The sequence below is a fragment of the Mercenaria mercenaria genome, unplaced genomic scaffold, assembly GCF_021730395.1.
Source record: "Mercenaria mercenaria strain notata unplaced genomic scaffold, MADL_Memer_1 contig_1887, whole genome shotgun sequence".
NCBI classification, from domain to species: domain Eukaryota; kingdom Metazoa; phylum Mollusca; class Bivalvia; order Venerida; family Veneridae; genus Mercenaria; species Mercenaria mercenaria.
The window spans coordinates 1,285-66,502 of record NW_026459901.1 but is presented as its reverse complement, the minus strand read 5'-3'; the positions used below and the strand labels follow the sequence as shown (position 1 = coordinate 66,502).

At 35.5% G+C, this 65,218-nt stretch overlaps 3 protein-coding genes across 3 annotated transcripts; 1 reads left to right on the top strand and 2 right to left on the bottom strand.

The window, feature by feature from the left end:
* Positions 1-5,906: 5,906 nt before the first annotated feature.
* Positions 5,907-6,656, bottom strand: LOC123535831 (uncharacterized). The gene has a single exon (XM_045318583.2). It carries the CDS (start codon positions 6,654-6,656, stop codon positions 5,907-5,909), a length of 750 nt encoding a protein of 249 aa, XP_045174518.2.
* A 57-nt stretch (positions 6,657-6,713) lies between these two features.
* Positions 6,714-9,203, bottom strand: LOC123558214 (uncharacterized). The gene has a single exon (XM_053532949.1). The coding sequence runs from the start codon at positions 9,201-9,203 to the stop codon at positions 6,714-6,716; it is 2,490 nt and encodes an 829-aa protein (XP_053388924.1).
* A 3,018-nt stretch (positions 9,204-12,221) lies between these two features.
* Positions 12,222-38,093, top strand: LOC123524567 (tyrosine-protein kinase FRK-like). The gene is made up of 9 exons (XM_053532948.1): positions 12,222-12,371; positions 17,923-18,069; positions 18,351-18,607; positions 20,658-20,814; positions 28,083-28,214; positions 31,659-31,868; positions 32,176-32,343; positions 32,608-32,748; positions 36,159-38,093. The coding sequence occupies exons 1-9, from the start codon at positions 12,224-12,226 to the stop codon at positions 36,323-36,325; spliced, it is 1,527 nt and encodes a 508-aa protein (XP_053388923.1). The 5' UTR covers positions 12,222-12,223; the 3' UTR covers positions 36,326-38,093.
* Positions 38,094-65,218: the final 27,125 nt, after the last annotated feature.

Sequence of the window (65,218 nt, the reverse complement as noted above, 5' to 3'; positions counted from 1 at the left end):
GTTTTTTTACCCAAAAAAACCCAATTAACCATTATCATTATGGCCAGTCTGTGAACCAACATATTTCCATTTTTCTAAAATATTATAAAATGTGTGTATGCGCTGTCGTCTTTAGCACTACTTCCATAGGAATAATTTTAGATAAGGCCTCAGTAGTTACTTTCAAGAAACAAGATTGATAAACGTTACAGTGTTCATGTTATAAAGAATATCGGCGTTAAGACCGCTCCACCTCCCTTTAAACTTGTTTACGGGTTTTATCATAGCAACATTTTTAGAATTTACCAATTACTTTTTGTGCACCCACCCCAGTATTTGTAGAGGCACGTAGATTTGTCCTTGTTCGTACTTTTGTCGATCTCTCCGAATTAGTGTTGCGCACATCTTTTTTTACCTGGAGTCATCAAACCTCATAGGATTATTAATGAGCATGTGAAGTTTTAAAATTTTGTTCAGTATGGAATTTCACTCAGACTGACCAGAGTTTTGGCCCTTGACTTGGTCTAAAATATACATAACAGGAAATAAAGGTTTGCGTCACACGATTCGCATAATGGTATTTGACACAAAGTACTGAAAAGATACAGGAATGATTTTTGGCTCGTGAGGTGTTTTGTTCGAGAGTTCGCTCACCCAGACCAGAGTTATGGCCATTGACTCTGTTATAAATATGCATAAAAGGGTATGGAATTTTGTGTAGCACCTATTTCGAAAAGTATTTCACCTAGAGTCGTAAAACATTAGAAAATTGCTGTATAAGATGTTATATAGAATGCGAAGTCATGCAACTGCTTTTAGTATGGGATTTCACTCCACAAGACAAGAGTCGTGACACTTGGCTTAGTCAAAAATATGCATAATGTGTCCCATGTATTTGAAAACGTTTCTAGCATGTAGTCATGAGTCTTTATTCAATTCAATTCCCTTTAAATTAATTGCAAAAAGCATGTAGATACAATGCCTATAGCAAGTACTAACATAATATAATTAGAAAGTTCTTCAACATGAGAAATTGTGCATGGGATAAAAGTCCTCCAACAAGCCATACCAACTCCTTCCCCTAATTCATTTTGTTATATAGATTTAGCTCTTTCTTTTTTATCTTGTGTTTCTGATAAGGTTTTGTAATATTCATACTCCACCCATTCCCCTTGATAATTCACACTCCAAATTCCATGATGATACAAGTCAAAGTGGTGCGACGTTAAATCCAAAAAAAAAAAACAAAAAAAAAACCAAAAGAAAACAAGTCAAAGTATTTCCTGCGGACAGAAGTTATACAGACTAGGAATTGATTTAATTAATTTGAAAAATAGATGGTAAGTCAAGGTCTGTGCACCCTGATCAATGAGAACAATGGAGGGTAGGTCAATGCAGCCTAAACAAAGACACTGGTGACGGACTCGTTTAGGTAAGACTTAATCAGTAGTAGACGATATTTTCCAAACCATGTTTATTTAACAGTAACTACAAAATCATTGTGTACATAAATGCGCCCCCGGTGTTCCCAAACTGCGCTTATCATTTAAGAAAGATAAAACAAACGAAAGGGGCATTGTAGTGCTACTGCTCAGAGTATCAGACGCTATTCTCCATGTAATCAGATCTCAAATAGTTCAACTCCAATATTATTTATGTTTGCTATGTGACAAGGTTTTTCTATAATTGTACATTAAAGCATATTTCAAAAAATTGCTAAACTGTGGTGATAAATTAGTAAATCAAAAGGATTATCAAGCGTAAATTAGAAGGATATGGAAATAATATCGTAGAATTAGACGACTACAGGCAATGCACATCGTACAGTACGTACCGTAACAGAATGCACTTACTGCAGCCACAACACCCAGAAAAGTTCAACTCCAAGAATTCAACACCTCAAACGTTCAATTCCAATATCATTTTCCAAGTAATCAGATCTCAAAAAGTTCAACTCCAAGATTATAAATCTGCTCAACTCCAAGACTATCAATGTAAGCCAGGTTTCGAGTTTTTTGTACAAATACTAAATTGCGAGGCTTAATAGGTAAATTAAACGAGGATTATCAACTGTTCTAGCAGTGTTGGCATATAAGTGAGGAATATTTTAGAAAGGTTTAGTATTCAAAAGCTATACATGTATACCATCTAGGATGTACATCTGCGTGTCAGTATTTGGATTACAGTATGTTGTAGCGTTTCGAAAACTAACGACCAAATCTACAGTTGGCAGCGGGGCACATCAACAACAAATAATATATATTCTTGATCTAATCAATGCTATACTTTTATGTTCATCAGTCTAGTGTACATATAATATTTGAATGAATGTTTTCTTGACAAATCGTTATATATTGAATAAATAAGGCTACTTATTAAGAATAGCCCTTGTATCGTCTATCACAAAACAAAAGCACAATTTTCAGATATATAGAATAAATGTTTTGACAAATAAGGATCATGGGTCCCTTCTGTTATTATTAACTGAAAGCTATATGATATCATATTAATTATATAATTATTTTTCAGAATTCAACGCGATATCACATAATACACCAGCTTTCACAATTCTTGAGCACGGGTTGTATAATTCTACACATTTCTGCGAAATCAGCTTCTAGTTTAGCCGACCCTAGAAATACAATGTATTGATGTCTCGACCTAATCGTGACACCAATACATTTAAAGTGTTGCAAACCCACTTCTTTAATTAATGGGCTGTTGCCTTTAAACTCCGCTGCCTTGTAAAAATGTTTCTACGAACGAACGACCCTGCTAAAACAAAAGTAGAAGTCAGTGGAGTCCACCAAACTGGATCTATATACCCCAAATTTCTGCTGGTTCGACTTCCGCACAGTTTTCAGATTAAAAAGAACTATACACATGAAAATCGTGTTATGAATGTTTTGACAATTAAGGAATACGGATCTTTCGTTTTTCAGAAGATATACATTGAACTTATAGAGCTGCAAGTCATTAAACAAAGCGCTGGCGGGACACATGAATGAAATGTAGGGTGTCATCGAGAGAATTCTTAAGTGCCCCCTTGTGATGCTTTGATTCTATTTTGCTCAAATGAAATCAAACAGTTTCATTAATCGGGGACACATATGTAGGCCAACATCGAGAAACTTCATATCATGCAAACACCCCCATGTGATATTCTACTTAACTAATCGTTCGTTATGTACTAATTTGATTCTAATTTGCTTAACGATCTATTTTTAATTAAAGACTCTGTAGTTTTCACTCTGTTTTATTAACGTTTCGGCCTTATGACCTTTATCAAAATGACATATTTCGAGTAAATTTCTACATCATTGCGTTCTTTCAAATCAACAACATTTGTAATACAAATCCGGAACTGACGTAACGATCTTAAACGTTACCGTCATGTTCCGCTAAAATCGAGACACATTTAAGATGTACAGGGAATGCCAATATATAGCTTGTAAATAATAAAATAGGTATATTTAATATTACATATTGAAACAAATATATAACATAAAAAGCGTACAGATGCAGCACGACTGCATGCATAACATCACACATGTATTGTATTAGTTATCACTATTAGTTGAGGCAATGTAACCATATATACTACAGCTATATTTACATAAAATAGGAAATCTTATACAAATATTTTGACTCAGTTTTACATCATTCGTGAAAAAATATTAAACGATAAAATTAAATATACGAAATAAATAATATGAATCTGTCATTATAAAAGCTGTACAAAAATAAGAAAAAATTAAGAATAAAGGAAAGTAATTCAAAAATTTAATCTATTTTAGACGAAATCAACCAGATTCATAAATAGCAAACTCCTACGCAGTGTTTTCCCTTGCCACTCGAAGCACTGCGTAGGAGTCGGGACAGGTAGGAAGAATCGCATGTATATCTATACAAGTTCAAAAAATGATTCAGATCATATGCTGTCTTATTACTGACGAGTGCAATATATAATATTAAGACTTAATTAGAAAAATCTTCGTTATACGTTTCGGACTATTTCTATAGAATATTTTCAATCGTTTCGGTCACATCCGGAATTATCTGAAATGTTTTAAAGAAATACACCTTCACTTTTCAAATTAGCCATGATGGGTCAAGAGACCTAAAATCATATTTTTCATGCGAAATGACGCATTCTTTAACATTATTGTATTTACATATGTATAAAAATATCAACGGTCTGTAGAACAATGTGAGAACAGTTTATTTCAATAGAAACATCTGTCGATTAGTCTGAAAAACGGGTAAAAAGCCTTACGGCGGATTAATCTGCCTTTCAGTGAAAACTGTCAGTAGGATATTCTAAAGCGCCGAAATACGGTAGCTATAGGTCTAAACCGCTTCGCGTTTTCAATCTAATAAGTATTTCAACTTATAGGTGAATAGCTTGCTTGTTTTTATTAAACCATTACGCCTTAATGTAGGAAGTATTACTCCATTCTACATGTTTTACAAGTAGATCTATGAAATATGTATTTCTTAATAGGTAGGTATTGCGTATTAGAATATTCGCGATTGTTTTCCGGGTTGTTTTCCGAAAATTATGGACACTGACGAAAATGAAATTAATCTTCAAAATAGAAACAATATTTTATTGCTGTAGTCTGTTCATAAAAATATCTAAAACAGTATCCATACCTGATTTTTTACTATTACTCATAAATTGTTGCCTGAAAATTTTCTATACCAACTATATTGCAAGGACGGCTTTCCATAAATTGGATAAGCCAATCGCATATAGGTAAAAAATCTGGTGAGAACACCCATGTGGTACACTACATATTGTTTTCCGATATACATGCGGCCTTAGGGCTGCAGATAATAAATGTTTACTGAAAGTCTTGCATTGTCAACAGGTAATATACAACCGTACGATGAATGGAAGTGGAAGCAACAGTGTCTCATGGACACACATCTCTGCTTCCCCACAAGAGCTGTACCACAGTTCATAGAAATTTGCATTCCATTAGGGTTTCAAAGGCCTGTGCTTTTTGTATCCACACCCAGATATAACGTTCTGATGTGGTACATTAAAAGTATTGTATTGTCTTTCAAAATAACGCACCAGTTTAATATATACAATCAGAATCAGTTTGAGTTTGAAAGGCTTGTTCAAGCCTGACAGTTGAATTATTTACTTGTGTCAATAATGAAAGGCATTTGGGATATGCTTTACATTAAGTGTGACATAAGAATATGGCCGTTCTTAAACGTAGACGGGTAATATCTTTTTAAATAATTTAAATCCTTTTACAGGGATTGTTGAATTCGACACACAGTATTAAGGTTCAAAGTTAAAACTAAATGACCTGGGATATTACCTGGCGTAAGAACATACAACTACCCTGCCTGTGTTATCAGTGTCGTGGAGACATTAAATGAAGACAAAAGTGTTGTCCGTTTTACGTTGACTGTTTACTTCATAGACCGGAAGAACAACAAGTGACTTCCAGGACGTCATAACATACAACAAAAGAGCGCGTTACGTAGACGTGACGCCAAGAATGGCGCGTCGTTAAATATACATGTTACTTAACGTGACACTCCGGGGGCCACGATGCTGATTTTTAAACATAAAACATGTTATTTAGAGTATTTACAATCACAAATATAAAACATAGTAAATCACTTTCTCTGAGAAATAACAGTCTTTGCTTATTCCAGAATATGTTATATCACTTAGAACTGCGGATAATGGTTAAACTAGAAAGTCAGTTAAACTTCTGCATAATCACATATTTTTGAACAAGTGTTACTGTCACTTTAACTTAAAACACGATCTCATATCACATTACGCGTATTACAGTTTGTCTGATCTCTTAGATATTCATTACTACAATCACTAAGTAAGTTCTGTGTAATAGTCACTGGGTAAGGTAACTGTTCTATAAGGAAGCACGCACATCTGGTTACTTCAGCTCGAGTGGATACAGTTTTGATATGGGTCGGGTAGTTACACCTCGTCTTGATCTAACACGGGCTGCTCGAATAAGTCCATCATTTCCAACGATAACGTCTTCAATCACGCCAAGGGACCAGCGATTTCTTGGTAAACTGGTGTCATGTATCTGCACGACGTCACCAATCGTAACAGTATCTCCATGGTTACCGGATGTTCTGTGAAACTCTCGCAAAGATGTGAGGTATTCGTGCTTCCATCTCGACCAGAAGTGTTCAAGTGTTGCAGACTTAAATCTATAAAATTTGTCTGCAGAATCATGGGATAGGTCGTCTGCTGGGGACTCCGTGTCGTCTGGATAAACAGGGGAGGTAACTCTTCTTCCATACAGTAGATGGGAAGGGGTAAGGGGTTCCTCATCCAAGGGGTCTGCAGATGTGTGTGTGAGTGGGCGGTCGTTTACGATACATTCTACTTCTGCTGTAATTGTTTGAAGAACTTCCATGCTAACCAATGACTTTCCGAGTACTTTTCTGATACAGGTCTTTGTTATACTAATAAGCCTCTCCCACCACCCTCCGTACCATGGCGCGTGCTGGGGAATAAATGACCATGTTATACCATGTGTTCCAAGGACCTTTTCCTTCAGGATTTTGGCGGTGGCGATGTACGTCAGGGCGTTGTCCGACATAATGACCTTGGGTATTGCTTTTCTGCTGAAGAAACGTCGTAGAGCTAAAATAAATGATTCCACAGTCATGTTCGGTACTATTTCTAGATGGACAGCTCGCGTATTGGCACATGTGAAAAGGCAAATTTATGCTTTCTGTAGTTCTCCTCTCGATGCCTTTACTGTTAAAGCTCCGGTAAAGTCTATGCCGGTTACTGTGAATGGTGGCGCAACCTTCAATCTGTTGCTAGGTAACAGTAGGGGGTCAGGTACTCGATATGCTCTTCCTGTGACCTTACGACACGTAACACACGAGCGGACTATTTTCTGAACACGCTGGCGAATGCTAGGAATCCAAAATTTCTGGCGAAGATAGGTGACTGTGCTCTCAGTACCGGAATGCATATGTGTAACGTGTGCGTCCAAAATAATAAGCTTTGTAAGGTTGTCTTTGGAAGGAAGTAGGTAGGGAAATCTCGTGCTGTGTAATAACGGTGCGTTAGATATTCTGCCGCCACAACGTATTAATTTGTCGTCATCAAGAAACAAATCAAGCTGTCTCACTAGGTTGGGTCTTTTCAACTGGATGTTTCTATTCTGGTAGATGTACTCTATCACGTCCGGAAAATGACGGGACTGTACGTACTTTATCAGATGCTTGGCTGCTGCGTTGATCTCGTGCGACTCTAGAGGTCCGTAGACCTTCCCAATATTTCTGCAGTTGTTCACAAATCTTAGAACATATGCTGTAACACGTATCAGCTTACGGTATGTGTCGAATCTATTGATGTCTATAACATCTAAAATGCCGGGACCGGGTGTAATTTCTCGCGATGTAGTCATACAGGCGGAATAGTTGGTATCTTCGTGTTCACTGTTGGTGTGCGTACTCAGCATTAATTCATATCCGGGAAATGTTGTCTCGTCGTTCAGCCAGCTAGGACCATGCATCCATAATATGTTGTCGTGAAATTTCTCATAGGTAAGTCCTCTCGACAGAAGGTCTGCTGGGTTTGAATTGGTTGGGCAATAGTGCCACATGAAGCCGTCTGTCAACTCATGTATTTCTGTTACACGTCTGGCTATGAATTGTGGCTGTGGTTTGGTTGTAGAAAACCACTTCAGAACGATCTGGCTGTCGCTCCATAAGTATACTTTCTCACAATGTATGGTGGATGTTATGTGTTGACTAAGTTTAGCGCCTGTAAGTGCTGCACACAGTTCAAGTTTCGGCACGGTAAGTTGTTTAATGGGAGTTACTTTATTCTTCGCCATGACGAGAGTGCTGTGACAACCGGAAACAAGGTATGCGCATGAGCCATAAGCTTTTGTGCTGGCATCGCAGAAGACGTGAAGAGTTACTTCCCTTGGTGTTGTGCCTTGGAAGTATCGTCTGCTAAACTTGGTTTCGGTAGCTTTCGCGGTATCTTCTCTGATCTTACACCACTCTGTAATGATGTCATCTGGCAACGGTTCGTCCCACTCAAATTTACGTTTCCATAGTGACTGTATCAACATCTTGCCTGTCACGGTGATCGGGCTAAGTAATCCAAGTGGATCATAAATGGAGGATGATTCTTGAAGGATCACACGTTTCGTCAGAACAGAGATATTCGACGCTGCCTTCAGTCTTTGTGGAAATGATAGTTCGTCTGTTGAAGAATCCCAGCGCATGCCCAGTACCTTTGTATTTCTGTCCTTATCGCTCACACCATCGGATTTGATTTTCTCACGCAGAGCTGGGTTGTTTGAGCTCCATGATCTCAAATTAAAGGATGCTTTCTGGATCAGTTGTCTGCTGTTAGTGTAGAAATCTAGCAGTGTAGACTCGTCTGGTACGCTGGTAAGTATGTTATCGACGTATAATCCTTGTTGAATACGTTCTGTATCGTCGCATCTGTGTAAGGCAAGGTGTTTTGTTATTGTAGCGTTTAATATAAACGGCGAGCACGTAGCTCCAAAGAGCACTGACTTGAAGCGATATATCTGTAGTGGACTGTCTGGGTTGTTCGGATCTGATAACCAAAAGAACCTAGTGACGTCACGGTCGTCTGGATGTAGACCGATGTTCAAAAACGCCTTCTCGATATCTGTGGATACTGCAAATTCGTGGTATCGGAAGCGTAGTAATATAGCTGTTAGGTCGTTAAGGATGGGTGGGGTATTCATCAAGCACTCATTTAAGGTGGGGGAATCTCGTGTTGACTTGCAGCTGCAGTCGTATACAATACGTATGGGTGTGGTCGCCGAGTCTTTCTTTACGGGATGGTGGGGAATATAATTAACTTTGGTATTCTCGCTTGATTTAACATCTGTAATCTTTTCTATGAAGCCTCTCTTCTCCTGTTCACTTAAAATCTCTCCATACTTCTGAAGTAGTTCTGGTTCTTTTCTAAGGCGGTTTACTACACTAACAGTTCTTCGTCGGCTTATCAGCTCATTACTTGGCAAAAATGGATGATTTTCTTTCCAGGGTAATTTTGCAATGTACTTTCCATTCTCATACGAAATGCCTGTGTTCTGGTACTGTTTGGTATATTCTTCGTAGCCTTGGTGTACCGACTTCTGTTCTACTCCTAATGATTCTACTTCCCAAAATCTCTCTAGATTGACTTCTTCCTGCACGTGCATAGTCATAACGTTCAACATAGACACGGGAAATGGGGATGGCTGTATCTGATTTTCGGTACTCAAAGGCCCGGACAAAAGATAGCCGATTCTCGATTGTATAGCTGTAGGCCCGTCTCCTCTAATGATAGTATCTTGCACTATGTCCCAGTAATGGTCAGCGCCCACTAATATCTCGATCTCGAAGTTATCTTATTCTGACATGGGATGAGCAAGTTTGAGTCCTTTCAGGTACGGAAGATGACCAACGTGTTTCTGGTACGTTTTCAGCGGCACGGAAATTTCAGGTACTATCAGCACTTTGATTGGGATGTTAAATTCTGGAGTTTGTAAATAGACGGTGGCTGTATCTAGGTGTCGTATGCGTCTCTTTGTGTCTCCAAATCCTGATAAGCATAGCGCTTCACTGCCGGTTGGCTGTAGCTGCAGTTTCTGTGCTAGACGTTCAGTGATAAACGAACTCTGGGAACCTTCATCAAACAGGATGTTCGCGGTTGTGGATGTGCAAGATGATGTAACCATGGAAACGGCTGTCTTCAGTAAAACGGGTCCTAGTGCGAAATTATGGGCTGAGTGAATGCACGGATGACTGGGTTTCCTTCGCGTCATGTGTTTTAGGGGGTTCATCTGTAGATTTTTTTCTTGATTCTTCCTCACATATGCTAGTATGGTGTCGACGCGAACATATCATGCAATTGAATTTAGATCTACACTCGCTAACCTTGTGACTGCGTAGACAGTTAAAACATAACTGCTTTTCTTTTACAATATTGAGTCTCTGTTCGCGATCTTTAATTTTCACACAGTTTGTACTTGAGTGCTCTCCCTTACAATATACACAGGTTGGTACTTGAACGCTTTTAGGTTTCACACTTGGTCTGGTTGGTCTATGAATATTTTTTCTCTCCGTCTTTCGCGTGTCCGATTTCGTCAGGAAGGTTGCTGTAGCAATGAATTCTTGCCCGGTATTCAATGCACTTCCGGCGTCCATAATATTAATTTCATTTATGAGACACTTCATTAATTCATTCAAACACCAAGATAATGTTCCGTGCGCACGTGTAATGTTTGTTCTGACTTCCGGTGGTAATTTCTGAAGGATGATGGGAGTGAGAAGAGATCCATATGTGCTCTCACACTGGTTAAGTGAATCAAGTCCCCGTATGTATGTTTCTGTAGTATCGTAGAACTTTCTCAGACTGGTAACGGTGTTCAGGGGAGCGGGCACCTCAAGTAAAGCTTTCATGTAGGTCTGTATGATTCGGTCTTTCTGTCCATACCTTTCGTGTAATAACGACACTGCCTTTTCATAGTTAGCATTAGTTAACGCAAAACCTGCAATTGTTTGTCCAGCTTCTCCCCTCAGAGACGACTTCAGGTAGTTGAATTTTTGTACACCACTGAGTGAAGGGTTCGTGTGAATAGCCGACTCGTATGAGTCCCAGAATGACTGCCAGTCAAGAATGTTGCTATCGAACCGCGGTAGATCTAGCTTCGGTAGTCTATGGTATACAGAGCTGTGGGTGTGGTTAAAGTTAGGTTCTCTTTGGGAAGAATTATCGTGGATAACATTCTCATGGTTAGTTTGTGATGATTCGCCGTAAACAGACACACGGAAAGCCTGAGAATTAACATTCAAATTAGAAAATGTTACCTTTTTGAAACTTGCTACTTTCTGTATCTTTGTCTGTAAATTATAGATGTACTCATTATGATCCAGTATCTCCGTCTCGATTTGTTTCCCGTCATCTTCTGGAATGAAATCTATGATTTTCTCATGGATCTCGGTGATCGTCTGCTTTTTCTGTCTCAGGGAATCTTCTATCGTCTGCAACTCTTCCAAATCAACTGCTTCTTGCGGAATCATCTCGAATTTTGACAAAAGTCGTGTAACTGCACCCTTGTGCCCCTTCTGGATTGATCGTAGTTTAGTTGCCATTGCTAATGTTTTTCGTCACGGCACCAAAATGTCGTGGAGACATTAAATGAAGACAAAAGTGTTGTCCGTTTTACGTTGACTGTTTACTTCATAGACCGGAAGAACAACAAGTGACGTCCAGGACGTCATAACATACAACAAAAGAGCGCGTTACGTAGACGTGACGCCAAGAATGGCGCGTCGTTAAATATACATGTTACTTAACGTGACAATCAGACCACTAGACTAAGTTCTATTTACCGAACGTTCTGAAAATTTTGACAACAGATGATCGCTATCAAAAGCAGAAAACCTGTATTAGAAACCGAGGTAAAATCATTCAAATACATTTTTCCCATTCAACAAACACATATTCGCATGAATTAAAAAATCAATAAGTAATAAACCATAAATCAACAATATTGATCAGGACTACCAATATCATCTTTATGAACATTATAATTATATATGTCACAACATCGGCTATTAAATTCCTCTCAAACAAATACCAAACTGTCTGTCTGATATTACTAAATAAATGCTGTTGTTATTTAGTTTAAACATATTTATTTCCAAAATAGAGTACATATATTTATACATATGACATACTGCAGTGAAGACAAAACAGGAAAGGATAAACATTAGTTATGAGATTGTCAAAGAAAATATTATCGTCAATAAATTTGATGTATTTTGTAACTTTGTAGCTGTTGTACGTGGCTTAATCTTGTTAGAAATAATGTATTTATGCATAAACATATCAATGTGATGAATCGCGGACTTTCATGCAGAATTAGTTAAAAATGTGTCATCTCTGAAGGCAGTTTGGAAAGGTGCAATATCTCTAGATTATGTAAAGCAAATTGGCCTTGTCATCTGTAAAAGGATTGAAATTATACGAAAAGACATAACCTGTCTTCGTTTCACTTCCCGTTTTTAAGCAATCGCGTTTGACATCCTTCAATTTCTTAGAATTGTTGTTACTTTTATATTGAAATATTGCGACCGTATACGTTTAAAAGCAAAAATTAATATCATTGTCTGGCATGAAATAAGTGTATTTTTTTATACTTCACGAATTTTTTTAATTGTATTTATTTCAGGAGGACGTATGCTAGTACTGTCGATGTTAGCTCCAGATAAGAAATCCAGCAGAGCACGTGTCGCACACATTCAAATCAAGTCATACAATGGACGGCTATATATAGCTTTAAGAAGACTTTTCACTGACATATTCGACCTTATTCATTTCTATAAGTGTAAGTATTATTTTCACTTCGTAACGGCATTATTTCAAATTATAAGACACGAGAAATCTCTCGAAAAAACATTATATAATTATAGTTTTGATAAAATCTGCTTTTTACTGCATCCGGGCGCGCATTAACAGGGGACATTTATATATCCACGCGGCGAGTTAACTGCTTCTGCTTTTCAATTTCTCAGCCAGACAGAAATATGAATTCTTACGCACATTTTAACGAACAAATAATGATCGAGGAATGAAAGTTTTGTACTTAATGCCAAGCGATGTCATCCACACTATATATTACTTGGACAGCTGCTGCAAGTTAAGGGTCGCTCTAGCTTTGTTCTCACTTACTTATTCGCTTTGGAATGAGGTGATAAATTTGAAAGTTCAGCAAACACGCGTTGATGCAAATGCAAGAGAAACTATAATAAATAATAAATACAGATTATATAAATATCTATATAAATACCTTATTCCTTGTAGTTGGAATGGATTCATTTTATAGAAGCAATTCGTTTCATGCCGACCTTATAACATTCTATGTTGTTGATTTTCATGTACATTTATGAATAGGCGGTAGAAACATTAAAAAATACACGTGGCTGGTGACAATTGACCAAACGGCGGCTGTCAATCAAACCAATAAATCGATATGCGATCAACCAATAAATGCACTTGATTCGACGCACACCTGTAGACAGTGTTAATGTAAATATTAACCTCCGACAATGCGATCTCGTCACTTATAAAAACAACTGAAAAACTCCTTTTGAAAATGATTAAAATGATACAAGTAAAACTTATTAGAAATGGTAAAAAGGTGTCAGTGGGGACTTTGCAAGTACGATAGTCGCTTCATAGAACGCCTAGATTATCCCTTTTCCAAAACCTAAGTAGAGTTTTGAGAAGTGTCTTCGCTGGATTAAGACTAGCGGACGTCCTCACAGACAATTGAAAGTTGATAAAATCTACGGAAACTACCACATATTTGTATATACAATGGTATTGATATATCTAGTTTTCACCTAATTCACATTTCATCGTGCTATAAATTAGTCTAAATTTGGTATCGTAGGTGTATGAGTTCACATTAAATACAGGCTTCGTGCCCTTTCTTTTGTACAAGCCGGGAGAAATTCATATAGAAGCTGTGCGGAGATTATACGGAAATCGTGCAATTTCAGTGCAGTTGCCTTGCAGTCACCGCAAGATTCCAACGGAAATCTTACGTGCTGGAGATGACCAATATAATATAACCATCTGAAAAATTTTATGCCATATCAAGGCCGCCGCTCGGAAATGATTTTGCCGCTATAGTGTTTCCGCGCGATGATTGCTCAATATCCGTGCGATTGCATTCGGTACTGCAGCAAGCAGGAACATTGTGGCCGCTGTGCGAGGACGGTGCGAAGGTCTCAGGTGTCTACAATCTCCGTACGATTTCTTTTAGGCACTATGTCCACGAAAAATCGTGCGTTGGCTGCACGATCAGCTCTTGGCCTCCTAACGGTGCCCGTGCGGAGATTGTGCAGCAATGCCACCTGCAACATGTCTACGGTCTACAGCCTTTCGATTAATTCATATATGTATAACTTTTCGCTAAACAAAATCGTAGAGGCTGCGGAGCCCGTGAATCCGTACGAAAATCGCACTGATCTGCCTTCAACCCCCTCCCCCACCCTCCCACTGCCTCCGCATGGAGGCCGCACAGAACACAGAAAGGAGAATACAATTAGTCTACAACATAGGCCAAAGGTAAACTAGGCATTGTTGGTTTATTTCTAAGCCATAACACTTCTTATTGGGCATTTACATAACGAGGAATTGTGAAAAGAAAGTGCCAAAATGTTCAAGTAGCAAAAATATGAACTAAAAATGCTACATTATTCGTGCCCAAACTTTCAGTTACCTCGATCAACATGTACGTGGAAAGGCGTCGGTGATGTGAATTCTTTTTAGGCTGAGGGAGAAAGGCTATTTATGCCTAAAATGAAAATGTATCATTATCCTTCAATGCACTTTTTCCAGTTTTGCACACGGGGCATACGTACTGATAGAGTACAAGTCAAATACTAAGAAAATATCAATCTGAATGATAAACAAATATTTTTATAATAACAAAAACACGCACTTGTTAGCGATTTATTAAAGAAGCAACACAAATTTTCAACAATAGATATCATCAGTTATTGTCGTCGTGTAGCCTTCTTCCGTCTTTTTTTTGACTTCTGAATATACATGCTTTCTCAACTAATCCTGTCCCCGAATGTCGGAAAATCCAAAAACTATCAATGTAACACTCCTAACAGTACTTTCTCGCAATTCATCTTAATTGCAATTAGAGAAACTGTAAGCGAACAGCATGGATCCTGACCAGCCTGCGCGGATGCAAAACCATTATGTTGGTTTTCTCATGGCGCGGCTCCTTTTGTATGAAATGTTTAAGTGCGAAACTGAACGACATTCCTTATTGTTTTTTCAATATTTCAAGTGACTAGCTAACAACGAAGATACAAGATACGAAATGTGGTGAAACTGTTTTCCAGACAAAAATGAAATTCATTTTTAACGAAAAAGAACATTTTGAAGGGCGGCTAAAACATCAATATGTTTCTTTTTTTTATGATATGTAACTTTATTTAGAGGTTTTGATTTTCATTATAATTTTAACTGTGTATTATATTTATTGCTTTTTAAACCTATATTGAGTATTTTTAATAAATAAAATCATGGAATCTTACGCAGATGATGGATAAATGAGATAATGCCTCTTATGGTAAAAATGTACTTCAGTCTGTGAACTTGAAACCGTTACTTGAATAAAGCTCATTTTGGTACCGCTTAGTGCATTGAATTTATAACGTCAACGTGAATGCACAATGCAAACCGTATTGAAGGAAAACCTGCTTCAAAATGACAGAACAAAAATAAAACTCTAACTCATTTCGCTTCGAAACATTCAGAAAATAATATGAAACAGATACAATCGACGCAGACGATATTTTAGGATGGAAAGATGGAAGAAGAGTGGTTTAACTGAGGCTGCTCTTGCGAAAGGTTCAGAGCCATGCGTTCTTTGTTCAGACCCGCTGTTTCTGTCAGATGTTTTCAAGGAAACGCACTTTCGACATGGTTCACTGTTGTGCATACAAAAAGTTTCGATTATAGAATTTTGGCGGCAAATTGGGTTCATTCTTATTTGATGAAGGTTTTATTCCAAAATCGAAGTATGGTATTCCAGTGCTGAATGTAATATCAAAAATGAAACCACTATGATTTCATCTCGTGCATTTCTTTTGGTGTTTCAAACATTTTAAAAGACGGATAAAACTAAGAAATAAATAAAACCACCATTTACATGTTCTTTGAAATGTTTTCGCCAGAATGCTGAAAACAAAATATTTGACTGGGATTTAGTGTAAAAGTGCATTTTGACGCAGATGCGAAGGAATTCGGATATTTCAGGACTGCAACTCACTGCAGGCCTGGAACGCCTGTATAAATTATAGACCCCGGTATATACCGGATTCAAGCAATTTGAATGAAAATTATCTTTAATGTATATATTTTGTGACCATTGTAATACTAACCCTAACCTTTTGTCAGTATATTATACATATTATACACTAACCGCATGCTGTCGTACAATAATTTGCGTATTTTTTGCCGTGCGCTCCGATTGATAATCAGTTCAGGACATGCGCAGAAGACCGTTCCAGGTATGACAGACTGCAATGAGCAACATCGCATAAAGAATGTCCGTGACATTGAGCGCAAAGTGAACAAAAGTTACGATATGCCAGCATCAAATGGGGATTTTACATTTATGCGTTTCGAAGCGCCTTGTCAGAATTTTCTGTTGATTTTAATTTCACAGTTTTGCATATCATGGATCACAAATGTATCATAATTAAAATGATTATAGCGAAGTCTACAAGCAACCACCGACTGGATATTTCCTTAATGAATTACTGTGATCATTGCGTTGGAGATCCACGGCTTAAAAATGTGCCATGAATTGATTACAGTGAAGTCTTCATGCATTAAGTTAGCTCTAAAACTGTTTCAAAAATGGATAAAAGAATTTAGCAGATGCGTATTGATTGCACGCAATGCTAATTACGACGCCAGTATTCAGAAATCCATGTGAATGTAGACTCTCTTCTTGCAGACAGCTAGTCTAATAGAATTTGAGACAGACTGAAATTCTGATACCCTGACAGAAACGGCAAGGGTGTCCGTGGTCATCATTTTAAATGACATTTTACATTATAATATAAACAAAATAATTAGCATCTTTAAGGAAATTGTTGAACTGACATTGAAGTATATTTCTAGATGATATACTTAGATTGTAAATTACTTAACACTGTAAATTATGTGAATCTATTTAGTAAAAATATTTCATTTTTGTGTACTTTCATCATCCTGTATATACAAAAATGTATCTTTAAAGGACATAATGAACAAAACGTTTGTGTGACGTTAACAGCATAAATGACGTATCAACGTCACAATATTTACATTACCAAAACAAAAAAAAGTAAATTTACAAAAAATCTGCCGTGAAGACCCCCTATTTTTATTTTATTTTCTTGTTCAGAAATGATTAAAGAAGAATACATTTGAAAATCAAGGACTTTGACCGTTCTGTTTTATTTTATTTCGGCTAAACGGCCATGAAATACATTGAATATTTTCGCTATTTTCCCCCACCCCTACTACGGATATCTCTTTATTTAAGCATTTTCCAAATGAAATAATTTACAAAACGCAACATGTAAACAATAACATTTAATTTAGCTAAATTCCTGAGTTTGAAATAATGTAATAACATTAATTTTAATGCGATAATTACAGAAAAACGGCGTTTTCCCTTGAAAAATACATGTGCCGCTAGGTGGCGCTCTTCAAAGGAAATGTGGACTCAGAGCGATTTTCTTTTTTCTCCAAATGGAAGACAGGAGATGTTAGTATATACAGACCTAATATCAGTCTTCTATCTCATACTTCGAAATTTTCGTAGGAACCCCGCGAACCACCTTAAGTGCTCATAATTATAGCTAATATGTATACCTGTCTTTTAACATCTTGCAGAAAAAATAACTACTTTTTCACTGGATCCGGGTATGTATCAATGAGATAAGTATCGTGTATAAACAAGACAAATCACGTGCAGTTATGTTAAACTTTCATTTTTGAAATGCCGTGCCAGGGCCGAATATTTAGCATTGCGCAGGTGGACATCTTGTATTTGCGCCTAATTTCTACCGTAAAATAGAAAAAGTGGAAACTCTAACGGTCGCTCATCACGACAAAAACGAAAATGTTGAATAAAAGTCAGTAAAAAATGCATTCCAATCCATGGACTGTTTGATTGTATTAAAGACTTACGTTATCGACCCAAAAACACACTGCCATCTCCAGTATGCACATCGGCGGCTCGCTTACTCGGTGTTTACTTTCTTCTCATTTGGAAAAGAAGATGATTCAATTTTTGCCGAAAACCGTGAATTTATTGGGTCACATGTAACTTTAAATATTTTTACATTTAACAGGTACAGCTGATGACCTTCCTTGCAAACTAAAGACACCAGCTCCGAGACAAAATCCCGTTGTATATCCCAGGAAATTAGAAATTGAAAGGGAGTCTGTTGCTATTATCAAGTCAGTCAAAGTTGGTGAATATGGAGAACTATTTACCGGTATGTAAATGAGAAGACATGTTTTGGATAAAGATTACAAATTACACAGCGAAATATATAAAAATATTAGAATGATGTGTTTAAACAAGAATGTAATAATTACTTGACGCAGCACACTGCACAGTCTGATCAAAGCTACGGAATTAGCACTGCTCTGTTAGATAGCCTAATTAATGCTTGGTTGTAGTAAAATATTTTTAATGAAACGTTGGAATGCGCATGGGCATTTATTAGGACTATAAAAGTTTTCATAGTATTGCTCCATGTTTTCACTTTTACAGGTAAATTGTTCAACACATTCGATGTAACTATCGTGACAAAGTGCAAACTCGCGGTGGACCATTTCTTAGCAGAAGCGCAGACTATGTATACATTCAAGGAATCCAGACACTTTGTTAGAATGTTAGCTGTGATAATAAAACCTGAACCATTTATGATTATACTCGGAGAGACGGTTCGCTGCACGTTACAAACATATTTGCAGAGAGACAGAGGAAACACTATAACCTTCAAGTCTTTGACTAAAATGGCTGCTGAGGTATTATTTTGTTAAAAGGAATGGCAGTATTTTTCTAATATTCATATTGTCAGTTAATTTAAGACAGTAAAACATGTTTTTTTTAGAATAGGCTTAAGATGAGACAGTTAGGGACATGTCCATATTTGATAAAAAAAAGGCACTCATTTTGTTTCCATTGTAACGTAAAACAAAATGGCGGATTTTATATATTATCCTCTTATCATAAAGCGAATGGGATATGGTAACTGTCTCCGTTCATCTGTGTGTGCGTGCGAACATGCATGGGACCGTGCATCCTTCACACTTTTGTCAGGAACATAACTCTAAAACTATTCAAGGGACTTTGTTAAAACATCACAGTGTGACAGAAGCATTAAGAGAAATTGCAGTTTACAAGAACCATAACTCTACCTTGCTTACTTTTTGAAATGTCTCCCTTTCAATGATTTACTTATATCCAGTTTGTTCGGAGATATCTCCAAAACTTGAAGGGATATCACGATTAGCTGCTAATTTTGGATTATTGACAGTAAGACAATATTGTTACAGCGTTGTAATGGAGTATCTTCTGAGGCCCATGTCCCCTTACGGTATTAAAACAGTAGGACCTTTACAATCAAAGAACGCAACTAAGCAACAAGAAATCAAACTCTGTTTAACTGAGTCTGTGTATGAGTTATTACTGAATGAGGCTAGTATACAGATAAATTGAATGAACTCCATGATACCAAATGACTAGACAATATAACAGCACTGAAACTAGTTGCGAAGACTTTTCGCGGCCGCTTTACTGCTTTTTTGACAGTTAAAAAAAATTGATGACAGTCAGCATTGATGTTAAAGACAAAAACAGATTATTAAGGGCCAACGATACTTTTGGTAAAAACCTAGTATAACAGAAAGTATATAACAAAATGTATTTCATAACAAAACAATAAATCTAAAAAAGGCAATTTCTTAAACGATTTTTCTAGACGCATACGTGTACGTATAACGAGTAAAGTCCTATACTTAGTAATAAGCACCTGTTAAATAGTTTGCGAAGCTGCTCGCTACTTGAACAACTCAATTTTGAGAACTTTATAATAATCTGAATCCATACAACTCCGCTTCTTGCTAAAATGAAGGAAAACATGCTATATATGCCCGTTCGCGTGCAAGAACGAACCCACAGCCTGTGACTAATCCAGTATAGGAAGTCCATCAGTTGTTTTCTCATTTGAAAAGCTTGGTCAATGAACATGATTCTGGAAATCGGGAAAACGTATAGCGAAGACATTTTATCAAGTTTTACTATCGCAATTTTAAATTTGGTTTACTTTAAAGACAATTCTGCGACAAGGTATTTTATGGAGATCTTATACAATTTTGTAAGATTCTAGATCAGTTGTACTTAGGAAAACTTTAAAACTATAAGATGTTTTATCAAAAGAGGTAGAGACCCTACTTCGAAACACATCGCATAATTGCTGTTTAGCTCTTTTACAATTTCATGCTATGGTTTCTTGTTTGATTGTGTCTAGTGAGACAGATGGAAGAGGCAGTTCTTGGCAACTGGGATACTTGTTGTTTGGCATTTTTCGCCTGCCCTTTAATGATGTTTGATCTGCCCTTCTGCAGTTTTAAGCATTGAATAAAAGCGTTTTGTATAATATAGTCTGTTAGGTAATTTGTGTATACTTATTTGTACAAACATGTATATGTTTTACATAGTGTGTCTTTTATTACTGTTTCAAGTGTTAAAAATCCATCTGGCGGGGATAACTTCTATTTACACTGCAATGTAGCTTTGAAACTATGATGAAAAAGGAGGGTGGGGTAACAGTGAGATTTGGTGCATATCCTTAATGAGCTTAAACCTTCCCATGGTGTTTTTGTGACATTTTCAAGGCGTGTCCCACTGTGTTCCTTTAGATGTTTGTTTACATATTCATACTAACTTTGCAATAGGGTTTCTTTTTTAAGCTTTTGTCGAGAGAAGGGTTGGGCGGAGAATTGTCTGAATTGTACCTAAAATATTCATGAAAATAACGAATGTGTATTTCAAGAATACTGAATGTTTATCTAGATTGCTGATGGTATGGCGTTTTTAGAGAAGGAAAAAATTGTTCATAGACATTTAAATGCTGAAAATGTGTTTGTATGTGAATTGAACGAATTGAAGATAGTACATCCAAAGTTACCAGGGCTGATGAAAGCTAGTGATAATGATGAACATTTAAAAGGTAGGTACTGAGTATGAACCAAATTACATTGTATATGTCTCTTTCAACTGCTTATGAGACATTTTGCCTTAAGACGAAGTGACCTTGGACGATCGTATTTTCAAGGGGATCGTCTCAACATAATTTATTTATATTATGTATGGTAGGAAAAATGCCTGTAATGATGATAAGGTCTGGCTTATTATGCCGCATATTTGCAATGGGGATAAAGATTTGACTTTGTCTGTTCGTCAGTCCGTGTGTAAATCACAGAAAAGTATATTACACATATTGCTAAAGTATTTGAATAACCGTCCTGGTTGTATAGGAATGCTGCCTAATATAAGGAGTTGCGCACCTGAGTTTTTTTTCCATCTCATATGGGCAGAAATTGCCCAAGGAGAGCTACTGTGGTAGTACTGAGTCCGTCGTCCATAGTCGTCTGTCGTCGCCCGTCGTTGCCAATTTCACTATAAGCAGTCTAGAGGAGGTCACAATTTTACCCTAATTAGAAACATATACTCAGAATGTTTGTGTAAACAAAATCACGGCAGATATTGAAACTAGGAGATCTTAACAATTTTTGGTGAAATACATCACTAAATCAAGCCATAGCCTCTTGAGTGTAATATATTTGAACTTTATAACGATCTAAAATCAAAATCTACGCTCAATATCCCACAAAGATCTTGTTTGCGTTCAAAACCTCGTAGAAATTATCTCACAGAGTCGTTCTTGTCCTTCAACGTTAATATTTTTAATAGACCTTTATAACGGACACGGACAATGTAATCGTACTATGTACTATGGTCAAAGTCTGGGGAATTTCTCAAAACACAAAAATTGAAACGTAACCACAGGGATTTGTTTTATTTTAAAGATATTTTAAAGGTTTTCGCCACTTTATCAAGATACAACATATCTTTATAATTCTCAGTGTTATCCTCTGCTGCGAATACTGGATCAGGTACTATAACCGCCCATTTTCTCGAAGGAGAACACAGACGAAGACTTTATATTTACGTATACATCTAATAAAAAAATTGTTTGCCATTTGATAAAATATCTTTTTTTAATTTTGTAAATTTATGAGAATCATTTTGCCAGTCTATCAAGCGCCAGTCTAGCAAACAAAGCAATTAAAACAAATTTCATCGTAGTGACAGAAAATACATTCTGAACTAAATTCATTGGACGGTAGCCTTTTTTTATTGTATGGGTAAAACAATTATGACCTCAACTCAAATAGCACATGGATAGTTCTCTGCACTCAAATAAGTATAGTTTATGGCAGAACATAATCTATTTATTTAGATACAGGACTGTGAACCAAGCAGCTGTAATGCGATCACAAGCGGTTTTTGCCTTTAAATTGCTTTTTGTACTTTTAGCATATGTAAATGTTGAGTTCTGCTCAACCCGGGGCTAGAGGGCGTGGACGGTAGCATGGATTTCCACTACCGTCCATGAACAGGCTCAATCAAACCGAGCCTGCAACATTTTCGTTTTTGTTGTGTTGAGCGACCTGTGGAGTTTCCACTTTTTCTATTTTAATAACAATGCTATTTCTCAAGTTTGGTGACAATATATCATTCCAAACTTTAGTTATTGACCGAAAACCTTTGTTTCTATTTTCAGTAATAAACAAGTTGAAATTAGCTGCATTTACCCCATATATGGAAAGCTACCTATAATCAAAGTTTTGGTGGAACATCTCTTTGTTATTTACAGTAACTGAGCTCAATCAATTCAAGCGAATAAGAATGTCTATATTGAACTCATGCCGTCGTCGGTGTTGCTCTTTGCTCTTGGGTAAAGTTAGCCACCTTCGAAATTTCCCTATAATCATTAAACCTCATATTTTATAATAGCGTTGGTTAAATGTTTAGGTGAACCTCCTCAATGCCTTTACCAAAGTCACTATAATAAAAAAGAATCATTTCTTCAGGATTGATCTTGTTAAAGGGTAAATATCTCATAAATTATGCTCCAACTCTTTATGCATGTACAAGCGGCAATGACTTCATCTCAAAAGTGTAAATAGGCAAGTAAGAACAAACAGTGAACCACATTATTTATTTTGTAAAAAATGTAAGCTTTTCAAATAAATAGGTACCATTTCTGTGAAATACTAATATTGTACAAACCGAAACGGAATATATTGCTAAACTTAACTTTCGTTTTGACGTATTTAGATATTTATATCACGCTTCTCGATACCTTCTTAATCAAAAAGCATTACTTAAGGACTGATTTTGTTTAAAGGGAATTCCGATAGTTTTTTATGCGCATCTTTCTGCGCAGCCGACACTTTCTATGGAAAACTGAACTGAAGTCAACATTTGTTGAAACATGTCACAGACAGTCTTAAATATGAGGAATCTTGAATGAAATAACATTTTTGATAAGTTTTATCAGTAATCAAATGTTGATACTGGTTTATGTTGTATTGACAAGTATCATGCCTGACAGGTATCTTGCTATTTTTGTGGTTGTGTTTTCACATCGCATTTTAGTACAAAGACAGTGTTCTTCATATAATGTAAGATAATTGACTAAGTACTGATAAGACAATATCACCTTTCAGATTATTTTGTATTCAATTATAGAAAGATTTTTTAAACTTCTAGCAGACATACATGTAATCAATTTGGCCAGGTTCGCGCCATTTTCCGTCCGAACAGGTGTTGTATTCTAGCGGTCTTAACATAAAATTTAGCCAGGTGACCCATATATTTTTAGCCATTTTTATGCCCACAATACAATTATCTACACACAAGAAAAACAGGAAAAAATTCTATGAAAGAATTTTTTCAAAATTTAAAAAAATATTCTTCACTATGGGTATTTTTCACTGCAAAAAGTTCACAAAAGTAAATATTAAACAATTTTTTTTTTCATTTGTACCCATTATTGTAAGGATAGAGTATTACAAATATGACTATGATATCAAATAAGTATATAATAAAATCTGTAAAAAGAAAAACTTTATTGTGCTGTCTTGATGTATATTCTGGTTGGTATTTATAAAAAAAGCAGAAAATTATGAAAATGTTGAAAAATCGCTAGCAGTTTCAGCAACAGTGGGTGTGTTCAATACAATTTTTCACAAAAACAAGCCTGGTGACCTATTGTTTTTATTTGTTCATTGTTTTCAGCACAAAATTTCCTATCATATATGTGAATTTAAAAAATTTCTATGAAAGGAAAAAAACTATAGGAATTCTCTTTAAGGGGTAAATATTTCGTATGGTCCAACTCTTAACGCCTCACTCTCAAAAGTGCTAACTTAAGACAGTAATCTCTGCAAATCGCTCTCTCTCTCTCTCTCTCTCTCTCTCTCTCTCTCTCTCTCTATATATATATATATATATATAAGTTACAATCATTTATGACTGGAACCAAATACCCGTTTAACTGAAATTCTGTTCCATGTTGTTACAAAAAGTAGACTTTCTTTATAACTTAGCGCCACCTCGGAAGTATCATTAGCTCTTTCTTCAACTCAACTCACCTCGTTTGCCACCAAAAGCAGGTGGAGCCAGTGTTTACAGGCCGTGTTACAGCTCATTTTTGTTGTAATTTCTCCCCAACACACTGACACTTACACACTGATCACCAAAACATGAGACATTAAAATAGATAAAAAATTTATTCTTCAAAACACCCAAAACCTAAACCCCTCACCCCCCCCCCCCCCCACAGCCTCCCACCCCCGATATACTTCTACACTGACCCTCAGTTATTCATTGTAATTTCTATTCATATTCCTTTCTTTTTTCAAATATTTGTGTTTCTTTTTTCATTGTTTCAGTACAGCCTACTCTTTCCCACATAATAACAAATGGGTCAAAGATCTGTATTTTTTCTACCGCATTGGCTGCTTTCTGTAAGCCTATACAACATGCTGCTTTACTGGCCTAAACCTTTATCACACTATGCGCTTTTATTTATAATCATATATATTCTTAATACAAGTTCCTAAAACATGTTTGAGAAAACCCCCCAAATTTGAACGAAGTACAGAGTACGTTTACATTTACATTCCCATGTCCGTGTCCGTGATAAAGGTCTAATAAAAACCTGCTAAAATTAAGCAACCCAGGACATAACAAACATTCGAAAATAAATTCAAACAACGTTCTTTCATGTTACAGTTTATGGATTAGAATAAGTTATTTCCATTTTTAGCTGACCTGTCACGTAGTGACAAGGTGAGCTTTTGTGACCGCTTGATGTCCGTCGTCCGTCGTGCGTCGTGTGTCGTGTGTCAACAAATTGTAAAAAAATCTTCCTCAGAACCACTAGGCAGATTTGCACCAAATTTACAGGATTTATCCTTGGGTGGCCCCCTTTCAAATTTTTTTTAGTAGAAATGATCTATAGGTGACCCTCTACCAAAATTGCCTAAGCCATTCTGTTTCGGTTAAAACATGGCCGCTAGTGGGTGGGGCTTATTTTCCATATATGGCTATATTGTCAATCTAAAAATCTTCTTCTTCAACACCACTGGGCGGATTTACACTGAATTTCACAGAAATGATCCTTGGGTACCCCCTATCAAAATTGCCCAAATAATTGAAATCCATGCAGAACTCTGGCTGTCATGGCAACCGAAAGGAAAAACTTTAAAAATCTTCTGGTCCAAAACCACAGTAGCTATAGGCTTTGATATTTAGTATCTAGTATCATCTTATAGTCCTCTAACAAGTTACTTTAAATTATCCCCCTATGGTCAAATATGGTCCCGCCCTGAGGGTCATATAGTTTAGAAATCTTTGAAAATCTTCTTGTCCAAAACCACGGTGCTTAGGGCTTTGATATTTTTATGTAACATCATCTAGTGGTCCTCTACTGAGATTGTTCAAATTATCCCCCTAGGGTTAAATTTGACCGGCCCCGGGGTCAAATTAATGGTTTATATAGACTTATATAGGGAACAAATTTGAAAATCTTCTTGTCCAAAACCATAGTTCTAGGGCTTTGATATTTGGTATGTAGCATCATCAAATAGTCCTCTACCAAGTTTGTTCAAAGTATCCCCTAGGTTCAAATATGGCCCCGCCCCAGGGATCACATGGTTAATATAGACTTATATAGGGAAAAACTTTGAAAATATCTTGTCCAAAGCCGCAGGGCCTAGGGCTTTGATATTTAGTATGTAGCATCATCTATTAGTCCTTTACCAAATGTGTTCAATTTATCCCCCTAGGGTCAAATATTGCTCCGCCCAGGCCGGGGTCACATGGCTTAAATACACATGTATAGGAAAAAAACTTTAAAAAATCTTATTGTCTGAAACCACAAGACCTAGGTCTTTGATGTTTTGTATGTAGCACTGCCTTATGGTCCTCTACCAAGATTGTTCAAATTATTACCCTGGGTTGAAAAGAGACCCGTCCCTGTGAGTCCATAGTTTTTTTTTTATTTACATAGAAAAACTTTAAAAATCTTCTTATACGAAACTGGAAGGCCTGGGCTTTTGATATTTGGTATGTTGCATTGCCTAGTGGTCCTCTATACCAAGATTATTCAAATTATGCCCCTTAGTTGAAAAGTAGCCCCACCCAGAGTGTCCCAAGTTTTATATAGACTTATATAGGAAAAAATTAAAAAATCTAGGCCGAAGGCCTTTGATATTTTGTATGTATCATTGCCTAGTTGATTTCTAACAAGATTGTTTGAATTATGTCCCTGGGGTGAAAAGAGGCCCTGCCGTCCCGACCTACTTTCTTGGGTTTTTTTAAGATACACCCTTGAAATTTGGATGACATGTACACTTTTGCACATTGATCTTAAAACTGACTTTCAGTGACCATGAATGTGACCTACTGACCTACTTTCTTAATAGTTAAGTATCAGTTTGACATTTGATATAATATTATGTAGCTCATATTACTCAGGCGAGCGATCCAGGGTCATAATGACCCTCTTGTTTTCATGTAATGTTGCCGGTAACTTTTTGCTGTTTTTTTTTGTTTTCTTTGTTTTCATATATGCGAGTGTCTGTCGAATGAAAAAATCGGAAACTTTTGAATATAGTGATGCGCCTTTTTAGATAAAGATTCGTGAAATTGTATATGTTTGTATACATGTATACTGCTGATGTTGTTGTTAACTGAAGGTCATACTGGAACTAAGTATTCGTTCCGTTTTTATATTACATTATGTATGTTACCTTGATCGAATAAATATTTTACAATTATTAATATAATTTTTGATTATTATCATCTTGCTTTTGACATCAGATAACCCAATTTCAAACTTGACAAAGATTGCAAACATTCTGACAATTTTTTAAAGGAAAACATGGTAGAAAATGTTGCCTCTAAAGTGTTAAGAATGTTTTAGTATTATTTGAATCATTGACCTTGTCTTTAAGACCATTTAACCCAGTTTAGAATTTGACTTAAATTTTGATAGAAAACATCTGACCATGTCTGACCCAGTGTTATTATAAATTTACTGATTCCTTGGTATCATTAATTTACCTTTACCTATTATCTTTTATAAAAATCAGGTAACAAATATGGTCTCCAGAGCGATTTTCTTTCTAAAATGTGACCTAGGTTTTGACACTTTTTTGAGATCTAGATTTTATGAAATCAAACATTCTAAACAGGTTTCATAAAGATCAAATAAAAATGTGTTCTCTTGTGTGTTAGCAATGTTTTTCTCTGCTTTGACCTAGTGGCGTTTTTCCCTAGATAAAGCAGTTTCAAACATGGTCTAGATTTTATAAAGACAAACATTCTGACCAGATTTCATATAGATCTAGTTCAAAATTTTGTCTCTATAGTGTTAAATGAGTTATTTTATGAGTAGACACAATGACCTACTATCCACTTTCAAACTCTTCCGATATCTTATCAAGACCAATCCATCAAGTCATATTTGGATTGGACCAGAACTGTGAACGCCTTCATTTGACTTACACTGATTTTAAAAGCAGACAAAAACAACTACTTTCTGATAATTATCTGGACGCGAAAATTACATCCGGATTCATATTAGCAGTTACAATATTCGAAACAACTAAATTTTGCAGATATAAAAGTGTAATAACATGCAAGTGAGCGACTTCTTTTACGTGTGCCAAACAAAAACTGAACTACGACAAAATGATATTTTGCACAAACGTAATGAAATCAAAAATTCTATGTCAACAAAATTAGATCAGTATTAAAAAGGAAAAATCAGCTAACCACGTGGTGCTAATTTGTCAAGCACGATATAGACCGACTGTTGTAAAGATCATCTAAGAATATAATAAATATGTTTATTATAAGGTGAAAATGAATGGCAATGGACTGCACCAGAAGCAATAGCTGACGAAGATAAGTTTAGCACAAAATCGGACGTGTGGTCATTTGGGGTATTGTTGTATGAACTCATCACGTTTGGAAAAAAACCATATGCAGGTAACCATAAACAAATTAACGGGTACAGTTTTCTATGTGTTTAAATCATTCTGAGTCTTTGTTGATTGCATAAATGTGTAATTGATACCAATGTGCCGACATATATACTGTCCTCCTATACACACATAGGTGAAGGGCAGGTGAACTCCCCTGGACGCAAATATAAAAGGTTAGAAAGTGTCTATTGTACATCAAACCTTTTTCCAGACAGATTATAGGTTCTGTTTGTTTTTTGTTGTTTTTTTTTTTTTTTTGGTTCTGGAATTTAATATGAAGATCGAGCGAAGTATATTTTGCAAATATACAAGTGATGAGAATTTCTGACTACTGATTATAAAGTAAAGTAACAAAATAATTGTTGCATTCCTTGTTATCAACAAAAAGTGAAAACCTACAGGAACCCAAACACGGCCTTCAATAGATTCACACCAGGGTCTTTTACTTAAACTTTATTGTCCGCGGCGGTTTACAAGAATGGTTTTCTGATTTCTAACAATTCGTAGAGCAGCATGATGTTCTTCCCAGAACAATGTGAAATTGTGTGATTTTTTTAATTATAACATAATTACAGAAAGTGAGTAATGTTAGCATATCTCTTAAACAGCTTCCAAGAAACAAAAAAACAACAACAGTGTTTACAATTCTATATATACAAAAAGTTTCCTTGAAAAAGCTACCAAAGTATAGGCCCATGATTAATTGAAACCAGAAACTTGGTTACATAAAACAAAAAAGAATTTGTTTTCTTTTTAGCCATTTTTATTATTATGATAGCTCGGAAAGACTGCTTGATTACCTACTTAGTACTTAATAGGTCTGAAATCCAAGATAGTAGCCAGAATGTTATAAGATTTCGCCTTTAATATAAACTATATCCCAGTATTGTATGATTGATTTTCTTGTTGGATTTAACGTCGCACCGACACATGATAGGTCATATGGCGACTTTCCAGCTTTTAATGGTGGAGGAAGTCCCCAGGTGCCCCTCCGTGCATTATTTCATCACGGGCGGGCACCTGGGTAGAACCACCGACCTTCCGTAAGCCAGCTGGATGGCTTCCTCACATGAAGAATTCAACGCCCCGAGTGAGGCTCGAACCCACATCGATGAGGGGCAAGTGATTTGAAGTCAGCGACCGTAACCACTCGGCCACGGAAGCCCCCTTATTTCATCACGGGCGGGCACCTGGGTAGAACCACCGACCTTCCGTAAGCCAGCTGGATGGCTTCCTCACATGAAGAATTCAACGCCCCGAGTGAGGCTCGAACCCACATCGATGAGGGGCAAGTGATTTGAAGTCAGCGACCTTAACCACTCGGCCACGGAGGCCCCCTGATGCAAATAAAAGAAAAGTATGTCAGTTAATGAAAGGCTTACATAAAGTAATTAAAAACTGAAAATTGCATAAAAATTTATTATTTCAAAAGATCGCATTATAGGAAAATAGGAAAAATGTATAAAGAACTTATCCCATAACTCCGTATCAATAGCCCCATCTTGTGATATGAAACAGGGAAACATTTTCACTACACTGCAGAGAGGAGTTTACAACCATGTCAGATTAATAACCACATATGTGCAGTTAATCTATTTCTTATCACTTGCTAATGAATAAACAATTCGACCCTCAACCTACACAGAATCCTAATTTAATTCCAGTCTTTTTAATATTCTACAGATAATTAAACTAAAAATAAAATGGAATTCTAAAATATTGCTGATTACATAAAAGAAAGAGGAAATAAAACAAGGTCTTTAAAAAAAGAATACAATTTTTTTAAATGAAAGTTATGTGTACACACGATGCGTTTGTTTGATTAACAGACAATAAATTCCTTCTAAAAGCAAAATATTGTCGAAGTTAGAGGAAAATTGAATTATCACATACATTGTCTAAAAGAATCAAACCTTCTTGACGGACAATGCAGCTGTGGTATGTATTGAAGCACACTGGCCGGGAAACTCTCTGTTTACCTGTTTCAGATCACGTGGTTAATTTTGTCGATGTTGAGTATATGTATATCATAAAATATCGTGTTTTTTGTACATTAAGTTCTCCGGTGATATGATGCTCTGCATCAAAATTTTACTTGTACTAGTGTATAGAGTATAACTTGTTCAGTACGTGGCATTATCTTTCTAGTCTGGTGCCAGTGGATATTTCCATCTGTACCTTCAGATAGTGATAGTTCTTGCATCCCTTATTCATTAATTTTTGGAAAGAATAAAATAAAACGAATGCTTTTTATTTTAAGTACAGTTTTATTGTTGTAGTGTATGAATTTACGCATTCATACGCGAGACATCTTTCACCCCGGGAAACATTATTTAAATTGATGATGGGTTAGAAATTGTATTCCCTTTAGTGGCCTGTATGATTTTTCTATATCTTATTGCTGTCATATTACCACTGATGTGTAAATTTAATAGACATTTACAAGGATGTATAGAATTATACACTTTCTAAATATGATTAAGATAAAATCCTTCAAACATTTTAGCGTATAAAATTTCACGAAGCGTTTTACGTCACCTTTAAGGACACGTCACGGCTGAGATAGTTTAGCATTATTGCAATACACAATCGGTATTAACATTGTGTTTCTAATACATGTGCTCATTAGATAAATCCTCAATATCTACGTGAAAATAAGGGATGTGTTTTGTATGATTGCAACACTATGAGTTGCTCTAATTAGTGACAAATAACTGAAACAGTAGGAATTTGTACGTGACTTGGATAGACAAAACGACAATGAAGTAACAATGTATTCATTTAATGTTTAAATTTATCAGTTGTAAGCTAAAATATAGAATACCCATTTTCATGAAAATCAAACTGGAAGTTAGAAATAACAAAAAAAATAATAAGGTCATGAGTCATCATATACCTGTCAAAATTTGTCATTAGTTTTCACGAGTTGTCAAAATTATTTTTATCTCTCTATTCTGCAAAAGCATTGTTTTTGTAAGTATCTTGGTCGGATATTGTAGTGTGTAACTTACTTTACATTCCACATTAATATTTGTGCTTGAAATTGCTTTGTTGAGCTCACCGAAATCACGTATGAATTTCTATTGTTTTAGTTTATTGTCTGTTATAAAGTTACCGAATCTCAATATTAAGATAGAAGAATTGTTCCTTTCTGGTAGAAAAAAGAAACTATTTGGTTGAATCATTACATAACGGTTTTTGGAAAGAACTGGAAATTCTTTGGTTTTTTGTTATTCACCGGAAATTCAAAACGTCACATCACCTTAAAATCGTTTAAGTGTACTTCATAATATAATTAACGGATACTATGTATGAATGAATATGTGGTTTCAAATTCTAGCTTAATATGTATGCCAGAAAGTCAGTTGCCTCAAGGTCGGCATCGTAGCAGTTCATAAATCAATTGATTAAAGTTGTTATTGTAGGATTTTTTCTCTATGCTTTTTAGGTCTGGTTGAAGAAGATACGATAAGACTTTTGCATGAAGGATTCAGACTACCGGAGCCCAAGGGCGGTCCTAAATGTTGTCCTGTCGCTTTTTATGTTACAATGCTACAATGCTGGCATCGACGTCCGGAATGTCGTCCAACATTTGACTTCCTTGGAGAATTTCTTCATGATTTTGATGTTGCTGTGGAATCTGAAACTCGTTTGGAATGTACGAGATATAATCATATAATGTCAATTAGTTTAATTCTTTTTTTCAAATTAGAATTCACCATATTCACCAAAGTGCATCACATTGAAGTATTTAAGAACAAGTCATGCGAGTCAAATTGAATTACAATAAAAATAAATTCATTGTTACAAGATCATCACTCCCTAGCGCATGTCTAGCTTTTGATATTACTTAATCAGATCATGCGTCCCTTAAAATACAAGTAGATATTACACATATGCATTTTATATACATATTTAGGTCTTTGTATACTTCTTAGAATAGCATGACTTTTTTGTTTTATGAGATGCCGACATACAAGACGTATACAAAAAAGGAACTTTGACAGAGGAACAAGGGCCGAATGAATTGCCAGCAGATTTAGACATGCTGACAGAGGGACAACAGTCGAATGAAGTGCAAGCAGATTTAGACATACATACTTATGTAAATGTCAGTAGTGTTATAATGTTCGGTAAGGCATGAAAATATTTTATTATTAACTTACTGTATAATTTTTATATAGTTAACACGCCAAGGTTGAAGAGTGATATGATAGCAGACATACATTTACGGTATTTAAGAATCGACAAAGACTCTAATTAATTGTTAAGACAGTGAAAGTCTTTAGTTTGTTATGTATCCAACGCAAGGGCTTGATATGAACTCGTAGATAACTGAATCGAGTGATATGTTTATCCCAGTAAATATTATACGTACAATCAACCGCCACTTTCAGACAAACGAATAGATTCACAGAAGTCACAGAAGTCTGAGCAAAATATAGAAACAACAGAACAAACTCCACTAAGAAACGACAATGGAAAGCCTAAAATAACTGGTGGGTTTGATGTGAAAGTCTTATACGATTATGAAGCAGGTACATGTATATTTTCTACATAAATATCAAGTTCAGAAATTTGTATGACAAATCATTTTAACTGCCTGAAAGCGTTTAGCAGTTAGATGGAGATGTTACAGTGTAATATTCTATGGAATATATATAAGTCATTTAATGCGTGAGAATTCAAGTGAGGAAGCCAGCTAGCTGGCTTACGGAAGGTCGGTGGTTCTACCCAGGTGCCAGCTCGTGATCAGATAATGCACAGACGGGCACCTGGGATCTTCCTCCACCATTAAAGCAGGAAAGTCGCCATATGACCTATCATGTGTCGGTGCGACGTTAAATCCAACAAAAAAATTGTATTGCTGTTAAAGGGACATTATTTTGAGTCCTTCTCAGGTAGACGGCATTTAATACTACATCACACAATCGGGCTATGTTCTGAATACGGTTTATCCGTGTTTTCGTTCATATGGTTGATACTATTATCCTCAGGATAAAACTAACAATTCGGAGACAGGGGGTACAAAATACATAGAAATGACCGATCAACCGAACCAGTACTATTAGCCACAGACACTTGGTGTCAGGACACCGCTCCCCACCCTCTTTCGCCCCTGCCAACTTATAGCCAATATTATCTAGCGTTATAAGCACGTACTAGGCGTAGGTGACGATCATATAACGGGTTTTGTTGCAATATCAGCATGTTTAGTTTTCATCTGGTCTTGACTATGGTCTTCTAAAATAATAAATTGTTTACTTCTTTATTCCAGTAGTTCTACCGGGATGTCCTTTTATGATAACTGATGTATGTCCATGTCCAAAGAATGATACTGATGAAAGATTGTCACATCATTGTATTGCGTTAATGATACTGAAATGCTGTCATTTTGACTTGAAGAAAGAGTATGATTGTCATTGTGGTTGTGTTGTCTGTTGTGGCAACCTCCTGGGATGTGACAACGTGGTGAACTAAACAATGGCTGAAAGCACGATGACAAAGGCATGTCCCTATAAACTAATCAAATAAGGACCGAGCACCGTTCTCAAATGAATCACAGAATGTTGACCGACCGGAATTCCAGAAAATCGGTATCTACGGAGCCTCAGTCATAGTTTCTTGCAAATCATGCATTAAGGTCATTCTGCACGTTTATATCGAAATTATTTCTACAATGTAGAACTTGTTTAAAGTCTGATTTTTCAATTTTTCAGATTATACCTAGAAAATTCAGCAAATGGCAAAGATATAGTCGTGTGCTTGATTTTTTTGCTAGACTGATTTGAAAAATAGGAACCTCAGGCAATATTTTATAATGGAAGTCTATGGGAAAATCATAACTTTCATAACATTTTCGCTAATAGAAATTTTTCTACAATATAGATTTTGATGAAACTTCTCACAGTTGTGAATTAAGACATGACCTATAATCTAATGAAATAAAATTTATAGGTATAGTATTTTTAAGATATTTGGCCATGATAAAAGTGAACCGGACATTTCACGCTATTTTTAAGACATGATTTTGAATTATTTAACGTGTGGTATGTTTTAATATCATATTTCGACTTTAGAATTATAGCAGCAGAGCCATTGAAATAAATTTACTCACAGCTTGCGATTAATTCATAAAATATATTTTTTATTTCCGTACGCCGAATGCAGTCTTTATTCTACGTTTTCCAGAAAAATAAAGTCACGCCATCTCTTCCGGTTTATCAAACATGCAGAACTAACTGAAATAAAGAATTTCTAAAGTAAAATAAACCTCAAACAAATAATTGTATCAAAACAAGTATTTCGATTTATAACAATCTTAAACTATGAAGCAATGTTATCACAATCATTGAAAAACACCATTAAGCGAGATAATAACAGGATTTACAAAACAAAAAGACTTTAGTTTTGTTTAAAGAAAATATTCTGACTTCAACATACTAAAAAACATTTCGATCTCCCCATTACTGAAAGAAAAATCTGGCTCGAAATCAGATTTTAAAAAGAATATTATTTCAATACTCTGAATCCATATTTTGCTTTGAAATACTGCTTTCATATAAAACGCTCTTTAAAATTACATAACATAACATAACATAACAGTCTTTATTCATTATTGAATATTGAACTCTGCTGAAAAAGAGTGCGAGATTGATTTGAAAGTATTAAAGTTATGTAGTATAATTTTCTTCCTACAAGGATTTTGCGCCCTAAGAAGGGTTTCTACTCAAAATACGTTTTATCCCAAGGCTGGTCGTGCTGAAATCCTCTTAGAATTTAGGATAACGCATACACAAATTGCAAAAATGTACGGGGGAGGACTCTATGTTATGTGCTCTAGGAGCTTACGAACCATTGAAGTAAGAAATACAGACCGGTAGTGACGGTTTACCCTTGAAGTCTGGTGTCGCGTTCCCCTTCAAAAGCCGTGTGGAGATGGATTCTGGTCCGGTTGCTTTGTAGTAATTGAATTAACGAAACCAATTTATTGTGATGTTACTGGCTGTAGCATCTGGAGAGATTAACCGTCCTCTTGGTTGAATACTGACAAGAATTGCTCGATAAGTATTTCAGTCTTGGATGCTGTGTTCACATCAATCTGACTATCTCCTATTACGCTACGCATAGGATCTGAGAACGACCTATTGATAGCCTCGTTCTGACGACCCAATCGCTAGCCAATCAGAGCTAAACTTACAACATTTTGCAAATCTACATTTAGCCATGATTTTTGATATTTACAATTCGTAAAGTGTCAGATAGCCGGTTAGCTGAACCGGTAGGCCACTTGCTCTGTAATCGAGGGGTCCCGGTTCGAGCCCTGGAATGAATGTACATTGTTCTTACTCTTTGACATTCGAACAAGTCGTCTGATTGGTTCAAATAAAAATAGATTTGTGAAAATAAAAATAGCAATTATACTAGAAATCCAAAATAGACAGAAGACGAATGTGAATGGGTCGTTATCAGATCTTCGTTTAGAAGATCAAGTACTTAAGTCAGATTGCGTTCACGTGGTCTATGCCATCCTTCGTTATTAAGGCAAAGTCTGTGCTTTCATACTTCTTACTTTGCACTCTTCTCTGAAGGTACCCCACAATGTGTTGATAAGTGCTTAGATGCTGAAGGCAGTCGAATTCAGTCAGTTGAATCTCCATGCCTTTCATGTTCGGATTTCTAAAGGTGTATAAGACTGATAAAACTGGGAACATGCCTTTTCCACGATGGTAGCATACTAATGTCACAAAGAGTGCATTTTAAAGTGTTGGTCTGTTTGTTGATACGAAATCCAGGTCATGTCAATTTGCCGAATTATTCGGTAGAACTTTGAATGCACTCTCACAACAATTACTGTTTTTTAATATAAATCTTTTATTAGTGGAAATACCTCAGTCAATTCCTAGTTTCTAGTTTCTTATCAAACTTTTATTTTAATGTTATCTAGAAGACGACGACGAGATATCCATTTACCCGGACGACATTATAACAAATGTGGATCCAGTAGACGAAGGTTGGTGGATAGGAACAACAGCAAATGGTACACGTGGTCTGTTTCCATCAAACTTTGTGGAAATATTTGAAAACGCCTATGCCGAAGTAACAAAATTATAGAGAAAATGAGGATATATTTTGGCAAAAATCAGTGCCTGAGACAATTGCACACAATCAACTTATCCCCCTGCTGTTCAAGGATGTGAACTACCTGTTGATAATTTACATGTAAATTAATCAAGAAGATTGAATGTTATCTAATTCGTAGTGGCGTTATGTTATCTTTGATTATCAAAGTTCTAAAGTTCAGGGCAGTGAATCCGTTAGAAATTACTTTAACTCATTTGGCATTCTCCAATCGTACTAGTAGCTCAAAGCGAAACAATTTCCCGTAAAACCGAAAAATGCCGAAATAACATACGGGGAAATCACGTTAATTGCTTATTGCCTTTAAGGGTCCGTTACCCTGAGCTTCATTAATGTTACAACTGACTTTCAACACGGAATAAAACTATAGTTACTACATAACTGAAAGGCTCATGGAGTAAGTAAATATTTAAAGAATTTGTTTTATTGTGTGAATGAAGAAACGCTGGTGTCACAGAAATCGGTGTCTGTATGAGGTTCGATTGAACATTTAACTTATGTTTGATATATTGTCGAAGATAAATGTGTAGACTGTGTTGTTTTGTAATTTTGGATGATCTACTCCTTCTATCATTATTTTAGTTTTGTCATTTATATAAAGTTTGATCATATTCATTATGTTTCAAGCGTATACTTCCACATGTTGTTAGGCACTCTGCTTGAACGAATCGAATATTTACATTGATTTTTAGTTATATACAATGTATGCTTTTCATGCAGAACCCACAAAAACGTTTGTTATTCTAAAGGGTGCCTAACCCACATTTCGCTATCGTATACACAGGGAAATCATCCGATTCAGGTAACATTTTTGCATATAATTGCCTTATGACTTCACCAATTTAAAGGCTCAAAATGCCTTAAAGTTTGTTTAAAATGTGGCTGACACAATTACTGTTATGAAAATGAAAAAAAAAATATTGATTTCTTGTTAAATTCTATTTCCGATAATTGTTTTCTCTAATATTTGCCAAATGTGTGACTATTGATGAACAAAGTGCAAAATTTATTGAATATATTGTTTTTGATGGCCACCCTTTATGGTTGTTACTCACATACAGTATTAAAAGTAACACTTTTCTAACCATATAATCTTTCATAACATCTATCTGGATATATGTTTCATCCGTTTATGGAACTTTAAATAATATTAAAAAGCGTCGAAGACAGGAAAAATATGCTTTCTCGACACAAAAGGTCGTTATTCTCAATACTTTCCTAAAACACTTCGCCGAAAAGTTTTTTTCACGAACCAAATGTGTAAAGTAAATTGCACACAGAGAGTTTGGCACAGTGTTTAAAAAAAAGTATTTAGAATGTGTGACAGACGTTTTGTGCCGAAGAAAGAACCGGTTCTTTTGTCTTCGACATTTTCAGTCTCATCAAAAATGCGTCAAGTAATGAAAAAATGTAAACAACAATGTTACCTGAAACGAGTATTTTTTCCTGAAAAAGAAGTCACGTGCGTTGCCCACTCTGTCCAAGAGGACATACACAATGTATATTTTTCTTTTTCGTGTGTACCTATAGCCGGAAACAAGTTCCATCAAACGAGGGAAAAAACAAAGCCTTTAATTTTTATGTTTGTATTATATGTCAAATCCTTATTATTTCCTATTTATAAAACTATTCACAAGTGTTTAATTGTGTATATTTTGCACAACAACAGATGCCAAAAAGGGTATATTTCTGTATAGTACAGAGGTAAAAGCAAGATACGGTGTTAAATATAATAATGAAAAAATAATTGTGTTACTCTTGGTTTACCGTCCGCCCCTTCTCCCTTCGAACTGCTGGCTCGACCCTTCTAAGCCATTTCGAGTAACTTAAGGTGAGTCGATACCTTATTCGTCAAATATGACATTTCTTCCGATTTTGATGAAACTTGGTCCAACTATAGCGCTATGGTTCCTTTTTTGTTTTTCAGTCGTCTTGGGAACAATAAATGATCAGTGATGACGTCACGAACGTCGCAACGTAGGGCGCCAAAATGCCCAAAATCCGCCGTAATAGGTCTTCTAAAATATCTAATCAAGATTTAAAATAAGCGAAATTTCACAATATCATACTTTAACTAATTTACATACGGACTAGTGTGTTTTAAGTGGTATCGCATCACATTACAACGGACATTTATAATTTTATTGAGCAACCCACTTCCTTCTGATAAAAAATTTTGACAAAAAAATCGGCAAATATACGCAAAAATGACATCTTTAAAAAACTGCAAGCCCATTAAAAGTCTGATTTTCAGCACACGTGATCAATTTGCAAATGAAATGTCAAATAAAAAAGGGAACTTTACGTTTTCAGTTTTTCACAATATTGTGTTGAAGACAAACTGTCCTTCCGATTTTTGGTCGTAAAACGCAACGTTTTATCGACGTTGCTTATTGTTTGCATCGTTGCGCTTTGGACGTTTGCATTATATCTTAGGTCCATTTCATCTGTATTCATGAGCCAACAACTTTGGGAAATTATTATGCATCAGTCTTTCTAATATTGACGCACTACCAGCTATCTGGGTTTAACGCAAGGTCATTTTCCTTCCTTTTTAACTACAAGTCGCTACTTAACTGACCGCGATACACGGAACGTAATTTTGACATCACCGATCTAAGAAATATGATCTTTCATTTTATTTATTTTCATTTAACATTTCGTTTTTTTTTTTGTTTTTTTTTTTTTGTCTCGTTCCCGCTGAATTTGCAGTCAGCGTCCTTCATCCCGCCCTTCATTCGCACGTGTATTCTGTTTGGCACGTTGCGCGTATGAGTATCTTAGTAATGGCTGTTTCGCATAGAATGTAGCTAAATGACATAGAGGCAGGCCAAAACGAAAACATGCGTGAATTGAGTATTTTTTTTCTTGCATGTAAATCACTTTTTCCTAGTATTAGTCGAATTTTTACATGCTGCACGACTACTTAAATGTACTTCGTGCAATTCCACACAAAATCGTATGTTGATAAATCAATGCTAATGATTTCATTATCCAATGCCGACAGAATTGTTATATCGTCATCATCGATATTAAGAACATATCTGCCTCAGGTATTTTGATATATTTGTGAAGTACTAGCCGATTCGGAAACCTTTTTTTCTAAAGCAAAATGTGTAAATCTCTAAGAAAACCGACAGTATAATATTCCCAGCAGTCATTCTCGTTTATAATTATGTAAAGTCACTAATGTTGCCTACAATTATATTTACTACAGAGTTACGCAAATGTTTTCTCTTCTAATACGTGGCTTAACATGTATTTGAACTATATTTTTTCAGTTAAATCGCTTATGCATCACTGCAAAGTTAAACTGTAAAAAATCGCGAACATCGGTTTCTTTAAAATACCTGCATGATTATCTGATTTGCAATATGAACTTACCTTCTGTTAGTTTCCAATCATATTTTGCCCCCAGATTAATAACAGACCTATCATAAATAAGTGCATTTTTGAAGTTAGAAGTGTTAATAACAAAGCCAGCATCGTAAAAGAAAACCTTTTAAAAACCTATATTACGCTGAAGTAAAAACAAAATGTGACATGCAAAATATTTCACACCTTTTCCTAAATATAACCAGTCTTACATTATTTCCATTATAGATTAAACAGTATGTAGACAAAAAAATCACAAGATACTTTCACGTTTAGACATTTAAAGGCACTGGCCTCCAGATTTTCGCTTGATGTTCAGTCATGTTTTGACCATTAGAACACGATTCCTAATCTGTCTTAAACTACCAAATCAGGAGATAAGTTTTAAACCCTTAAGAAATAGAGCAATAAATTTTTATATCTATCTTCTATCTTTTTTGTTGTCGTAGGATCTAGAGGTCAATGCCTTTAAAAGAAGTTTACTAAAACATGTACAGTGTGAAATCATTTTTTTAAAAACGGATGACTGAATTTCCATAAATCATGACTGTTCAAATAAATCACAAGTCTTGTCGGCGTCAGGGCAAGAAGGCATGATACATGTTTTAATGACACAACATGATTCTTCCAATACATGTACCATATTTCAGTAGAAACTGTACTAAATCACTATATACATTTTCGTACACTGTTCGGAAGATGTAAACGTCAAGCTGGAAACGTAATTGAAATTCGTCTTGAATATGCGTAAATATCAGGTCTTCTTGACAGATAGGGAAGCAGACGTTTCTTCTTTGTATTTTGGCGGGAAAACAGCATGTGCCCTCCATGATGTCCCTTCGGTAATGACCGAATGCTTATAGACAATTACGTTTTGGCGTTATAATTTGGTGACTCTTAGACGTTTCTGAGAAAGGGAAAACGGTAAATTCCACAGACTCTCTCTATGTTTCGATTTTTGTACATTTAGTAATTGTAGGTGGTGGGAGTTAGTAGAAAGTTCATAATTATAGGTAGTGAGGTGGAGGAAAAAAAAATCATGGGGAGTGGGGTTGGAGGAAAATAAAAAAGGTATGGGTGGTGTTTTTTTATATTTTTTTTTTATTTATTTATTTTAAAAAAAAATTGCCTTCCGACCCACCCATACAATTAATTCCAGAACTGTCCTTATAACATCAACTATGCACGATACGATATCAAAGTTTACAATTGATTTACCTTTAGTTATATTTGCTTATTATGTTTATTATGTGATCTCCTCGTAGAACGAAGAACAAACACATGTATAGATAGCAAATTGCTACGGCGCTTTACGTACATGGCATCTAACGTCAAAACGTTGAGTTGTACGTCCAAAAATCAGAAGGACAGTTTGTCTTCAACATAATATTGTGAAAAACTGAAAACGTAAAGTTCCCTTTTTTATTTGACATTTCATTTGCAAATTGATCACTTGTGCCGAAATTCAGACTTTTAATGGGTCTGTAGATTTTTAAAGATGTCATTTTGCGTTTATTTTATCAATGGACCGTATATAACAGGGAATGACAGCAGCCATTAGCAAGACGCAAAATCATCAGCCATTTTAAAAGAAAACAAGAATAAATTTATTAATGACTGATAATATCATCATTTCGTTGGCAGATGAGTTAGCGTCCGACCACATACGTCTGTCACACCCACTACAACTAAAATATCAGTATAAATGGAAACTACAACACGGTTTAGTGGGAAAAGGCCACGACTTTATTTAAAGATTTCTCATGGCAACTGGCAAGGTGAGATAATGTTTAAAATGCACATACTATACAAACAGCTAAAGATGTATATTGCAAATAACCTAATTTCATTTGCCCCAGCGACACTGCAAAGGTACAAACAGAATACATTAAATAATGAGATAAAATTTGAATCAATCGAAAGAACAATCATCCCCAGCGATGGCTGCAAAAGGGGGGAAAATCTGTTAGCAATAAACATTATCAAAGAACTGATTTGAATCATTATTTTCCGTCTTTTATTATTAATTACCTTGCCTAGTGCCATACCTGAAATGCACTTATGTGTGTTGAAGGGCCACTAAAATTATTATTTTTACATACGTATATATACTTTATAAATAAATGAAACTGCTGAATAAAATAATAATTACCCCAAGGTTAAAACCAAGCGTTACTTTTATCATAATTATCAATGTAGAAATTTGTGTAAGGTTTAGCAGTATATCCGAAAACCATAGAAATTTTAGTGAACGATCAACATCTTTATAAACAATCCATCTGTCAAACACATTTTTTTACCGTTCTGTCCCGTAGAATTGGACACTTAAATATTCGAAAAGATTTGTTCCCTTACAAAAATAATGCCATTTGTACATAAATAAAATTAAACAATAGTCAAAAACGACGTTTAACCTAGAAATGTAAATATTAAGCATTCTTACATTGTTGCAAATGCAACAAAGGAAGACATGTAACATTTTTTATAACAATGCTGAGGTTTCAAAGGCGCTGAACTGACAAAAGTATGACCCCTTCATGCAGGCCATTTCGAAACCCAGTACATAAATATATATATGAGTAAATTGACGATGGATTTACAGAATGAAAAATGCTTTATATGCTACATTAAATTTTCGTGTAAAACAATCATTACTTTCTCTGATTCGATGATGTTTAAAATTTCTTCTCCAAAACATGGACCTAACACATTTCAACAAAATGGGCGAATTTCACCAGTGTATAAATATAAACGTCTGTCTTAAAGTGACACCTTCAAGATTTTTTTTTTAAACACGAGAATGTACTTTCATTATCTGATAATGTAGCCGGATCTGTGGCACATTTGTTAAACATGTTAAACACACTGAGAAATAAACATATAACATAAACGACAGTAGAGCAATTTAAAAGTGATGTAAGAAAAAAAGGGTAGAATTTCATTTCTTTAATATTCTATAAGCATTTCAAAGTAGATATTAAACATATGCTTATGTTTCTCATAAATATACTACACAGTTTTGCAAAATTAAAGCATTTTGGTGTCCTCGCGGAGGCAAGCCCCTTAATATGGTTAGAAAATGGTCATGATAATGTTTCATTAATCAGCTAAATAAATAAAATGTATGTATCGGGGGCGATCCGTCCTAGACAGTTATTATGATTTGTTTATATGTATATAAACATGTATATAAGATACTTGCCTTTTCTAAAATAGAGACGTTTCACTACAATAGACGGCTACAGATACAAATCATCCTGTTAATTGAATGCTCATCTAGATTTTTTTCGGATGTCCATCACAACAGGTATACAACCCATATCGGCAATCACTGGAAACATGGCGACAGTAAGAAATTTGTGAACCGTTGTGTGCCAATCGATGGAATCTGTGATGACAATAATTTAGCCAATGCAGCTGAAAAAATATGAATGAAACAGCAGCAGAACGGATGTAAGATTATGGTATTAGTCTAATATGTGATACTCCTCGGAAAACAAAACTGACGAAGAGAAAAGGACCTGTAAGGTGGCTAGAAAATGCAGTCTGGCTGTCAGACATGCATATCATGAAAGTGAAGTCACCCATATCATTTCTAATACCTTATACCAACGACTATTTCTTTTTATAAATTTAATTTTTAATGTTGACCTGGAGGTATTTTCCCTAAATAAGCATGAAAATTAATGAAAGAGCTGAACATTAAAGACTATTTATGACAATTATTTTTGCAACTCTCGACGCTTGGGGACGGCCGATGAGAAGCACATTTTACCTTGAAGTATATAAGCGCAGGTCAGTTAAGGGAAGCCGACATAGACGACACTTCAGCCGACATTTTTTTTATAGTCAAGGCTGCCTCTAACAGTTAAGGGGTTTTACTTTTTTTATTTTACCCCTTAAACCAATATAAAGCATGTACTTGTGCCCCCACAACAAAAGTACATAGCTGCACAGATTATGAAGACGTGGCTGCAGGCTTATTATCTGCCAAACCAGGGATATAAACTAGTTATTTTCTTTTAGGGGCCCAGACTGTCCAAACTAAATGTTAAACATTGAGTATATGGGCATTTTATCCAACAATTTAGGGGCCCAGTCAAATATCTAGAGGCCAAGGGCTACTGTGCCCCTGCTTATTTATATCCCTGCAAGCTTACACGCTTATAATCAGCCTATATATTTATCATTACATTTTTTAAGCTGCCGTAACAACTGGTTGGCAGTATATATAATTCTTTTTAGCTAACAGCACATATAGACAAATAATTCCGCAACCAAGCATTCATGCTTACATTTCAGTCATTACACCAAAAGGTACAATGAAAGGTACAATAGCTCCGCTGTGAAACTTAAAGGACGAAAAACAACACAGCGCCCCATTAATAATTTGCCCATATTTTTTTTCCTTTTTTTTATTGATTCAAAATGAGCACAAATAACATTACCTTAATAATTAAAATTAGAAAATCTTATCTTACGTAGGGCCTAACCAGCCAGTGCTCAATATGGGCCTTGAACCTGCGACCCCTCACACTTCGATAGTTCTTTTATTTTTATTATTATTACTTTTTCAGTCAGATGTGCTATAAACTAAGCTCGCCTGGTGCTTGTACTTGTAAAATAAAATAAATTAAAAACGGGCTAAAGAATGGAAAATAATATTATTTGAATGTTTACACTTTCACAATAATGCTTAATGCATTTACAATATAAACAATATTACTTGTGGTTCAAATTAAACATGCAAACAGCTGGCAGACAGACATTTTGTGCACGCTCAAGCTTATAGTACTTCTGGTACATATCTCTGTCCATATATAGAGCTGCATATGACGCTATTGGACAATTTTTTAGCACTTTGCCTACAGTTCCCTCTTTAAGCTACGCCATTGACCTACTGTCTACAATATGACCGCATTTTCGATCATTCTTAAAATATTACCTAGATTATTTCTATCACAGAATTGAATTTAATGAACCAAATTAAAGAATACGACTCACCCGGTACACCATTCATTTGTGTCTAAGAGCTTCCATCAATGAAGATGCACTTTGACTGTAACCATTCCAAAAGCCACGATAGCTGCTTTGTCCACACACTTATTCTGAAGATCTTTATAGGTCTAACAATCATATTTCTTCAGGTTGTGGATAACTTCTCACGACGGATATGCAAGATAAATTCAGTGAAAGTCTATGTTGTTCCATTGCTGACGTGGATCGAAATAGCCATGCAAACGTAGCAAATCCAAAAACGAAATTCACGCTTTTTTCATTACAAATTGCGTCCAAAATACTAAGGGAAACAACTAGCGCACGACTGAATACTAAAATACTGTTCTCGTCGCGACATCCTTACTGGGACAGGGGTCCATGAAAAATAAACAGGTTTATTATGCAAAAAGGCCACCATAAAACCAAATATTTGCCGATTTTTTGTCAAAATTTTGTATCAGAAGGAACATGGTTTGCATGATCAAATGATTAATGTCCGTTGTAATATGGTGCGATACCACTTACAAACACGCTAGTCCTAATATAAATTAAATAAAGTTTCAAAATGTACAGTTCCGCTGATTTTAAATCATAATTAGGCATTTTAGAGGACTCAAAACGGCAGTATTTCGACATTTTGGCGCCCTACGTTGTGACGTTCGTGACGTCATCACTGATAACGTATTGTTGCCAAGACGACGGAAAAATAGTTTAGAACCCTTGTGCTACAGTTGGACAAAGTTTCATCAAAATCGGAGGGAATGTCATATTTGACGAATAAGGTATCGACCCACCTTAAATACAATGTTTGATGTTATAACATATATTCACGATAGAAACTACGGTTATGTGCCTAATATACTTAGGATGTCAGCAATCATATCAATTTTATCCTCAGAAACACTAGCAGTATAATAGTAAACCGAAATCCTGTACGAGACCACTATATTCGCGTTCAACTATGGCGAAGCTTTGTTATTAAAAACGATCAAGGGCCACCACTCACATTGAATATTTCATTTTGTCATTTTGCCAATTGGACTTTTTAGATAAAGGAATTGTCTATACCCAATGCACCATGGTTTTTGTTCCAAAATTGTTTTCGTACTTTCCCAATAGTATTAACTTAGTGGTGAATCTGGGCGTTCAATGTAAGGCATAAGCAAGTTTGCCTCATGGGGAATGTTGCTGTTATGCCTGTTATTTTTCATATTTCCGGACTTGTTCATTCCATTTCTCTGACCACGTACCATCTATTACATCAATGCATATTTGTACATTGTTCATTCTTCCCATTCATGAGTTCTCAGACATATGAGTTCTGTGAAAAGTTTTCATTTTTATATAATAATAAAAAATGTATTTATTATTAATATCTATACATTTTCTTGCGATTGTTTTGTGCTGAATGAACACATTTGCCAATATTGGAGTGCTTGCAACAATACAAATATTAGTGGTTTGGCTTTTATTCACCAATGTAAATGTTTACGTAAAGAAATCAGAACATTTGCGTATATTTTAATCAATCTAACCCATAGGTAAAGTATATATATATATATAATTTTGCATCCTAAAAACAGACCAAGTCCCTTTTAACGTTGTGTGTCCAAGTTCTTACTTATTTCATCGTATCGAGGTGATAGCACCTCGAAATTTTAAGAAAAACGTATGTGAGTTGTCTATTTTAAAAGCAACAAGTGCATCAACACTAAAATTTAAGACATTGGATTTTTTTTACCAGACCGTTTTTTTTACTGCAAAACTGGTAACTGGTACGTTGGGAAAGCTTTTTGTCAATTTACCGTAATTGGATATAAGTAACATAAAGGCTGTATTTCACCTCACGAGTTATGTGTATGCGAATTACAGTGAATGGGAATATATATCATACAGGCTGAACCTTAAATGATTGAGCTTTATAGAATTTGGAAATAGGCGATATAAAGGCTGTTTCCAGTCTCCTTAGCTCGACTAACGTTATCTACTTGTGTACACTAAAACTAAAATGGTTTGGAAGAGGTTTCCTTTCAATGACCAAATACGGTCCTATATCAAGAACCGCTGTATTCTTGGTATACAGGCGAAAGCCATATTTTATGAAATATGTCGTGTTTATAAGATAAAGGATACGCCTCATGCACGCCGTCCGAAAACTGCAACTTCGCCAATAATGGTTGAAAAAAGTAAAGGATTTTAGCACTTCTGAAAACTGACCTAGTTGCATTCTTATTTAAACACCCCTCGTATATGATATTTACAATAGTTTTAAATAGTTACATTTACGCTGTATTCCACATTGTTTATGAGATTAACAGAAATTGAGAATAAGTAACTTACATGTGGCTGTATTTCACATTAAGTGTATAAGAATTGCAACAACTAAGTAAAAGTAATGGTCCGAGAGCTCACGGACTTTTATTGCAATAATTGAGGCCAAAAGAAGTCTATACATTTTTGGAAACAATGTTTCATATCCTCATTTCTTAAGTGTCAAAGCCGTACCTATTTATATTTTGTTCACTTATGTTTGTGATAGAGGAGGCAAAATTCACTTGTTAAAAATAAGGGGGTAGGGTAAAGTTTACGTTTGCTAGTCTTTTCACTGTTTAAAAACAGTAACAATTGAATTATCAGTAAATGTATATACGTCAAGCAATGACAGCAATAAGAAATTCATTAAAATGGAATGAAGGGCAAACTTGATATTCAAGGTCAAAGGTCAAATTCATGTGAAAATCACAAAATTTGGCCTATTTGAAAATTACTTTTTTTGTCAGAAAATAGTTTGTTATCATTAGCCACTCATCTTCATCAATGTAATGTGTATATATCAGTAAAACTCAGAAATCCAAATATCATTGCAAAAGGTCAAAGTCAGCCCTGATAATTGAAGGTCAAAAGTGATTTTCATGCGCAAATGTTAAAACTGTTACAATTACCTTATCTAATCTGTTTAATATGTCTTCACATTATTAGCCGCTGAAGTTAATTTATTTTAATGTTTGTATGTCAGGCAAAGTCATCAGTGCAAATGTAACCCCAAAACCACCAAGGATAAAGCTAATATCAAAGGTCAAATTTGTGGGAAAAATGCATAAATAGCTCCCTAAAAATAACAGATACCCTTTTACATCATTAGCAATTGTTCGTGATTTAGTTTGCTGTATATATGTCCCATAATGTCAGTAATAAAAAATAACCTAGAATGAGGCAAGTTCAAATGTAACATTTAGGGTCAAAGTTTATTTTAAGTAAGGGATGAAAAAATAGTTCTTTACCTTTTCTCTTTGTTGATTATACCTTGTCGATTGTAGTAAATGATATCTATTTATTTTAATGTATAATGTTAAGAAATGTCTGGTATGCACATACAATTTCGAAACATTCAAGGTAAACCATAATATCAAAGGTCAAAGGTCAAAAGAGTGAGTAAAATGTTGCAATAATATCACCTGATTTTAATAATTATTATTGTTTAAAAGTATTTCTTTTGTCACGCTAGCAACAGATCTATGCTCATTTTACGGTAAATTTGTCAGACGATGACATAAAAGAGAAAATAAGTCAAGGACATACCTGGTTTGAAGGTCAGTGGTCATTTTTGCATAAAACATCAAAGTAGTAGTATCTTACTCATTACCATATTCAAAAATAGCTTGTTGTTACAATTAACTGTTAGCAATTTATTGTAATGCATACATGTCAAACAAGGGCATCAATATAGGTCTTAAGTCAAAACTAAACCTATCATAAAATGTCAAGGGTCACATTTTTGTAAAAATAAGCAAAAATAGCATTTTTTACAATGATTTTTCTTCACTTTTTAGGATATTTTTGTCAAAACAAATGACTGATCATTACTCGTTTTAAGGTATATATAACAGATATCATTCTTTCTTAATAATGAAAAACTAGTTAAGGTCTATCAAGGTCGAAGATGAGGATCTTCAAGGAATTCGTTGAGAAGCCAATGCAAAGATCCTACTGCAAGCGTTCACAGACACATTTCTGCCATTTACAGACTACGCGTCCACCTCACGGGTAATCGCTTCTTAAACCAGTAAAGATAAACAAGACAAGGTTCAACATTAGGCCTGAGGATAACTCTCTTACCAATGAAAACAACTCTAATAAAATAAATGGAAAAGACAGTTAATCTTGAGCTATTACAGACAAGACGAGAGTACAAAAGCCCTTGTGCACGTAGGGAAGGCAAAGATATTACCATCACATCCACTCCACTCAAAACTCGAGAGCAATACTAAGAACGGACTGATACGACAGTCTCAGTCATATCGCCAAAAAACTACAAAAAGGGAAAGCAACAACACTGGACGCAGAAGCAGAGCCGCTTGTACCCGAACGATAGGTTCCTAGACTTTGTGCTTCGAAGATCAGGTTGGAGGTGCCAGAAGTAAAAAAGGAAAAGGAAACAAAAAACAGCATCAGTCTCACCAACAATCTCTGACGATAGAATTGATCAATGACCGCTATCCAGCACACTCCTTGATCCAAGCATATATTAATGGATTAATGAAAAAACAGTCCAGAATGCTTGGAGTGGTGCCTACGTCAAATATCCAGGCAGCTCCACTCTCACTCTTTCTTATCCAGTCGGCAAGAAATGCTCAAACTTCAGGGCCGAGATGCAAGCCCTCACATCGACCACACTTCAACTGCATGAGCGAAGAGAAAAGGCACAGAAGATTGATTTCCTAACATACTCCAAATCAACTATTAAGGCTCTCTCAGCAGGTACACCAGACATCTTAATGAGACAGCTGCTATCTTCTGTCTGAGCACAAACGTAGCATTTCAGTAGATTCCTGCACATGTGAGCATAGGCGGGCATGCAGCTGCAGACAAACTTGCAAAAGAAACAACCAAACAAATACAGCCCCAACCTCCAACTTCATACAGAGGTGCTCAGACTCTACCGAAGAACACATTTGCGTCAGACCGGAAGAACATAAATCGAGTCTACCTGCCCCATCATGACAATCTATACAAGCTAACCAGGCACATCTAAACAACTACCCTCCATCTGTGCACTGGACACCGTGGCCTGAAAAAAAAAAACATATGAAGAAGCTGGGTGCTGCAGAGACAGCTAAATACCAGTGCGGATTAGAGGAACAAAAAGACACCATTCTATATCCTGCAGAGCTTAGCTGTTCCTATCTGGAAGAAGCACGCCAGAAAGTTTGGACCACAGACATCGCATTTGATACCAAGCTGTGGGGAGATGCCAGAATACGGAACATTTCATTGCCGCATCTAACCTTAAAATATAAAAAAAAAACGGCCATAAGAAGCTGAAACGCAGTAAACAAGAAGGTAAAGGTCAATATAAAAATGAATTAACATCAAGTTATAACGACAAGATATCTTTTTAACAAAGAAATAAGATAACAGTGCTAACTTTTGAATTTTACCCGAAAATAACTCTAAGCCATTAACAGGGCTGATCTATGGACTCATCTCTGACGATATCTTCATGACAAAACATTTATAAACAACGAAAAGTATTGCACAAATGCGATCTTTGACACAAAGTTGACCTATAACCATTGAGTTTAACTTTAGTAGTCACTGTTTTTGAAATTAGATCTGCATTGCTGATTTTGCCTTACAATTGTACATAAGAAAAAATATTTTCAATGAAAAAAAAACCGAATGAAATGTCTTCGTAAAAATAAATAAATAAATATGCTGTATTTTGAATTATTACATGAAAATGACCGTTGACCTTTAATATTTCACCTTGAACTATTTTTCATTATCATTTCAACAGTGATATTGCCTGTTTTAGATATTTTAAGATGAATAATGATCAGTTTTACTTGTGACAAATATACCCTAAATCAATAAAGAAAAATCAGCAGAAATGTTGCTTTCTGCGAATTTTTTACATTTACACAAATTTGACCTTTGACCTTAATTAAAAGGTTTACTTCTGACTTACTGGGATAAGATCGACATTGCTTACCTTGCTAAACAGGTAAACATTAAAGTAAATTGGAAACAATGAATAATAACAAGCTATCTTAGAACAAAATAATGTGTAAGTATGCTGCATTTTGTATTTTTTATACAAAAATGACCCCTAGCCCTCAATACCAGGGTTGACCTTGACATATTTTCTCTTTGATAACATTGCCTGACATATATACAGTAAATTGAACAACGATCAATTACTAAAATTACAAAACAATTACTGTTAAACAAAAATAATTATTACAAACAGGTGATACTATTGCAACATTTTACACACTTTTTTGACCTTTGACTTTTGATACTATGATTGTCCTTAAATGTTTTGAAATTGTATGTGCATACCAGATATTGCCTAACATTTACACATTAAATAGAACTGATATCATTGACTAATATCAACAAAGAGAAAAAATAAAGAGCTATCTTTTCATTTTTTTAACTTAAAAATACATTTTGAACCTTAATATCACATTTGAATTTTACTAATTCAAGACTTAAGACCTAAATTGCCGCCCTTCTTTGACATGTATATATTAAAATAAATTGCTAACAGTGAATTGCAACAACAAGATTTTTTTTTAACATAGTAATGGGTAAGACTTTGACCTTTTATGTAAAAATGACCCCTGACCTTTAAACAAGTTTTGACCTTGACTTATTTTCTCTTTTATATCATCGTCTTACAATATACATTAAAATGAACATAAATTTGTTGCTAACATGACAAAAAATACTTTTAAACAAAAATAATTATTAAAGACAGGTGATATTATTGCAACATTTTACTCACTCTTTTGACCTTTGTCCATTGATATTTTGGTTAACCTTGAATGTTTTGAAATTGTATGTGCATACCAGCCGTTTCTTAACATTTATACATGAAAATGAACAGATATCATTGACTAATATCGGCAAGGTATTATCAACAAAGAGAAAAGTTAAAGAGCTTTATTTTCATCCCTTTTCTTGAAAATGACCTTTGACCCTTAATACCACATTTAAACTTGCCTCATTCCGAATTATATTTTATTATTGACATTATGGGACATATATACATCAAACTAAATCTCGAACAGTTGCTAAGGATGTAAAAAAGTATCTGTTATTTTTAAAAAGGGAGCTATTTATGCATTTTTTCCCTACAAATTTGACCTTTGACCTCCGATATTAGCTTTATCCTTGGTGGTTTTGGGGTTACATTTGCACTGATGACTTTGCCTGACATACAGACATTAAAATGAATTAACTTCAGCGACTGATAATGTGAAGACATATTAAACAGATTAGAAAAGGTAATTGTAACAGTTTTGACATTTGTACATGAAAATGACTTTTGACCTTCAATTATCAGGGCTGACCTTGACCTTTTGCAATGATATTTGTATTTCTGAGTTTTACTGATATATACATCAAATTAGGTGAAGATGAGTGGCTGGCTAATGATAACAAACTATTTTCTGAAAATAAAAGTAAGTTTTTCAAATAGGCCAAATTTTGTGATTTTCACATGAATTTGTCCTTTGACCTTGAATATCAAGTTTGCCCTTCATTCCATTTTGATGAATTTCTTATTGCTGTCACTGTCTGACATATATACATTTACTGATAATCCAATTGTTATTGTAATTAAACAGTGGAAAGTCTGGCAGACGTAAACTTTACCCTACCCCCTTATTTTTTACAAGTGAGTCTTGCCTCCCCTATCACAAACATAAGTGAACAAAATGTAGATAGGCACGGCTTTGACACATAAAAAATGGGTTTTCATGGAGGATATAAAATATTGTTTCCAAAAATGTATAGACTCCTTTTGGTCTCAATTGTTACAATAAAAGTCCGTGAGCTCTCGGACCATAACATACGGACGGTTTTCACCTTTATATATGTACAGAGTGTATTTCACCTAAGGGGTATATGATGTACATTTATTGTGAATAGCTAACAAAAAGGCTGTATAACTCCTTGTTTATGAGATTAACAGTAGTTTGGAATAAGTAGCTTAAATGCTGCATTTTACCTTAAGTGTATGAGATGAACAGTAACTGGGAATAAGTAACATACAAACTGTATTTCACCTTATACATGTACAGGCTGTATTTCGCTTTATGTGTATGAGATTTACAGTAAATGGGAATAGATAACTTCAAGGCTATATTTCACATCAAGGGTATGAGATTAACAATAATTAGGAATAAGTTACAAATAGGTTATACTTCTCGATAGGTGTTTGAGATTTACATAAACTCGGAGTACGTGATATATAGGTTGTATGTAACATCCAGTGTATAAGATTTACAGTAATTGTGAATAAGTAACATACAGCCTGTTTTTCGCCCTGATAGTGAGATATACAGATACTGGGAATAAGTAACTTACAGGCTGTATTTCACTTTAAGTGTAGGAGATTCACAGTAATTGGGAATAAGTAATAAAATCTGTCAGAAGATTCTTGGAAGGATAGATGCAACCAAGCACTTTAATAGCAGACTCGGTTTTATGGAGTCTATTCATTAGAGGTAATGAGAAGTGCAACACACTTCGGACCCTTAGCACCGGACATGAGGGGTGTTGCACATGGAAGCTACTTGCGGGGAATATTACAAAGATATTGAAAGTACTTCATGCCTCCAAAGGACCAGCAAATATAACAACACTGAATTCAAGTACGATGAGACTTTTTACGGCAGAATTAACATATATAGGCTGTATTTCACCTTACGTATGTGAAATTTAGAATAATTGGGAAAAAGTTACATATAGGCTGTATTTAATCTTAAGTGTATGAGATTTACAGTACAAACAAGAAAATAGGAATCAGGACACACATTTGACTCACACTTGTTATAGGTCAAGTATCAATATTTTTAATATTTTAACTATTTCATAATATTGGGGTTAAGAATAAATCATTCTTCTTCTATTATGATAAAGTCATCCGACGTTCTTGGGTCGGAATTAATCAAAACATTCATTTTTTCTTTAATCGAAAGATTACGAATATCAATTCTGGTTAAAATATCTCAATATATACTTGTTGCATCAAAAGTACAAGCCTAGTAAAAAGTGCTTTTCACTTTTCGGTACGTTTTGTGTGCACAACCTACATAACGTATGTTATGTTTTATACTTTTTGCTTTTTTTCAAACACAAAAAAACAAACAAACTAATAACCGTTTAAAATGAGAAATGTCGCGCATTGAACCACTGCCGGCAGATTCAGAATTTTATAAAAACACAATAGTGCATGACATTAAACTGTTTTACCGACTGGACTGACCTACCAAGCCGCCAACTGCACTATTTCTAATATACTATGAAGAATTATCCTGCCTTGTTTGAAATTTTTTCCCGAATATAAGTGGGAACTTTAGAAATTCAGTCAACGAAGTCTTACCCTTTACCCTTGCAATGTCGTTACGAATCCAAAGTTGAGCACCCTAAGAAAATGTGCAGACCGGACTTGAACCCAGGGCTCGGAATACCGTTTTCATGTTTTACCGATTGAGCTGCAATCGCATATATTGTAGTAAATAGCTGTATGCGTATTTGTGTAAAAAATGTGGTTCAGTACTGAGAATCTAGTACATTTGTTACAGACAACTATTTGTAAGTGATTTAAGATACAAAGGTAGTGGTTGAAAGACGTGACGGTAGACTGTGTACTGAGACAATATCTAAGTTTAACTTTGATAGTGTAGTATTTATATTTTCGAAGGGAAACTTTATGATAACAGGTAGTAGTTATATTTTGTGTCTTTATAAATATAAATATTTAGCATTACGGAATATACATACCGATATTGTAGCTTGTAGTTTTTCAGTAAAAACTGCAGCTACTAGTTATTTTTAAAAGGATTGCCTGTGCTGTATATACGTTCATGTACAATTTCCTAATAAACCCTTGCGTGTAGGAGTTCTCGGTGAGTAGACGTTTTATCCGTTTTCGCTTTTATATTAGAACATTGCTTTATTAAGATAAATATTTACGACATATTTGTTTCTTAAAAATGTAAACAGTTTATATAACATCTTTTTTTGATCATATATATATATATATATATATCTATTTCATATATTTGCTATGTTTATTCATAGAACTCCCGCCCGTTTAGCTCCATAGGGACAGCGTAGATCTAAGGATCGCGGGGTCGTGGGTTCGATCCCCGAGCGAGGTTGTGTTCTCCATGACGATTTTATAAAAGACATGATGTCTGAAATCATTCGTCCTCCACCTCTAATTCTTGTGGGGAAGTTAGAAGCTACTTGCGGAGAAAATGTTTGTACTGGTACAGAATCCAGGAACGCAGGTAAGATTAGGTAATTCGCCGGTTAGGTTAACCAGTGGTCAGGTGGTCTACTGGTAACACGCTTGACTGTCAATCCATAGATCCGGGCTTCGAATCCCGGTCCAGGCACTGGAATTATTTTAGATATTCTTGAGTATATCCGCCAGTGCTGGTACATCCCCGGAAACATGGCTTCGCGTGTATCGGTGCTATACACCAGGCACGTTAAATAACCACACTGTCTATTCGTAAAGAGCTAGGCTATGTTAGCCGCACAGGCCTGTATCTTAAAGGATTTCTCTCTCTATGTTCTGGGGTCTTTGTCCCACTCCGTCCAACTGGTCAGATTGCTGTGTCTGTACTAGTAGACGATGAATATAGCGCCCTTTGAACGTGTTTATCATGAAAAGGGCATAATAATAATAATAACTGCCCACCGTTACATAACTGAAACACTGTTGAAAAACGGTGTTAAACAACCCAAAACAAACAAGATGATGTGACTGTTTTAAAATTTATATTTGATGGCAGTACGTGTATTAAATGAATTATAACTTACTAGATCTAGCGCAATATACGGGTTTCTGTACTTTAAGGATAGTGTTATTTAAATTTAAAGATAAATTTATGTAACGTTTAGGTGCACTGAATGTAATAAAGACTTGAGGATAAAATGCATTTTTAGAGGGAAACATCGTAAATATGGTATAGGATTTCAAAACTGGGACGTATTTGATATCAAAATATAACAAATTTTGATAACAACACAATAGACTGCTTGCAATATTTCAAAGATAATGTAACCAAAGATGAAAAAGAAAACTATATATTGATTCAAGAGTATCAAATCAAATACAGCAAATTGTATACTTGTATATTGTATATTCCATTTCGAACTTAGAGTGAACGCCAACACTGAACTGTAAAAAAAAAACATACTCTAATGATTTACGATAAAAATCCTGGCAGCTGGTTTCCAGAACTTTTACTGTAAATTTTACAGGACAGAACGTTTCCTTTTTTTACAGGCCAAACCGTGATTTTGACGGTAAAAGCTGCTTTCAGGAATTATAGCGTAAAAACATAATTACAGTATTTGTACCGTTAATGTTTAAACTTACACACTTTCAGTTTATATGAAACCAGTCGTGTATTTGAGCACCTATATCAGCTACGTCATGCGAATATGAAAATTTTGTAAGATAACATCTAAATTAACAACATCTCTAAACAAGGAAAATTTTATAAAAGAAATATCCTACAGGCATACAGACACTAAATAGAAAGAAAATGGTAGCATAATTGCGGATACAAATAGTCCTCAGATACTTTTTTGCTCTGCAGAGTTGTTTTCCTTATTTTCTTTGCATTTTTTTTGTGCTAAAATCAAACAGATTACAGATCTATGATAGACATGTAGATAGCATTTTCTAATGAAATAACAACATTGCAAAATTTTTCATCGAAACTTAGATCATACACCACCATTTTAATTTTGGGTCTCATTATTTAGCTGATTTTACAGTTTGTGTGTTTGACTGAAAATATTTTTCTTGCATCAACCCACTTTTTAAAACAAATTATTCAGCACTGACACATTCTTCAAGAAAACGTAAGTTACAGACATTTAAAATAGGTTCTGATGTGTGCTGCGGCCATTGGAAATATGTCAAATTTATATAGATTGAAGAAGAACAGCTATTTAGTGTGTTGTAACCTACACTGTTAAGTATACAAAACAACAATGCAGCATACTGTATGTATATCTAATAATAGAGCTGTATATCAAGTTACTGTTTCTAAAAGTTACACATGTGCATCCATCTGAACGAAAATAGGACCTGTTTTACAGCTGTGAAACGACTGTAAAAGACCTGTATTTTGAAATTACAGCTGTATAAGACCTTTAAGTTGAAATTATGACCAGAAATACATGTGAAATTTACAGGTGTAAAACATGCAGGTCTCAAAAATACAGCTGTAAAAAATAGTTGAAAGTTACAGGTGTAAAATGGTCACGCTCAAAATTACAGCTGTAACATTTTTTGGAGGGTAAAATGAGTATTGTCAGCCATCTTTAATGCATTTTGGCGGGATATAACTGAAATTCACAGAGGCACCATTTCATTTAAAATATTGGAATTTTAACCGTTGTGGAGTAAGTGCAAATGTTTAATAATCTGATAAAGTTATAAAAGGACATGTTTAAGTATATATATTAACTATTTACACTATAATTGAAGCTGATGAGTTTAAAAGTCATAATGACAAGATTGTTATATGTTTTCATGACAAAGAAAGTTTTATAAACAAGATCTGATGCATAGTTTCTACCTTGTTTCATACTCTTGAATTTTGTAATTGCTATACTGTAAACAGAATACATTTTGTTTTTTACTTACTATATTATTTATTTTGTTATTGTTGCAGTAATTGCTACCTATTCTAGGGAATTAAAAATAATCCTAAAACTATTTGTACGTCAGCTTTATTATTTTAATAATGCCCTCTTTTTTCACCACCTGTAAATTTTATACAGCTGTAACTTTAGGCATATTTACAGCTTCAACGTTTTTTTTTAATTTTACAGCTGTAAGATTTTTTTACAGCTGTATCTCATTTGCATATTTCGACCTGTATTACAGTCGTTTTGAAATCTACAGCTGCAAGATCAATGTAAAATCTACATGTGTAAATTTGAAATAATAATTTTGAACACAAATACAGGTATTTTACAGCTGTAAAATTTCGTACAGGTTAAACTATGAGATCAGTGTAATTTAAACTGGGACAAAATGATCTTACAAAATAATGCTAGTTTAATAAAGTTTTACCTTAAGTTTGCAATTCATAAGATCAGCTAGTTTGAATGTACTAGGATGGTTAAAATAATATTTTGGCATGAACTTTTTTCTACTCACACTGAAAAAGTCACATTCGAATAGATAGTGAAATTCTATGGAACAGAATTAGGGCAAAAACTGCATTGTGCTTTCCTACATCCAATCTTGCGATTTACATGTATGCATTTGTGATTCTCATGTTCACATGCTTCATTTGGACATTCCATTTTGCATTGTTACATGACCATTTGTGCATCCTACGTTTACGTGTTCCTTTCTGACATTCATACATGCTTAATTGTGAGAAATGATCTGTGCTTACTACATTTTTAGCTCACCTGAGCAATGCTCAGGTGAGTTTTTCTGATCACTCGATGTCCGGCGTCCGTCGTCTGTCGTCTGTCTGTCTGTCGTCTGTCCGTCAACATTTAGATTGTGTATGCGATAGAGGCTGTATTTTTCAACTGATCTTCATGAAATTTGGTCAGAATGATTACCTTGATGAAATCTAGGCCGAGTTTGAAAATGGGTTATCTGGGTTCAAAAACTAGGTCACTATGTCAAATCAAAGAAAAACCTTGTGTATGCGATAGAGGCTGTATTTTTCAATAATCTTCATGAATTTTGGTCAGAATGATTACCTTGATAAAATCTAGGCCGAGTTTCAAAATGGGCCATCTGGAATCAAAAACTAGGTCACAAGGTTAAATCAAAGAAAAACCTTATGTATGCGATAGAGGCTGTATTTTTCAATTAATCTTCATGGATTTTGGTCAGAATGATTGACTTGATGAAATTTAGGTCAGGTTCGAATATGAATTATCTGGAATCAAAAAGTAGGTCATTAGGTCAAATCAAAGAATAACTTTGTGTATGTGATAGAGACTATATTTTTTCAATGGATCTTCATGAAATTAAGTCAGAATGATTGCTATGATAAAGTCTAGGTCAAGTTCGAATATGGATCATCTTGGGTCAAAACTTAGGCCACTAGGTCAAATCAAAGAAAAACCTTGTGTACGCGATATAGGCTGTATTTTTCAATTTATCTTTATGAAATTTGGTCAGAATGATTGCCTTGATAAAATCTAGAAAGAATTTGATTATTGATTAACTGGGATCAAAAAGTAGGTCACTAGGTCAAATCAAAGAAAAACCTTGTGTATGCAATAGAGGCTGTATTTTTCAATTAATCTTCATGAAGTTTGGACAGAATGATTGCCTTGATAAAATCTAAATCAAGTTTGAATATGGATCATCTGGGATCAAAAAAAGGTCATTAGGTCAAATCGAAGAAAAAAATTTGTATGCGATAGAGGATATATTTTTCAATTGATCTTCATGAAATTAGGTCAGAATGATTGCCTTGATAAAATCTAGGTCAAGTTCGAATATTGGTTATCTGGGGTCAAAAATTCGGTTACTAGGTCAAATCAAAGAAAAACATTGTGTATGCGATAGAGGCTGTATTTTTCAATTGATCTTTATGAAATTTGGTCGGAATGATTGCTTTGATAAAATTTAGGTTGCTTTTGATTATTGGTCATCTGAGGTCAAGAAGTAGATCACTAGGTCAAATCAAAGAAAAACCTTGTGTATGCAATAGAGGCTGTATTTTCCAACTGACCTTCATGAAATTTGGTCAGAATGATTGCCTTGATAAAGTCTAGGTCAAATTTAAATATGGGTCATCTGGGGTCAAAAAGTAGGTCATTAGGTCAAATCAAAGAAAAACCTTGCGTAAGCGACAGAGGCTGTTTTTTTTTTGTCAATTGATCTTCCTGAAAGTAAGTGTGAACGATTGCCTTGATAAAATCTAGGTAGAATTTGAATATGGGTTATCTGTAGTCAAAAAATAGGTCACTAGGTTAAATCAAACCGTGTATGTGATAGAGGCTGTATTTTTCAACTGATCTTCATGAAATCTTGTCAGAATGATAGCCTTGATAAAATCTAGATTAAGTTCCAATATGGGTTATCTGGGTTAAAAAACTAGGTCACTAGGTCAAATCAAAGAAAAACCTTGTGTATGCGATAGAGGGTGCATTTTTCAATTAATCTTCATGAAATATGGTCAGAATGATAGCCTTGATGAAATCTAGGTCGTGTTCGAATATTGTTCATCTAGGATCAAAAAACTAGGTCACTAGGTTAAATCAAAGAAAATACTTGTTTTGCTCCAATTTTAATGATAATTGGTCAGAATGTTTTCTTCCATGAAATCACTATGTCAAACATGTTTACACTGTTATGGTTTATTATGGTGTGTTTCTCAGGTGAGCGACCTAGGGCCATCTTGGCGCTCTTGTTCTAAAATGTCCGTGTTGCTTTCAGACCTGCTATGATATGACAAACTACATCCATCATTCATCTTACTAGTGGTTACTTGCATTGTGTCTTCTTTGTAGTGTCAACCGTGTATGCTAACTGATGAAAAGAATATAAGCGGTTACTAAAACGTTTAAATGAAGGAGTTTTGATGCTTACATATAAATTTAGCTGTGCGTTATGATGCGTTGTGACAACATACATTTTTACATTCTCAAATTCTTGTTCCAGTGGAGATAACCCCATGCAATAAAATACGGAAACAGACGACATATACCGAGAGTGTTAAGACTACACGTCCGGCAACAGGTCAAATAACAAAATTATATGCACTGTTTTCGAAACACTGTCTTTACTATTGCGTAGGTAGCAGATATTTATAGCGCGCTTAAAAAAGCCTACACAACAAAATTATGACTTAATTGTCTCTCCACATACGCAGACGATCATATATTTGATAGCCTTAAATTGAGATTTAATGTATATCTGTATCAGTAGTATTTTTGTACTTTATAACTTACGAGTAAAATTTTACTCGGCCAACGCGGAACCCGCAGAACCGAAACTTTGCGTGCGTGCATGTGTGTCTGAACGTCTACGTGCTTTGGGCTTCGTTTAGCGGAGGTGTCCGTGAGAATCTGCTGCGTTGGTGTTTTAAGTTGTCAACGGGTTGTTATTCCAAGAGCATCACCAAAATACAAGACAGTGTCCCTCAAGGCTTATCGTTTGTTCTTGATCGTAGCATCTTCTGTTGCAACAGCTACTCAACTACAATCTAATGTTAACAGGGTACGTAACGGGCTTGTCAGCTTGAATCAAGCCAGAATATCTGGTAAAAGAACTAAGATTTTCTCACAATAAAGAGCCAAAAAGCACCAGAGGCCACCACTGCATTCCTGTATTTCAAAAATGTCCTTGGGAATACCATATGACCCCTCCCGTACCTTAAGGTTTTGACAAAATGCAGCAGGGACCACTATATTTCAAAAATGACAAGAAATAGACCCTGTGATTCAACTGTCAGGAGAGATTAACCCCCGTACCTCAAAATTTGGACTAAAAATGCAGCATGGGCCACCATTTTATTCAAATACTTTAAACATTTCCAGGCGGACACGCCCTGACGTACCTTACATGAGGGGTTACCCACTTCGTACCGAACCGCATTCAGTTTCCCGGTGCCGCCTTCATTCTTTAACTGTTGCCTCTCATCGCACCCCAGTGAAATATTTCTGGAACCGGGTCTGTTATACATACACTCTGTATTCTTAAAACGATAACTGGCATCTAACATATTATTGTACTGCTTTATAATATCAGATCTCCTAGTGCAGATTTAGTGAATATAAATAGATTCTAAATTGACGATTCGTTGGAATAGAATGAAAAATGCTTCTAAAACCCTTTGCCATTCATTTCAGAATAACTCTACGTTTTAAAAAAGATGTATGAAAAGTATTTGTCGTTTTTTCGCCTAGTCGTGTGGGCGGGGCGAAAACATGACAACACGAAACTCGACAGATAGGGTATTTGTCGTGTTTTGGTATCGGCAGGGCAAAAAAAAACGAAAACACGACAAATAAAGGGCGCCAACACGACATATTTATACCCACCAACACAAAAACTAGACAGATAAATTTGTCATGTCACACGTGTTTCCGTGTTTTCGCCCCGCCAGCACGACAACACGGAAACCTGACAAATTAGGTTTTTGCTGAGTTTTCGTGTTTTCGTGTTGTCGTGTTTGCGCCCTAGAAACATGTCTCAGAAAATTCAAAACGAGGCTTCTGTATTGTCTTTTGTCGTACTATGCTCCATTTGTTACTTACAGCAAGAAACAGGATAGAAACCGCTAAAGGAAGGCGACGCAAACATAAATTTGTTCTCTTCTTTAACATGGTAAATGGACTCATCCATGATTTCCTATCGTCCCTTGTCTCTGATAAGATAGGACATATTACACAAATGGGGTTGAAAAATGATGCCAATCTCAATGACCTTGGTAACACTGTGCAGTACATATATTCCTTTCTTCCCTCTGCAGTTGACAGCCGGTATACCCTACCCAGCGAGGCGGAAGAGATCAGAAGTCTAGACTTTCAAATCATACCTAAATACCAACAAACCAAATGGCAACTGTTTTTCTACCTTGGTGTCTTGCGAGCACATGGTCTTCACATCCGTCTTAGAACTGATTATAGCGGTCTCAACCACAACTAATTTGCGATAAACATTATTCTTTTGCATCTCTATACATGTGGTCGCATTGAAACAACATACCGTTTTATATGCAAGTTCACCGGTATCAGAACAGTACTGGAAGCCTCCGTGGCCGAATGGTTAAGATCGCTGACTTTAAATCACTTGCCCCTCACCGGTGTGGGTTCGAGCCTCACTCGGCGAGTTGAAATTTTCATGTAAGATAGCCATCCAGCTGGCTTACGGATGGTCGGTTGTTCTAGCCAGGTGCCCGCCCCTGATGAAATAATGCATGAATGTGCACCTGGGATCTTCCTTCACCTTGAAAGCTGGACAGTTGCCATAGTACCTGAATTGTGTCGGTGCGACGTTAAACCCAACAACAACAACAACAACAACAACAAATCCGAACAGTACTCTTTGACAGCATAAGAGTCTACTCTACAGTTTCTAAGTTTCAACAACACAAGCAGATATTTGACATAGTGCATTGCTCTATTATACCGTAGAAACGATTTTACATTCCCTAACCATTCCGCACTCTTATTTTTTCATGAAATAACCTTCCTTCTTTACTCAAATTATATATTGTTTTTCTTTATCTATATCTATGTGAATATGTCCATGTTGTGGCATGATTGATTATCTAACACCGATTTCTAACCAGGGGACTATGACCGTCCATGATAAAATATCATTGAAGTACAACTACCGATATCTTTCTGTGCAAACCTTTTCTTTGCTTTTAGCTCAGTGACAGGATGAGATTTTGTGATCACCCTTCGTCCGTCGTCCGCCCGTCCGTCCGTCGTTCGTCCGTTCACAATTTCCTTGTGAACACGATAGAAACCACATTTTATACTTGAATTTTATCAAACTTGCACATAACTTGTATAGGCATAATATTTCGGTTCCTATCGAAAACTGGCCAGATCCTATCATGGGTTTCAGAGTTATGGCCTCTTAAAGGGCCAAAATTTGCTATTTTTGGCTTGTGAACACGATAGAGACCACATTTTGTATTCAACTTACATCAAACTTGCATAAAACTTGTATTGGTATAATATCTCAGTTTCTTTTGAAAACTGGCAAGATCCCATCATGGGTTACAAGTTATGGCCCCTTTAAGTGCTAAAATTGGCTATTTTTTGTACTGCGAACACGATAGAAACAACATTTTGCAATCAGCTATAACCAAACTTGCACAAAACTTGTATTGGTATAGTATCTCGGTTCCTTTCAAACACTGGCCAGATCCCGTCTTGGGATGAAGAGTTATGGCCCCTTAAGTGGCTGAAATTTGCTATTTTGCCTTTTGCAGTCACATAGAGACTTCATTTACGGTTTGATTTAATACAAACTTGCAAAATATCTTCAACAACAATAAATCTTGGATTCCATGATGAATCTGTCAGATCGAATCATAGGTTCTGGAGTTATGTCCCCTGATCGACCCCTGAAAGAGCCAAAACTCGGTAATTTTTACCTTCTGAACACGATAGAAGTGACATTTTATGTTTGATTTTAATACATATTTTACACACATCTTAAGTCACAATAAGATCTCAGTTCCTTATGAAAACTGGCTAGATTCCATTATGCGTTACTGCCCTATTTTCTATTTTGGCCCTTTCAGCCATATAGAGGTTTCATTAAATTTTATGCTTTGATTTTTATACAGACTTGCACAGAATGATTATAATGATGACATCTAGGATCCAAACTGGGTAATCTCGGGTCAAAAACTAGGTCATCAAGTCAAATCAAAGGAAAAGTTTGTTAACAACCTAGATGCCGCATTTACGATCCTATCTTCTTGAAACTTGGTCAGATTGTTTACCTTGATAATATCTAGGCTAGTTTCGAAACTGGGTTATATGGGGTCAGAAAGTAGGTCATAAGGTCGAATCAAATGAAAAGCTTGTTACCATTCTTCAGGCCACATTTACCATCCTTTCTTCATGAAACTTGGTCAGAATGTTTACCTTGATGATTCCTAGGCCAGGTTTGACACTTGGTCATATGGGGTCAAAAACAAGGTCACCAAGACAAATCAAAGGAAAAGCTTGCTAACGCTCTTGTTCATTTGATGTGCATGAGCTTGGTCAGAATGTTTGTCTGCATTAAATATCGTAGGAAATTTTATCTGGGTCATGTGGGGTCAAAAACTAGGTCACCAGGTTAAATCAAAGAATAAGCTTGTTTACATCCTAGGGAGCACATTTTTTTATTCTGTTTTCATAAAATTTTGGTCAGAATGTTTGTTCTCATAAATTCCTGGATAATTTTCAAATCTGGGTCATGTTGGGTCAAAAACTAGGTCGCTAGGTCAAATCATAGGAAAAGTTTGTAGAGGCCACTTTTTTAATCAATCTTCTCTAAACTTTGTCGGAATGTTTGTTTTCATGGAATTTTGGACAAGTTCATGGGTGACGTGGGGGAAAAATAGGTGGGCGGATAGCTCAGTGGTCTGCACACTGGCCTTCCAATCCTGAAGTCGGGGATTCGATCCCCGGCAGCTACTCGGGAATTTTCAGAAACGCTTTTTAGTGTTTCCCACCCAACTAGAGGTGTACTGGTCAGGAACCCAGGCAATCCTTGTGTGTATCAGAGCTATACACTGGGCACGTTAAAGAACCAGACTGTCTATTCGCAACGAGCTAGGTTAAGTTAGCCGGACAAGCCTGTATCTGATTTCTGATCTCTCTGTCATGGGGGCTTTGTTTCACTCTGTCCCTCTGGTCAGATCGCCCTGTATCTGTACTAGTAGGGGATGAATTATGCGCCCTGTGTGGCTGCATTTGAACTATGTAAAGCGCCTTTGAACGTGAAACTGA

What these genes read in the sequence shown, in the direction of transcription:
- LOC123535831 (XM_045318583.2), bottom strand. Translation starts at nt 6,656, where the DNA reads ATGACTGTGGAATCATTTATTTTAGCTCTACGACGTTTCTTCAGCAGA.
- LOC123558214 (XM_053532949.1), bottom strand. Translation starts at nt 9,203, where the DNA reads ATGACTATGCACGTGCAGGAAGAAGTCAATCTAGAGAGATTTTGGGAA.
- LOC123524567 (XM_053532948.1), top strand. Translation starts at nt 12,224, where the DNA reads ATGCTAGTACTGTCGATGTTAGCTCCAGATAAGAAATCCAGCAGAGCA. An exon ending in ATATGGAGAACTATTTACCG is followed by an intron (nt 18,070 to 18,350) that starts GTATGTAAATGA and finishes TCACTTTTACAG; the next exon opens with GTAAATTGTTCAACACATTC. An exon ending in TAATGATGAACATTTAAAAG is followed by an intron (nt 20,815 to 28,082) that starts GTAGGTACTGAG and finishes GTTTATTATAAG; the next exon opens with GTGAAAATGAATGGCAATGG.